Source organism: Amborella trichopoda, chromosome 3, assembly GCF_054954075.1.
Source record: "Amborella trichopoda isolate Santa Cruz 75 chromosome 3, AtrichopodaSantaCruz75HAP2 v2.0, whole genome shotgun sequence".
NCBI classification, from domain to species: domain Eukaryota; kingdom Viridiplantae; phylum Streptophyta; class Magnoliopsida; order Amborellales; family Amborellaceae; genus Amborella; species Amborella trichopoda.
In genome coordinates this window covers 46,173,345-46,242,499 of record NC_142338.1, presented here as the reverse complement: position 1 = coordinate 46,242,499, position 69,155 = coordinate 46,173,345, and the positions used below count along the sequence as shown (strand labels likewise).

General features: G+C 34.7%; 1 protein-coding gene across 6 annotated transcripts; it reads left to right on the top strand.

Annotated features, from left to right (window-relative positions):
* The first annotated feature begins 23,072 nt into the window (after positions 1-23,072).
* EMB3006 (embryo defective 3006) lies at positions 23,073-64,005 on the top strand. Of its 6 annotated transcripts, none has more exons than XM_011628706.3 (10): positions 23,073-23,446; positions 24,039-24,269; positions 27,437-27,581; positions 29,511-29,579; positions 30,797-30,826; positions 33,327-33,359; positions 36,666-36,736; positions 45,406-45,487; positions 63,339-63,431; positions 63,601-64,005. In XM_011628706.3, the coding sequence occupies exons 3-10, from the start codon at positions 27,480-27,482 to the stop codon at positions 63,655-63,657; spliced, it is 537 nt and encodes a 178-aa protein (XP_011627008.2). In that variant the 5' UTR covers positions 23,073-23,446; positions 24,039-24,269; positions 27,437-27,479; the 3' UTR covers positions 63,658-64,005. The 6 variants fall into 6 exon arrangements, 4 of the variants coding, with proteins under 4 accessions (XP_011627008.2, XP_020528990.2, XP_088717053.1 ...); XM_020673331.2 differs by having other exon boundaries at positions 23,076-23,446; positions 63,620-64,005; XM_088860927.1 differs by having other exon boundaries at positions 23,076-23,446; positions 30,797-30,895; positions 63,620-64,005.
* The last annotated feature ends 5,150 nt before the right edge of the window (positions 64,006-69,155 follow it).

Below are 69,155 nucleotides of genomic sequence, written 5' to 3'. Positions count from 1 at the left end.
ATAAATGAATAAGCTTTAACTTTGCCCTCTTAGTCTAGTTTTTTAGGGTGCAGTTGGCATACGGATGAGGTGCACCTTCAAATTTCATCATGGTATATAATTTTGATGAAAAATGTTTTTAGGATTATTTCAAAATTTAGTTTTATATCTAATTATAAAAATTTAAAATTTAAAATTTAAAAATGGTTAAAATCAAGTAGATCTATAAACATATGAAATTATAAAAAATTGACAGTGTAGATAATATGTTGTAAAATTCACTATTTATGAGACTTAATATTTTTCTATTTTTCATGATCATACAACTCGATGTCGAGATGATAAATCAAAGGGTTTTTCAACATTAAAACTACCTTTTTCGATAGATTTTTGAGGTGCATGTGTAGTTCTACATTATAAGGTTGCATCCTTATATAAACTTTTTCTTTTTTTTTATTATCTCAATATCCTAGATAAGAGTGTTGTAGTATGGCCATTGTCTATCTCAAGATCCTAGATAAGAGTGTTGTGGTATGGCCATTGTCTAAACTATGTATATGATAAGGTGCATTTCTAAACTTTGTTATTTTTGGTGTCCAAACTTCTTAGGATGATGCGATAATTTATTTTTAGGGAAAATTGCATACATATCTGATATAGTTTCTTTAATTACGGCTTTATCGAATAGTTTCAGTTATTACCACCGTGTTCATTTTTTTCATGTCAAAATAGAATTTTAAAAAAAAAAGATTTTATCCTTTTTTGGTTGTTGAAAAACCAAATTCAAAGTATTTTCGGTTAAATTTTCAATGGTTGAAAAACCAAAAAATATTTTCTCTCTCTTGTGGTGTATTTTCTCTACCTCTTTGAAGTCATAGTTATCCAATAAAATCAAGAAAAAATTTCATACAGACTCCTAATTCCCCATCTTATTTCATGGTAGACCCTCCTTTTATTTTTCTTTCAAACGGTATAAAAAAACCCTCGAGTATTTCACTGTACCCCTCATCTCTTCTCTCTCACGTTAATTCACTTTTCGCCACAAAAACTAGCCCCAACAAAGTGTTTTATTCCTTCTCAATCCAAAAGCTTTTTTCACCCTATTAGAAATAAATGTGATGGAAATAAATGTGATGGAATAAAACAATTTGTTAGGGCTAGTTTTTGTGGCCAAAAGTGAATAAACGTGGGAGAGAAAAGATGAGGGGTACTATGAAATGAGCGTTTTTTTATGCCGCTTAAAAGAAAAATAGAAAGAGGGTTTACCGTAAAATAAGATGGGAAATTAGGGATATGTATGAAATTTTCCTTAAAATCAAAGGGGAATAACTAATTTGAGCCCTTAAATTTAGGAGAAATCGTAGAGATTATGAGATTAGAAGATTAGGAAAAATCTTGTGGCATATTCTCTCTACCTAGTTTGATAAAATCAAGGGAACAACTAGTTTGAGCCCCTAAATTTAGGAGAAATCTTAGAGATTATGAACTTACCCAAAAAAGATGCTGAGTGAAGAGGAGTGAGAGAGTTTAAAAAAAAAAAAAAATTTACATATGTAATGTAGAGAGAAGTAGAGAGAGGATATGTAGACCTATAATAGAGAGAGAGGTTGAGAGAGGATACGTAGATGCACAAGAGAGAAAAAAAAATTTGGTTCTTAAAGAACCAAAAATTTATAAATTTTAAATTTTTTGTTCGAAATTGACATCGTTGACCAATGGGAAATACTTTAAATTTGGTTGCTCAACAACCGAAAGAGGGTAAACTCATCTTTTTTAAAAAAAATTTGTTTTGACATGAAAAAACTGACACAGAGGTAATAACGAAAACTATAACGGATATGTATGTAATTTTCCCTTATTTTTCTCTCTAACGGTAAAACTTTACTCAAAGAATTCAAATCATATAAATCTTTTTTTTTTAACGATAAATACTGTAGAACTATAAACGCATGAAAATCTGACAATCTAGATAATGTGTTGCAAGATATACTAATTTAGGACTTGAGATCTTTTTTTTTTTACTTTATATCTATACATCTCGATGTCGCCATGATTAATTATATGTTTTTTCAACATCAAAACCACATTTCTTATCCTCAGAAGTACACCTTCATTCCACATATTTTAAGGTCGTGGTGCAACCTTATAGAAACCTTTTTTCTTTTAACAATTTTCAATTTTTTTTTTATAACAACTTTATTTCTTTTTTTGAAAAGCACTCTTTTTTTGTGGTGGATTTGAAATTTGGCTGTTTTGGGCTGGATTTGAATATGTCATAAAAGGTGTATTTAATTGAAAATAAGGAAAAAGCCTAATTTTTTTTTTTAAACTAAAATTTTTATTTGTCTTGCTAGATTATGTCAAGAAGAAAAAATAAAGATCAAGAATTTTACGTGGTTCGGTATTGGGCCTACATCCACGAAGAGATTGTACTTTATTTTTTGTCATGCCTTCTCTAAATACAATCATACATATATAGAAGAGCCATGGCTATTACAGCTCAATCATGCAATAAAGAGAAGGCCAGGAAAGAGGAAACTATAAAGAACAAGAAGGAAAGTAACAAAGATAGCAAGGGGCAGCTCAAGCCAGCCCAACCACTTTTCCTATCTTTCAACATTCCATATCTTTCAACACTCCCCCTCAAGTTGGAGGGTATAGATTAATAAATCCCAACTTGAACAATATTCTTGAAATTTATCACGCCAAACAACCTTGGTAAATATATCTGCCAATTGGTCTTTACTCTGAATGTATGGAGTTGCAATTACTTTGGATTGAACTTTTTCTCGTACAAAATGACAGTCGACTTCGATATGCTTAGTTCTTTCGTAAAAGGCCGGATTTGATGCTATGTGAATGGCTGCCTGGTTGTCACAAAACATATTCATGGCAGAGGAACATTGCAAACCAAAATCTCTTGAAGAAATGTCTAGATCCATACAAGCTCACATGTTGTGGATGCCATTGCACGGTACTCTGCTTCAGCATTCGAACAAGCTACAACCGATTGTTTTTTGCTTTTCCATATTACTAGGTTACTACCTACGAAGGTGTAATACCCAATGGTAGATCTTCTATCAGTTTGGCGACCTGCCCAATCAGCATCACAAAAACCAATAACTTGAGTATGACCAGTTCTCCTATACTAAATGCCTTTTTCCAGGTGATGATTTAAGGTACCTTAAAATCCTTTCTACAGCATCCATGTGAGAAGTTCTATGAGCATGCATAAATTGGCTTACTAGACTGGCAGAAAATGTGATATCAAGCCTAGTTATTGTAAGATAAATCAATTTACCGACAATTCGTTGATACCTGCCAATATCTTGTAAAGGATCACCATTTTCCTCATTAAGTTTGAAATTTATATCAATGGGAGTTTCTATCGGTTTAGCTCCTAGTTTACCGGTTTCTCGTAATAAATCAAGAGTATATTTCTTCTGTGAAACAAACAATCCTTTCCGAGAGTGAGCGACTTTTATTCCTAGGAAATATTTCACTATTCCTAGGTCTTTAATGTCAAAGACTTGGTGGAGGTGACTTTTGAGTTTAGATATCCCTTGCAAAATCATCTCCAGTGAGGACAAAATCGTCAACGTAGACTAAACCAATCACCGTTCCTAAAGGCCCCTTTTTTTATAAACATTGAGGAATCAGTAGAACTTCTCTGAAATCCTTTGTTTAAAAGGGAAGTACTAAGCTTAGCATTCCAGTCCCTTGGTGATTGTTTTAGACCATAGATAGCCTTTTTTAGTTTGCACACCCAATCTTTTATTCTTTTAAGGGGATGAGCTTGAGGAATATGCATATATACTTCTTCCTCAAGATTTCCCTTGAGAAATACATTTTTAACATCTAGTTGAAATATATGCCAATTTTTGTTAGTAACACGAGAAAATAACACTTTGACCAAATTCATTTTATCAACCGGAGCAAAAGTTTCTTTGTAGTCTACCCATAAGTTTGAGTAAATCCTTTTGCTAGAAGTCTGGCCTTATACCTTTCTACAGATCCATCACTCTTGAATTTGGTTTTATAAATCCATCTCAAGCAACAGTTTTCTTTCCTTTAGGTAACTTGACAAGATCCCAAGTTTTATTCTTATCAAGTGCCTGAAGTTCTTCATCCATTGCCTTTTTCCAAATAGTTTAGTTAAGAGCTTCTTCGAAGTTTACAGGTTCATAAGTGGAAGAAATTGAACTTAGGAAAGAGGCATATGAACTAGAAATATTTCCATAATCAACATAGCTCTAGATAGGATAAGAAGTAGCATGAAATGTGAGATAGTTGCGAAACTTACTTGGAGGATGACTAATACGCTCAGATCGCCTAATAGAGGGAGATGAAGCCACAGCCACAGGGAGATCAGAAGCTTCTTGCTCAACAACATCACCTTCAAGTTCTTGCTTACCAACAAGTTACTCATTAGTAGCAACTTCAGAAGTCTCTTGAACATCCTAAGTTTGACAGGTTTTAATTTGAAAAATATTGTCATTACTTATATTAAGAAGAACATCCTGAGTTTTATTATCCCCCTTCTGAATTTTATTTTTACCATCACAGCTTGAAAATTGGTTAGAGAAGTAGGTTCGTCCTCTTGAAATTTGATATCACGAAAAATATATAATTTCTTATGATGTACATCATAACACCTATATCCCTTTATGTTTGCAAAATATCCAATGAAAAGACATTTGACAGCCCTTGCCCTCAATTTGTCATTGTTTTGAATATGAACATAACAGGAACAACAAAAAACTCTTAAATGGTTCAAAGAGATTTTTCTTTTCAGCAATATTTCCATTGGTGATTTATGCTTACGGAGTTTACTGGGCAGCCTATTTATCAAATAGCATGCAGTGATAATAGCTTCACACCAATACTGTTTGGGAATATTTGATTGGAACAAAATATTTCTAGTAACTTTCAAAAGATGATGATTCTTCCTTTCAGCAATTCCATTTTGCTGAGGTGTTCAAACACATGAAGTTGGTGTTCGATTCCATTATCCTTAAGATATTCGTCAAAGGGATGGTTAACATATCCAGTTCCATTATATGAATGCAAGGTTTGAATTATTCCATTGAATAGAAACCATTTTGTGAAAACTTTTGAAAGTAGGGAAAACTTGATCCTTTGATTGCAATAGATAAATCCAGGTCGCTCTAGAGAAATCATCAAGGAATGTCAAACAATATTAAAATCCACGATATGAGATCAAAAGTGTAGGACCCGATACATCAGAATGAATTAAGCTAAATGGTTTCAAAGTACTCTTACTAGATAACTTAAATGGCAATCAAGTATTGGCAAATATCACAAATATGAGAGTCTCAGTCCAAAGATGGCAATAAAATATGTAAAGACTTAGCAAAGGGATGCCCGTGTCTCCAATGCCATAAATGATCTCTTATTTTCTCAAACGAAATTAAAGCTTTAGTCTTTTGGTCAAGCAAATGTAATCCATGAACTTGTTGTCTCTCACCAATCTTCCTCCTCGCGACCCGGTCCTGGAAAACAACAGTTTCAGGGGAAAAAACAATATTACAATTATGAGTTCGGATTATCGTGCTAACCAACAACAAGTTAGAAGCAAAATATGGCAAGAATAGCATATCAGAATCAAGAAAATTATCAAAAAACTTGGTTTTTCCAGAGCCTTCAACGGGCATTAAGGAGCCATTGGCAATTGAAACTGGTTGCCATCCAGTAGATGGCTGAAAGTCAACCAGATAATGATGGGTACCTGACATGTGGTCAGTGGCTACAGAGTCAATTACCCAAGATCTACAAAGAGAGTTGAAAAAGAAAGAAAAATTATTACCTATGCCAAGGGAGGTATTCGAGTTTGAAGAAGCTATATTTGCCTTTCCAAACTGCTTGAAAAAATGAGTCAAATTTTCAAGAGTAAGAGGAGTTTCTTCTTCAGCCATTTGAGCTTTCGGTTTTTTATCTCTTTCTTGATCATTAGGTTTTCCATTACGCTTCCAACACCTATCTACAGTATGTCCTCTCTTGCAATAAGTGCAAAAAAAACATCATTTTCCATGGCCTTTTCCTTGTCCTCTTCCACCACTAGGACCAGCAACTAAATATTTATCATAATTTTCTGGCGTTTGTTCAGACTTTAAAGTAGAGTTTTCTCCAACCTCAATAGGTTTTTCCTGATTATCTTTCATGACTTTACGTCTTGTTTCTTCCCTAGCAATAGTAGAATAAACACTACTGAAACTAGGAAGTTCAAAAGCTATGAGGATTTGGTTTTTGATCATTTCATAGTCAGGTCCCAGAGATGCTAAAAAGGCAAATATATTATCTTGTTCCTTCTGCCTTCTAATAATTTTTAAATTATTAGAGAGAGGAACATAACAGTCTAGTTCGTCAAATAGGCCACATATTTCACCCACTAACTCACTAACAGGTTTGTTTCCCTTTTTTAATTGTAAAATTTCCTGTTTGATTTCAGATGTCCTGACTATATTATTTTGTTCTCCATAAAGTACGTTAGCCATTTTCTAAATCTCTTCTGCAATTTTACAAAATCAGAAAACCCTGGCTATCTTGGTTTCCATAGAGTTCAAAAGCCAAGACATAACAAGTTTATTATATGATTGCCAATCCCCAAACTCATAAGAGGATTTATTCAGTTCCTTTTTAGTTCCATCCAAATACTCAGACTTGGATTTGCCTCCAATGTAGAGATCAACGGCATTGGACCAATGAATGTAGTTTGATGCATTAAGCCGTTTAGATGTGATTTTTAAATTGGGATTAGGGTCTTGAATTACAGTATCCACATTGTTCCCAATTTCAGATGATGATAAAAAAAAAAAGGAAAGAAGAGATAGAATGATCTCACACCACAAGAGAACTCCCCTTGAAGATGTTACTGTACAGGCCATATTTTTTATCACAGTTTGAAGATCCCTCTAATAACTCAATACTGTCTCTTCAAGGAAGAACACCGTGAATATCTTCTTGAAGAGATCCTTGGCCAAAGATGCTTGGAATACGTCCCTTAGAAAACAAGGCTCACTGTCCAAATAAAAAGATGCAACGCCCAACCACTTTCCGTATCTTTCAACATTCACATTCCAAGCCCAACCACTTTCCGTATCTTTCAACATTCACATTCCAACCCCAACCACTTTCCGTATCTTTCAACATTCCGTATCTTTCAACAGATTAAGTTCTTGTGGTAGATTCTTCATATCCAATTCTTGACATAATTCTTTTTGTTCAGAATTTTTCTTCTTTTTGTTTATAAAGGTTGATTGTTTAGAGCCTTAGCTCTAAACAAACTGCATCCTTTATCTTTTGACCGAAATTTGGCCCCTAATCGACAAAAACAAAAAAAATGCCTGAGAAGTTTTCGGATAAGATAAGTGGAGAGAAGTAAAGGGGGAAAGCTTTCTTTGTTCTCCCTACAACATAGAAGTTTTATCCTCCCCTACCATTCAGCCATCTATTTTTTTATCAAGAGAGCCACTCAACATTTGATCTTAGATCCGACGTCTCAAAATCTTTTATTTTTATTTTTTTAATACAAATTTTTTAAATATAAAATTGGGTACGTGCCATCTTCTCATTGGGTGCACCTATAAAAAATATTAACAATAATTTTTCGATAAAAAATCATGACCAAAATACCTTTGAAACTTTCAAAGGTATTTTGGTCATTTTATTTTATTGAAAATATTTTTTTTTATATTTTTCATTAATGCGAGTTTAATAGAAAAATGGATGTCCAAAATTTGGTGTCAATATAGTTTATATAAAAAAAAAATTGCATAGAGATATGATATTGTGATTGGGACAATCTTAGCCCTTCATTAAAAAATGGACAAGGGTGCCTTGCAGTTATTTTTTGCTTTTCACAGTGACTTCCCATCTTTCTTTTCGCTAGAAATGTGTGGCTGTGTTTTTTTTTCTTTCATTTTCTTTTTTCTCATTTCCTCAATGTTTGAAAAATAGTGGCTTACCATCTATCTTTTCGCTCATTTCATCTATGCTTGAAAAATAGTGACTTCCCATCTGTCTTTTCGCTAGAAATGTGTGGCTGGTTTTTTTTATTTCTTCATTTTCTTTCTTCTCATTTAAAATTGGTGATCTCGATTGAAATTTGGTCAAGTCAATCTATATCCCATCAAATATAAGGAACTAGCCAATTCCCCTCATGAATCGGCTGGTTTCAACAGTCATGTCAAAGAACTGGTCAGAATCAACCCATTGTTTTATTTTTTATTTTTTATTTTTGAATGACTTGAAGAGGATGGTTCTACTCAGTTTTCTGTCAGAGAACCGGCCCCACATAAATTTTAAATTTTTTTAATCTGATTTGTCAAAGAAAATATTGCCATCTGGTTCATCAATCTATTTTTTTGAAGCCTCGCTTTTCGCGTTATCAACATGTTAATACAAGATGAACCCTCTTGTATGCTTTCTATAATGAAATGTATACATTAATAGAATTGCATGGAGCCTTAGTTGTATTGCCGAGTTCCATGATGAGGCATTTGACTCCATTGTCACCAAAAGGTAAGAGTTCAAAAATCCCCCCATTTTAGGGAAGAGGCGGGGTGGTGGTAGTAACATCTCAGCATCACAATCCCCACATTGTAGTTTCCATTCCCACCACTTAACCTCACTCGACAAACACTTTCAAAAAGTTAACTCCTAATCTACTTGAAAAAAAAGTTACCCCAAAAAAAATTGTATACATAATATTTACTTTTTGGTGCAATGAGATTATAGGCTTGGGTCGTGGTGGTAACACCCCGCATCTTAGTCACCACATTGTGGTTTCCGTTCCTACCACTAACACCTTCAAAAAGCTACATTGTGATTTTCGTTCCTACCACTAACACCTTCATAAAGCTAACTCCTAATCTATTTGAAAAAACGAGTGGGGTCGTGGTGGTAGCACCCCGCATCTTAGTCACCACATTATAGTTTTCATTCCCACAAGTAACACCTTCAAAAAGCTAACTCGTAGGGGCCTGTCTTCCCCACTAGATTACTAAATATATATATATATATATATATATATATATATATATATATATATATATATATATATATATATATATATATATATATATATATTACTTTTTGGTACAATGAGATCATAACTATCATCGATAGTTAAATGAAAAATCATGTGGTTAGGTATAATATCATTTACTAAGCATAATGTCCAAAATAAAATCATATAGATTTTTTTATTTTTTTTAACGGTAAATCAAGTAGATCTATAAATGTATGAAAAACTAAAGATCTAGATAATGTGTTGCAAGATGTACTAATTTACTAATTTAGGACTTGAGATCTCTTTTTCTTACTCTATATCTATACATCCCAATGTCACCATGATTAATTATATCTTTTTCCAACATCAAAACCACATTTCTTTTCCCTTAATTCCACATATTTTAAGGTGGTGGTGCTAACCTTATCGAAACTTGTTTCTTTTAACAATTTTCAATTTTTTTTCGCATAAAGTTCTTTATTTCGTTTTTCGAAAAGCAATTTTTTTTTTTGTGGTGGATTTGAAATTTGGACTAGATTTGAATATATCATAAAAGGCGAATTTAATTGAAACTAAGAAAAAATCCTCTTTTTGTTTTTTGAACTAAAATTTTTATTTGTTCGGCTAGATTAGGTTCTTTTTGTAGATTCTTCATATCCAATTCATGGCATTTTTCTTTTTGTTCAGAATTTTTCTTCCTTTTGTTTGTAACTTTTTAGTCTACCGGGTTTCTGTTTGTAATTTTTCTTTTCTTCTTCCTGTCCAATTTTTTCTTATAATTTTCAAATTTAATTTTACTTTTTTTCTTCATCTTCCTTTTTATTTCCTACCCAAGTTAACCCTTAGCGGGCTAAGTCGGCTCAGCCACTCGAACAAAAAAAAAGCAATATCTCGTCTCAACCTAAAATGGACATTCATGATAAATAAATAAAAAAACAAATTTCAGAGGCAGTAACATGTTTTTCTTCACTGTGCACTTAAAGGATATAAAAACAATAAATAATAAATAAAGGAATACATATAGAGAGAGATTGAACCCACCATTAAGGTTTTAAAGATAATATGTACGTGAGGATCCCGATCGTGTTGTTCAAAAGCATACATTTTCCTCTGTTGTTAAGAGAAAAAAAGTGAAATCCGATTGTTGATGAGAGGTTGGGATTCCCATTTTGTTCTCACAACAACAGAGTAAAAAGTAAGCCATCGGTCCTTATGCACAGAGAAGAAGAGTACGCCAGCGATCCAGAGAAGAGTAAGCCATTGCTGGTAGAGATAGAAGACTGCCTCTCAGTGGAAGTCAGAGTGAATAACGAAAAAGAAAGAGCGGCTTGGCTTACTTATACAGGCAGGCAATTCCAGATGCTAGGGTTAGGGTTGCGTATCTCTGAATTTATAGAGAAAGCGGCGGCTTAGCAAAGTATTTATCTTTTCATCGGAAATTTGTTTCGTGCCGGCTGGCCAGCATTTCTACAATATGCGGCCTTAGAGTATAAGGCATCCATATTTACAATGACCTATTTAAACACAATTGAAACTAACGGTTCACATGTTTTATTCATAAAAACATTATTTTTATTTTATAAATTTTATGTATTTTTTATATTCAAGATCTCCATATTAGAGATTACATGTTCTTTATAATGGGATCTGAAAAATCCATTTCAAAAATAGAATTTTAATAGTCGACTCATTTCTACATGGACTCGTAAAAACCGTGTTATTTTTTATATGACACCATTTTTATCTTTTCACGAAAATTTGGCCCCTAATTAACAAAAACGAAAAAACAAAAAAAAATCAATCACTTTGAGAAGTTTCCGGATAAGATAAGTGGAGAGAAGCAAGGGGTGCCTTACCGTTATTTTTTGCTTTTCACGGTGACTTCCCATCTCTCTTGACGCTAGAATCTTCGTTTTTTTTTTTCTCATTTCATTAATGCTTTAAAATTGGTGATTTGAATCGATCGGTTCTAATCTAGATTGAGAATTGCTCAAGTCGATCTATATCCCATAAATATATGGAACTAATCAATTCCCTTTATGAATCATCTGATTCCAACCGTTATGTCAACGAGCCGGCCAGAACCAACTTCATTGTCTTTTTCCTTATTTTTTATTTTTTAATGACTTGAAGTGGATGGTTCTACCCAGTTTTCTATTGGAGAACCGGCCCCACATTATTTTTTATTTTTCAAATCCGATTTGTCAAAGACTAGATTGCCGACGTCGTAACTGATAAAAAATTCGAATGGGCGATATGGGTCATCATTCCATTTTTTTTAAGCCTTGCTTTTCGCGTTATCAACGTATTAAGACAATAGGAACCCTTGTATGCTTTTTATAATGAAATGTATACATTAAGAGAAGGGCATGGGGCCTTAGCAGTAGTATTGCCGAGCCCCATGAAGAGGCCTTTGACTCCATTATCACCAAAGGGTGGAGGGCCTAAAAATCCCTACTAACTTACCATTTTAGGGAAGGTGCTGAGGTCGTGGTGGTAACATCCTGCATTCTCTTAATCACCACATTGTAGTTTTTATTTCCACCACTAACACCTTATCCTAATCTACTTGAAAAAATGGGTAGGGGCATGACTTCGCCGTTGAATTACCCAATATATATATACATATATATATATATATATATATATATATATATATATATATATATATATATATATATATATATATATATATATATATTAAGACTATTTACTATTTAGTACCATGAGATCATAGGCTGGGGTCGTGGTGGTAGCAGCCCGCATCCTAGTCACCACACTGTGGTTTCCATTCCCACCACTACCTCTTTCAAAAAGCTAACTCTTAATCTATCCGAAAAAACATAAAAAAAAAAAAAAAAAAATGTATACATTAAGACTATTTACTTTTTGGTACAATTAGATCGTAACTATCATTGACTGTTAAATGATAAATCACGTGGTTGGGGATAATATCATTAACTAGGCATAATGTCCAAAATAAAGTCTCTTGTATGTTGTGACCAATGAAAGAAAACACGATTAGTTCAAACTGGAATTGAGCGTTGCCGGTTATGGTTAACCCCGATTTTGGGGTACTAATAGTAGGTTTTACTACCCCACAAAATATCTTGACCCAAACCGGCTGGTTAGTACCCAAACCAGTTGGTGTTGTCCTAACAGAACCAGTTTTTTAATAAAACGGTATTACTACCATCAAAACGCCGTTTTACAACGCATACCGTTATTTTAAACAAAGACCGATATTTGCAGCATAACCCCTTGAAGCCCTTTTTTTGCTTTTTTGATTCATTTTTCTGCTATATTTTTGAAATTCTATATTTTTGAAATTCTAAGTCTATTTTTTTATGCAAATCATCATATTTGGTCTATAAAACAAGTCATTTGGAATGAAAAATCCATAAAAACAAAGTTTTAATTGATTGAAGTTGCTTTTTTTAGTGATTTTTTAAAATTTTCACAATTTATTCAATTAAATATTCATTATCAAATCATTTTTTTATGAAATTTGGGGAGTTTGACAGATAATCTTACCCTCTATCAAATATGTGTTTCAATTTGTTCAATATACAGAAGATTGTGGTTGATTTTGGCCCAAACCGTTGCTGCTGAAAAAACAAAACTTGAGTTCAATTCAATCCCAAATTGAATAATTTTGATTAATTTATTGTTCGTTTTAGATCAATTTGAGTTGTGGTGTTTGATCACTAAGGCTTCACTTTCAAAATAATTAGGTAAGTTTATTTATGATTGACTCCTTTTTTATGAATTTTTTCTTGATCGATGTGATGAAAATTTTACAGACATGATTTTTCCACCATTTTTCAATTAAATCTTCAATACCAAATTGTTTTTTATGAAACTTGGTGCATTTGAAAGATGATCGAAGCCTTTACAATTCATATGTGTTGATTTTTTATTATTATTACACGATTGATGATCATGTTTTGCTCAAAATGTTGTTCAATTTTAGGGGTTTTTGAGAAATCGATTTATCTAAAATAAATTATCTTGCTTAATAATATTATGTCTATTTTTTCTATTTTTAATTATATTTTTTTAATGCAATGGTATATTATTTTCTTAAAAAAATCTTATTATGCTAAAAAAAACTTGTTTTTTTCTTTTAGCGTCATATTGTTTTTAAATATTGTAGTTTTTTTATCTCTTTTCTTTTAAAACATTTAAACTTGAATGCATGGTATATGTTTTTTCTTGATATTTTCATATTTTTTTAATAATCCGGCATGTCCCTTTTTTTTATTTCATGATGAATGCTACAATTTGTTTGTCTTTGATCTTCCAATTTTTTTTCATGTTTAATTGTGATGAAGGTTTTCTCATATTTTTGTAGTAACATATCTCTTTGATGGGCGGCTTAGATGAAAATATAAAATCCTATAACAATGTAAATTTGACATTTGGATTACTAGATAATATTTGCCTGTTGTACTAATTAAAAAAAATAAATTCAATTATACCTAGAGTGTTCTTAATCCTTGAAATAATTTTGGTTTTTTCCTTCTTTACTTTTTAAGTGCATGATATAGTTATATAAATTAGCTCTCTATTATGGACGTATAGTATTCATAATGATTAAATTATAAATTAGCTAATTAATCTATACTTTTCCATTTTTTTGGGGGATTTTGATCCATTTTGAAAAAATTTTATCCCGGAACAAACTGGTTTGGTTACCCGCCTGGTTAGGCCAGTTCCGTCCGGTTAACTATTCCGATTTGATTTTTGAACGCTGGTAGTGACACACTTAAATCTGTTGCATAATCCATGGTATGAATGATTGTGACTTCATTGACCAAAAATAAATGGTGTCATAGTAGACAATCCTTTTCAAAAAATTGTCAAGAGGTGTAATTAATCGCATTACATAGCAATCATCTAAAATAAATAGTATGTTAAGTTACATTTCCGACTATTAGACCTTGATTGAATCGTTAAAAAACAAATATTATTTTTTGAATTTTAAGCTTTTTTTCTACCAATCAGATAAATATAAAATTATGGGACTATATAATGCATAATAAGACGCACAAGAAAAAATACAATATAAATATTTCAAAACTTAAAATAACCAAAATTGGGAGGTGCACCGTACTTTGATTGTTAATGATGCACCTTATAGAAAAAAGTTATCTTTATGGGAAAAATATTAGGAAAGGAAAGGTACATGATATCAGAAAAGGAAATTGTCAAAAGATATAGAAAGAAAAAGATAAAAGAAAAAAATTTATATAAGGTTGCAACCTTCAAATGTGGAATTATCGATGCACCACAAAAATCCATCAGGAAAGGTTGTTTTAATATTGAAAAAACTTCTAATTGGTCATCCTGATATTCGAGATGTATGAATATGGGAAAAAAAAAAAAAAAGACTTTGAATCTAAAAAATGGTGCATCTTGTAATATATTATCTAGACTATCCATTTTTAAAAATTTCATACGTTTATAGATCTACTTGATTTTAACCATTTTTATAATTTTAAATTTTATAATTAGGTATGAAAATAGAGTTTAAGATAATCCTAATATTTTTTTTCACCAAAATTACATGTTATGATACAATTTGGAGGTACACCTTAATTGGATTGTTTAAGGTTACAACCTTGTAGAAATCACACCCAAAGATAAAAACCATCCAATCCGGATGTAGTGTCAATAAATAAATAAGTAAATAAACTCAAAGTAACATGTGCGATATGTATAGAGAATTGTCACTAAAACTGAAGGGAAAACTTCAAAATTTGTTACCCTAAGATTTATTTTTCATTTTTTCTCAAAATCATATCAAATCTATAATATATTGCTCATTCCTTCTCTACAAATTTAAATTTTAAAAGGGATTTATATGTTTACATCCCTAAATTTTAAAACTATTTTATGTGTCGGGCTATTTAAATTGATAAAAAAGGAGTCATTTGAAATCAGGTAAAAAAAATGATAAAATTAAATAGTCAAGTAGTTTTATAGATTTTCCTTAAAATTATTGATTCAAGCCCTTTTGAATGACGTCACATAGAAATAAACCAAAATATTAGAAGTAAACCAAAACTCCAATACCAATTTGAATAAATTAAAGGGAAATTTGCATTAAGATCTTCTTCTCTTTTTTTTCTGATATTTAGAAAAATACTTTTGAATAGTGCATATAGGCGGACTGGGACCCGGACACATGTGATTGACTCAAATAGTTGAAAAAAGTCTCTAATGATGATGATAGCTACTCAGAAAAAGTATCAAAATTGCTTTATTTTACAAAAGAAAATTTTTATACAAGGTTGCAACCATAAAATGTAGAATTAAAGATGCACATAAAACATCCATCGGAAAAAGAATCAAAATTCAAAAATTGGATCTATGTCAATGGATCACACCTATCAATTAAAAATCTTTTGTTTCAGTTCGACCCGTAGTGACATATGAAATCTATTTTAAAGTTGTTGATCATCTCGATATCGAGATGTATGAATTTGAAAAAATAAAAAAATAAGATATTGAGCCTCATAAACAATTTATCTTGCAACACGATATCTAGACCGTCTATTTTCAATATTTTCAAATGTTTACAGATTAACTTAATTTTAACCATTATTCGAGTTTAAATTTTTATAATTAGATATGAAAATAAATTTTTAGACAATCCTAAAAAAAATTTGTACCAAAATGAGATGTGCTATGATAAAATTTAGAGGTGCGCCTTAATATACAAGCCACACCCTTTTACAAACTAGTTCCTTTTTGCGCCAATTTTTTGTTCCAAAATGCACTTAAACTAATATTTCCAACTGCACTATTTTAAAAAATAAAAAAGAAAAAAAAAACTACCAGGAGAATTACCATCCGGATGTAAGAGCAATAAATAAATAAATAAATATATAAACTCAAAGTAACATGTGCGATATGTATAGAGAATTGTCACTAAAACTGAACAGAAAACTTCAAAATTTGTTACCCTAAATCTTTTGTTTAGTCTTAAAATTAAAGTTTCAACTTCTTTCTCATTTTTCACTAAATCCTCTCAAATCTATAATATTGGAAAAAGTTTATATAAGGATGCAACCTTATAATGCAGAACTACGAATGCATTAATGTTGGAAGACCCGTTGATTGATCATCTCGACATCGAGATGTATGACCATGAAAAATAAAAAGATTTTAAGTATTTGAAATAGTGCATTTTACAACATATTATCAGCACCATCCATTTTCAATATTTTCATATGTTTATAGATTTACTTGATTTTAACTATTTTTAAAATTTTAAATTTTATAATTAGATGTAAAAATAGATTTTGAGATAATCCTAAGAATATTTTACATCAAAATTATATAATTTGAAGGTGCACTTCTCCTATACAGTATGCCAACTGCACCCCTAGATATATTGCTCATTTCTTTTCTACAATAGACCAAAAAAAAAAATTTAATATCAAACCATATTTTTGGAGAGATTGAAAGATAAAAGAATAACATTTCTAGATCTCAATCTATTTCTTTGATTTCTCCCGTTCGCTCAATCAAAAATCATAAAATTTATATCAAAAAATTCATATTGGAACCCCAAAAAAGATGGAACAAAATTTCTCCTTTCAAAAAGCTTTATACCTTGTATAAAGTGATGTAGAGAAAAAATTGTCGGGCTTCATTTTTCTGAAAAATACTAAAATGTTTTTGCTAGATTCTCAGGTTTTGTTGTGAATGAATAGGCTTTAAATTTGCCATCTTAGTCTAAATTTGTATTCTCTCAAGAGCAACTGTAGTAGCGAGTACAGTGTTGTGCTATGGCCATTGTCTACACCATGTATATGTTAAGGTGCATTTTCGTAGGATGATGCGAGAATTTATTTTTATCTCTAATTGTAAAACTTTATTCAAATAATGGTTCAAATCATATAAATCCTTTTTTTTTTTTTTGAAAGGTAAATCAAGTAGATCTATAAACGCATGAAAAACTAAAGATCTAGATAATGTGTTGTAAGATGTACTGATTTAGGACGGGCTATCTTTTTTTTTTACTCTATATCTATACATCTCGATGTCGCCATGATTAATTATATGCTTTTCCAACATCAAGAGCACATTACTTATTCTTAGAGATACACCTTAATTCCACATATTTTAAAGTGGTGGTGCAACCTTATAGAAACTTTTTTCTCTTAACAATTTTCAAATAGAGAACAGCTTTATTTCGTTTTTTGAAAAGCACATTTTTTTTTTGTGGTGGATTTGGAACTTGGCTGTTTTGGGCTGGATTTGAATATATCATAAAAGGCGTATTTAATTGAAAATAAGGAAAAAGCCTCTTTCGGTTTTTTAAACTAAAATTTTTATTTGTTTTGAGAGATTAAGTTATTTTGGTAGATTCTTCATATCCGGTTCCTGACATATTTCTTTTTGTTCAAATTTTTTCTTTCTGATCTACCGGGTTTCTGTTTGTAATTTTCTTTTCTTCTTCCTGCCCATTTATTTCTAATAATTTTCAAATTTAATTTTACTTTTGTTCTTTATCTTCCTTTTTATTTCCTACCCAAGTTAACCCTTAGCGGGTTAGGTCGGCTCAGTCACTCAAACAAAAAAAAAGAAGAAGCAATATCTCGTCTCAACCTCAAATGAACGTTCATGATAAATAAATAAACAAATTTCAGAGGCAGTAACATGTTTTTTCTTCACCATGCACTTAAAGGATATAACAAAAAAGAAAAAAGGGAATATATATAAAGAGAGAGAGATTCACACCATTAAGGTTTTAAAGATAATATGCATGTGAGGATCCAGTTCGTGGTGTTCGAAAGCGTACATTTTCTTCTGTTGTTAAGAGAAGAAAAAGTGAAATCCGATTGTTGACGAGAGAGGTCGGGAATGTGAGGATCCAGTTCGTGGTGTTCGAAAGCGTACACTTTCCTCTGTTGTTGAGAGAATAAAAATGAAATCCGATTGTTGATGAGAGAGATCGGGATTCCCATGTTATTCTCGCAACAACAGAGTAAAAAGTAAGCCATCGGTCGTTTGCAGGGAGAAGAAGAGTATGCCATCGATCGAGAGAAGAGTAAGCCATCGCTGGTAGAGAGAGAAGAGGAAGCCAACGCAAATTGTAGAGAGAGAAAACGGCTTCTGAGTGCAAATTCGGGCTGGGCAGCACTACTACAATATGCGTTCTATAGTATAAAGCATCCATCTTTACAAATAAGTGGTCAACTAAAAACAATTGTAACTAACGGTTCAAATGTTTTCTTCATAATTTTTTTTATATTCATGATCTCCATGTTAGAGATTACTGTGTCTTTTAAAATTCGATCCAATCCTCCTCAAAAATAGATTTTCAAGAGTAGACTCATTTCTACATGGACTCATCAAAACCATGTGCTTTTTATCTTTTCACAAAACCATTTTTATCTTTTCACAAAAATTTGGCCCCTTATTGACAAAAACAAATAAACCAAAAAAAAATGACTCACTTTGACAAGTTTCTGGATAAGATAATATGAGAGAAGCTAGGGGTGAGAAGTTTCTGGATAAGATAATATGAGAGAAGCTAGGGGTGCCTTTTAGTTATTTTTTGCTTTTCACGGTGACTTCACATCTCTCTTTTCACTAGAAACGTGTGGGTGTGTTTTTTTTTCCTTCATTTTCTTTTTTCTCATTTCATGGATATTTGAAAAATTGGTGATCTAGATCGGCCGGTTTTGATCTGAATTGAAAATTGGTCAGGTTGATCTATATCCCATAAAATATAAGGAACCAGCTAATTCCCCTTGTGAATCGGTTGGTTCCAACAGTTATGACAACAAACCGGCCAGAACCAACCCCATTGTTTTTTTCATATTGCCGACGTCAAACCTGATAAAAAATTCGAAGGGGTGATCTGGGTCATCAATCCATTTTTTTAAAGCCATGCTTTTCACGTTATCAACATATTAAGACAAGATGAACCTTCTTTTATGCTTTTTATAATGGAATGTATACATTAAGAGAATAACATGGAGCCTTAACGGTAGTATTATCGAGCCCCAAGATGAAACCTTTGACTCCATTCTCACCAAAAGGTAGAGTCTCAAAAATCCCTACTGACTTACCATTTTAGGGTGGGGGCTGAAGTCGTGGGAGTAACACCCCACATCCTAGTCACCACATTATAGAAATACAATCTAACCCGCATGAAACAATTTCCCTTTCATCAAAACAACAGGTGAAGGTAGCTTAATTGCTAAAAAGGTGTAAACATCATGAAGTTTATTTCTTTTTCATGATTATCAAACATGGCCTTAATTTAATGTGATATAATACTCACTCTCTCTTTTTTTATTTTTTATTTTTTATTTATTGTGCCAGTCCAAACCAACTGGGTGCGTAAAAATTGGTAAGTGGTTGGCCCAACACTACAAGTGACATTAACCTGACCCTAGAAGTGCGAGATGGATAAGAATGCTCATTTAAGGAGGTTGGGGTGACTTGATCTGGTAATTGAAATGTCAAGTAGTTTGATAGATTTTCCTTAAAATTATAGATTCAAGCCCTTTTGAATGACGTCACATAGAAATAAACCAAAAAATTAGAAGTAAACCAAAACCGCGATACCAATTTGAATAAATTAAAAAGAAAATTGCATCACATTATCTAGACCGTCTATTTTCAGTATTTTTATATGTTTACAGATCAACTTAATTTTAACCATTTATTGAGTTTAAAATTTTATAATTAGATATGAAAATAGATTTTCAGATAATCCTAAAATAATTTACGCCAAAATTAGATGTTACGATAAAATTTAAATATATATCTTAATTTAATTGTTTAAGGTCGCAACCTTATAAAAACCACACCCTTTACAAAGTGGTTCTTTTTTGCGCCAATTTTTTTTGTTATTAACTTCACTATTTTAAAAATAAAAAATAAAATTACCAGGTGAATTCGATGCTTCTACGCCACCTAAATTTTGTCAAACGAAATTTGACGGTTTGTTTTAAGGGTCCAGGGGGGGTTCTATCTAAAGCCCCGAAAGCAAAAGAGGATTCTTATTCTTATTATTCTTTTAGAGAGAGGCAGAGTAGGAAGGGGCAAAATATGTAATGAAGAAGGCAATATTATTATAAGCAACGATTTAAAAAAAGCTAGGTTGGCACGGAATCATCCGGTTCGACTTGATAATCGGCTTTATTCGGCTTTATTGTTTCGATTATATATATAAATATATATAAGAAAACGGCTGAGTTAATAAGAGAATCAATAGTTCTGCACAACAAAACAACAATTATATTTAGTAAAATGGCGATCCGGACGGCCGATTCATCGATTTGAACTGGTTTCACCAGTTTATTGTTTTTTCATATGTTTATTTCTCTAGTTCACTATTTTTTTTGCATAGTAAGAGGGCGATTTAGACCACTTTGGTTCACTGAACTAGATCGATTTTTAGGGTGCCCAATCCAAATCACCAATCCATTTTTTAAGTCACTTGTTATAAATAAAGTGGGATGGGGCATGTTACCGAAAGGACAAGACCAAAGATGACAACGCAGGAAAAGAGATTGAGATACTAGTGACATAGAGAGGGTTAACAATCAGGAAAAAAAATTATATAGAGCCAAGTTCACTTTGGAGTGTATGGACCAGTTTATAGAGCCGAGGCTCTAAACAATCAAATCAGAGCCCACTTTCAAAATTTCCCTAGAAAAGGTTGTTCTGAGACTTAAATATCCTTGACCATTTCGACATCAAGATGTATGGACATGAAAAAAAAATGGATGTCAAGGCATTTTTTTATCGTCAATTTTCAAGATATTCAAGTTTTCATATATCTACTCGATCTACACTATTTTTTAAGCTTTAAATTTTATAATTAGATATGAAAATATATGTTGAGGCTATCACAAAGATTTTCAATATTGAAACCATATTTCTCTATAATATTTGAGCTGTACTTTGATTGTTTAGAGCATCGGCTCTACACAAACCGCACCCAACAATCAAATATGATGGAGTTAGATATAACATCCCCTCTCCCTTTCGTAACTTGGGAACAAAAATTTCGAGAAGTTCATCCCTTGAATGGAGTTCGATCTCAGCTAACTAAATTACGTGAAGTCAATAGTGTTAGTAAACTCGGCTGGTTCAACTTAGAACCGGGCCGTCAAATTGGAATCAGGCACTAGCTGGCTGGTTTTGGTGCTCCAGTCGGGCATTTGATTTTTTTTTTAAATTAAAAAAAATATACGGAGGAGTTAGATATAACATTCCCACTCTCTTTTGTAACTTGGGAACAAAAATTTCGAGAAGTTCATCCCTTGAAGGGAGTTCGAACTCAGCTAACTGAATTACATGAAGTCAATAGTGTTAGTAAACTCGGCCGGTTAAACTCGGAACCGGCCGGTCAAATTGGAATCAAACGTTAGTTGGTTTTGGTGCTCCAGTCGGGTATTTAAATTTTTTTTAAAAATATATATAAAAATTGAAAAATGAGGGATTTGTTTGTAATGCGTGTTTTAATATTTTTTTTTATCATTTTGGCAAAGATGGGAAAGTGTTTTGGCCCGAATATTTATTTTTACATTTTCTTATTATTATTATTTTTTTAAATACCACTGGGAACAATTAAATTTTAAAAAAATTATTTTTTATTTTTTACTATTTTTCAACATAATTTGGACGTGTTTTGTTTAATAATGTTTTAAATATATTTTTCATATTTGTTTATATTTTTTGTTACCTTTTTAATACTTTTTTTATCGGGCGTGGCTTGTCTGGTTAGACCAATTGAATCAATCGATTTACCAGTTACTCAGAACCGGCCCTTGGCCGGTTTACGAGACCGGTTTAATTTATTGAAAATCGGCAATCAAACTATTTAGTGACTTTTTTTGGGCAACACTTATATTCCAACACTTGTTAACCCTAGGTTTTTTATATAGTGTTTACCACTATATGCTCATCCTAATTTGACGCTCAGAAGGCATTTTGGTCTATAACAAAAAAAATCGGTGGAGATCATTTATCTTTGTTACAAGGAAGTTACAACTGCTATTAGCCATATGATATCAAATTAGATAGCTTGGAATGTGTTTGAAAATTCAAAATAGCTTGTTTGTACTTCTAGCCAATCACGCACTCACAACTGCCTAATCTGAAATAAATGGACAATAATAATTGTGATTTCCTTATACCAAAAAGTAAATGGTCAAATTGTATACTTTTTCAATAGAATAATATTCATATTTTTTGAATATTGGAAGAAAACCGATCCTCATATAATTTATCCTAAAAGGCTAAAGGATGAAGTTTCTATAGAGTCTAGGCTTTATGAAAACAAAATAAAGCCTCACCTGAAATCCTTGTCTGGAAAGTGCATTCGGTTACAAAAACATCCATGATAGATCTAAATAAAATTTCAACACCGATAATAAATTTTGAAACTCACAAAAAGGTATAGATATTGCAAATATATGAAGACTTAGTTTTAGGTTGAAATGTACGTTCTAGATAATTTGTTATAATATACACGATTCTTGAAGCTTAAAATCCTAATTTTTTCACAACTAGTATGTTCAAGTCTAGATGATCGATGTAAAGGTATTGGTACGCTTGAGTTACAATTTTTGATGAAATATGAGGTGAGGCTTAACTTATTTTGGTAGGGCTGCAGCCATATCAAATTGTTTTTCTTTCCTAAATTAAACACTAGAAAACATAAGGACCGTAGAGATCAAAAATAAAAACACACAATGAGATTATATCCTTATATTATTTGTTTGGTACGCGATGTTACACTCCGCGTGAGTATTTAATCTCTCTCTTATTTAAATTTTTTCAACTCCCGCCCATTTTCCTCGCCTCAAGACCGAACCCGCACTTCACATTTCAAATTCAAATTGTTTCATGCGGGCCACTGCTGTCCAAAGGTGTAAAGCGTCCATCTTAACGATGGATGCAAGAAGGTGTTCCATCTAAAAGCAAGGGAAGCTAACGGTCCAGATGTTTTTTTACTATAATTATTATTTATATTTTTTAAATTTTTATTTATATTTTTATATTCAGGATCTCCATGTTAGATACTACCTATTTTTAAAAATTAAGTTTTAAAATCCATTTTAAAAGTAGATTTATTAATAGGCCTGCATTTCTACATATGCGGGTATGACCACATATAATAAACTTGTTCAAAAAAGGAAATCCCAACGAAAAAAAAGTTGGGAGTACATTTAAACGCGATTTTCTCTCTCTCTTCTGAAGGTTGGCCACCGTTTTTGCATCAGCCGTGAAGCTCCTGCGCTCCATTCTCCCTGCCATCGCAACCATCAGAAGCTCAGAAGCCATTTAAAAAAAGCGTCATCTTCACATCAGCAAATTGGGCTCCATTTTTGGGCCATTTTTTGCAGAGGCGAAGCTTGCTTTCAACTTTTCTCTCCTTCAGTCTTGCATCACCTGGTATGACAGAGAACTCGATTTTTTGGCCCATTTACTGTATTTCGAGCAGATGCAAATGTCAGGGTTACGGTTTTGATGATGTTTTCGGAGGGTTTTCATAGAATCAAATGCGTCAGTAAATGGTGAAAAAAATCTTTGTTTTTCGGTGTTTGTTTGGGCATTCTGTAGATCTGTTGGAGGGTTTACTCATTTTTTGGGTATCAATATATTTAGGCATGGCGCTCACCCTTTTACCCCAATTTGGGGGCTTCAGCTTCATCTGTGAACTCTGGATGGTTATTTAAATTCATAGTGCAGAGTTATAATTGAGTGCGTGTATCTGATTATTACATTATTAACTCATTTGTGTTTTATAAGGCATAATTTTGTTAAAGGGGGAATTATTTTACCCAAATATGAATTGTGTACATGGTTATCTACCTTGATAACAAGGAAAATTATGAATTAGAGAGCTTTGGTGGTGTGCATGTATGTATTGATGAGTAGGATTAGGAATTGAGCACTCCAATTTATCAATAAATATTTGATTTAAGTTTGTTAGTTAAATTTTTATTTACATTCCTTTCTTTTGATGGGGTTTGACGAGTGCCAGTGATAAGGATAGCATACTTCATGGTCTCGATAAGAGCAAGGGGAGTTTGTTTGGAGAGCAGAGAGAGAGGATGTTCACATGAACATTGAAGCTGCTCTCACTGATGCGATTGGTGAGCCTGCAATGAGACTTCACACTGCATGAATTCGCAATGATCAAGTTGTAACAGATGGTCGACTTTGGTGTCAGGATGCTATCGATAGAATTGTTTCGTGTATAAGGCAGCTTGAGGTAATCGAGTTTTATCTTCTGCCCTTGTAATCACTTTGTTTCTCGTTTTGTTTTATTCGGTTCTCTCTTTCCGATGTGTGGAATCACATGTTACTACCCTGTTTTTATTAATTGCATTTCTATTCTTTTACTTGTACTCCTCTACTGAGGTTGCAAGTTTACCGCTCTACGTTTTCTGAGTCCCCAATCATCTTGCTGCATCATTTTGCTTGTTTTTTTTTTTACTTTTGTTTATTGGAGGAGTGTATGCTAAATTAGGAGTGTGGAAAAACCATAGCCACTGGTTCCTCACTGTTATGAACTGCAGGTTCTTCCTGTTGTGAATCTTTAATTTAATTTTTATTGGGACTTTCTTTTATTATAAATTCACATATTGGGTTTATATGGATTAATTTTACTTAAAAAATTAGAATTTTCTTGTAGTACCAAGACGATTGATTTGGAGTTAATGAGAATTGAGACGATGAAAATTCTAAGCTGATGTTAGTATGGTTTGGAGTTCATGTTTGCGAACCTCTTTTTTTAGAATGGTTTCTGGTTTATTCTCTTATGAATGAATTCAATCCTGGCATTTGTTTGGTTTTCATGAAAACGGTTTAAAAAGCTCAATTGGGTGGTTTCATGGTTTTTACTGTAATAGTTTCTGGCTTTCTCTTTTTGAATGGTTGTGGTTAGTGAGATGGCTGTATTGAATTTTACTTTCGCTGGTTGATTGTCTTTTGGTGTTCTTTTTATTTCAAATGGCAATGAATTCATAAGTTCAGGGTTCAAAATTTAAAGTTTGGTCCTCATCTAGTTGGTGTGAGTAGGGCATAAGTTGTGCTTTTGGGCCGTACATTACACAAGTTTTTTTAAGCACTCTGTTTCAGCTGCCTTCTGCAACTGTTGTTGTTCCCATAACAGTTTGTTCATGGTCTTATCTGTTCATTTGTGAGTTGGTCGGTACTTGTAGAGCACAAACTGCATTCTTGTGCAGCGCATTACTAAAGTTTTCTAGGCATTGTTGCTTTCTGTGATAGTTGTTGTTACAACAATGAGCTCGTGGTCTTCTTATGATCATGAGAGAATATCAAGCTTGATGTGCATGATAGAGCTTGTGTTGGGACCGTTTGCTCATATTTATTGAAGTTTATGTGCTTGAGAGTTGTATTTGATTGTTGCTGCACTTTCTATTAATAAATGCCTCTTTAGACTTGGTTACAGACTTTCAAAGTGTATCTCGAGTCTTGTGTATTCACTTGACTGTTTGTGTTTGCTTCAATATACAACTCGTGATATGCTGCTGATTTTACGGCAGTCATCACTTCTTAGGCAGTTTTGGAGCTTGTGAGAACTGGTATTGTTTGATGTTTGTGGCTGTTGGTGCTGCTATGACTGTCACTTGTTGCAAACTAAAGATTCTTTAATTCTGTACCAATTTGAAGGTGTCATAGGTTGCAGCCACATAAAATGGAAGAACTTGATTTAGTAGAGAATAGCACTAGTATAACTGACACACATCTAAACATTATCATTCTCAATAAGCCCATCTGGTTCATTTGATGAGAGGATATACTATACCATTCGTATGTTACATCTCTACAACTATCTTATGTGACATTTCATTACTTGACCAATGAGGGTTTTAGTTCTAAATTTGGTAGGTTATAGCTCCACGGTGTTTTCTACATGCTTACCATGGATACTTCTTCTCAATATTCATACTACAACTTTGTTGGATTGTACAAGGAGCTCTCAGTACTACCATCTCATAAGTTGCTTGATCACACACTTAAACTTCCATTGCTGGGACAACTATTGAACCTTTTCAAATTGCATGTGCATAGCCTAATGAAGCTAAATGGTAGACGCTTGGCATTCTGTTAACTCTTTTGGAGCTCATAGAGCAAGTTTTCGTAGGGGGCATGGCATAACGCAACCTGTAGAATAATTTAGTTTCATTAATAGCATTGTGTTCTTGTGATCAGAACCCATGCGAAGTTGATGTTTGGACTTCTTCTAAGGGAATTTGTATTTAACTTTTCATTATTTAACTTTGTAAACTTTTTTGTTATCTAATGAGATGCTGTGCTACGGATACGATGTAATACAGTTCTTTTACGTGGAGAGAGAATGAGAGCGAGAGAAAGAATCGTAATTTAACCTATAAAAATACCGGAAAATATGATCCGAACCCTCTAATTTATTCCATACATCATGGACAACTTATTCCCAAAATATATTTTTAATTGTCCATGTGTTAGTACAGAATCATCAACTTATAGAATCAACGGTTAAATTGCATTAACACCAAACAACCAAAAATTGGTTTTCATCTTCATGCTGCCAAACAGTGTAAAATACCAGCTTTTATATATACTGGGTTCTTCTAGCAGCCAGCCACACATCATTGTGCTCAAAACCAAATTTCATATATGTCCGAATCCACAAAACTAGGTATTGAGAAAAACCAAGGATTCTTATACACAAGGTCCCAAGCGACCCATTAAGGTTTTGTTCTTTATGACATTCAAATGAAAGGCCTAGTTTTTATCCCATTCTTTTACTTTTTTCGTACCCACGAGTTTGATTTCTCCGTTTTTTTTTTGTTGTTTAATCTTCCTCATAATTGGAGTTCAATTTTTATATGGTATAGTTTCTTTTAGCTCATGTGCAATTGAATTCCTTGTTTTCTCGAGACCTCAAATGTGTATTAAATCCAAGAAAAAATGTTTTTTACTCTTTTTTTTAAATTCTTCTGTAGGTAATGTCACTTTCTATTACTTGACTTTTGTAAGAAACGAATTGGAAAGAATGCAATCTGGTGGCATGAATTTTTTTGTTTGTTTACAATGATAAATACGTTTTTCAAATAATTTTTCATCTAGCCCACCTCAAATAGTTGGGATAACGCTCTAATGATGATGATGATGAAATAGTTTGTCACCTCTAAAAGCCTTAATTAGTGTACTTAAGTTCATACGTGTTTTTGTTTAGTATATTTGATCATAGATTTAGAGTAAAGAAGGAGCCTTTGTTTGCATATTGATTTTGGGATTCATCTCTATACAAGCGTTTTTCATCAAGGTAAGCAAAAAGTAGAACTCATTCTAGTTATATTCTTATTGTGAATTTGAATCACATGATGTTTCCTTCACAATATATGATGCTTGATATTTTGACTCCAGATAATTCTTTGCGCTTGGCTCCCTTTTGTGTCAATTTCATGCAATGAGCTCAAAAGTTCAGCTTCCCTTCAGTTCAAGAGCTTCAAATTTGCGAGAATCTTTTAAATTGGCTATTCGTCCTATTTTGACTGCATGCCAAAAGGAGGTGATTATCGCAAAACTTCCATTTCCTCCCCCTCCTTTCGGTAGTTCTGGTAACCAATTTGTATACTATTTGATAATTTTCTTTTTATGCAAGCAAGTGTTTATCATGTTGTTTATTGTGACTGATCCATTTTAGGTATGTTACAGCCAAATTGTGGGTTCAAATGCCTAATTCTTGTTTATATTTATTTATTGCTGAATGTTGCGTTGTTCAGGAAGTAAACATTGGCAAGTAGCAAAATAACTACATCACATTTTGTCCTGCTTGCAAAATGCATTTATCCGCATAACATACCTATACATGGTCTTGTGATCAGCAATTCAGCACTTCTAATATCAAAACCTGCACCTTTTGTCTGTTTTATATTTTTAATGAAAAGTTCTATTTATACAATGATGCTTGGGTGGCGTAAAAGAAATAGAAGCTCTGGAGTTACTTTGTATGTACTTGGATATTTGTTGATTTAATTTGATTTATCACTAGAACAAGGCATCACATATCTAAAAAGCATTTAAAGATTTATCATCATCATCATCCAAGCCTTATCCCAATGAATTGGGGTTGGCTATGATAAGATGTGGGAAAGTTTATGTTGGCTGTTACCTATCGCAATCCACCTCTTTTACTCGGGCTTCAAGATTGTAAAAATAAATAATCTATATTTTGTTCCTAAGAAAATTCTATATTGTTTCTTTTCATTTGTTATGTTTATTTTGGCTCGGAGGTGCGAGTTAGTTCAAGTGGAAGCTCAAAAAGAACAAGAGGTAGGCCTAAAAGGACATGGTTGGAGGTAGTTCGAAAAGATATAGACTTATGACCTCACTGAGGGTATGACCCTTGCAGTCTTTATATGATGGTCGATCTACCTTCTTAACTTGGAAGATGTGCCTCACTGAGGGTATGACCTGTAATAGAGCGGAATGACGGACCGGGATTCATGTAGCCGCCCTTAGTTTATTGGGAAAAAGCTACGATGATGATGACGATGATTATAATGATGTTTGTTTTGGCTTAGTCAGATGGTTTGGAGACCATATTAGTCCTTTACTATGTGATTTAACTTATGTTCAAGTCTTGAATCCCAATAGCATTGAGCAGTTATTCTGTTGTGCAAGTTTTTATAGTTTGTAGATTAAACACAGTCGCAAATATTTAGAGTTTGAAGTGATTCTTACTTGACCACCAATGTGCCTTGCCTGCCCCTCAACCTTTTGATTCCCCATAGTATAGTTTATATGTAGTGATGCATCTCTATGTACTATTGATTGCCTTACATGACTATTCAACACTTTGCATGAGTCAGCAGTGTGGGTCCATTTTCTTTTCACATGTGAATATCATGGTAAATTAGTTGTTCCAATAATACCAATTATTCTTTCTGCTTGGGAACTGTTTGACACTATTTTGTTTCTTAGCTTGGGTCATTAGAGTTCTATATTTGTGTTGTTTTTTGTTTATTGTTTTTTATTTAGTTTAACTAATTATATCACTTTTCATTTTTAACACAGTTCATTTTTCTGTTGATGTGCTATTTTGCTGTTTCGTTTGACCTTTGAGTTATGTTTAACCCATTTATCTTTTCTGGGCATCATTTTGTTTTTTAGTATTTCTTCTTCATCCACTTTTTTATTGATTTTCATGATTTATTGATTTTCAGTATTCATGAAAACTGTTTTTGTTTATATTCTATCATGTAGCTTCATTTGATAGTCAACCGTATTTATTCTGTACATCACAGTGTTGTTTATAGCAATTCAATTTCTCAAGTATCTAATGGTATTGCTATGGATATCTTTTTATTGTTTTTTCTTTTGTTTCTCATAAATTCATTAAGTTTTTTTCCTGTACGTGCAATATTTTTGTTATTTTGGTTTCCTGTTGCTCCATATATTTGTCAGAGGAAATAAATCGTTTCTCTCAAATTTGTAGGAGTTTTACAATGTTTTCTCAACATTTAGCAATGTGGAACAAAAAGCTCTGCATAAGCTATTCATGCAGGTGTGTGTTGACTCATGGACACTTCCATTTTAATATTTGGTGGCTTCTGTTACTTAAATTTCCATAGTTATGACATGCACTAGTAGATAATTAATGGATTAACAGTAAATAGATGTTCGAATTTTTGAATGGTAATAGGGCAGCCAGTTTTAACTAAATGGTTTTCTACACAATGATAGTAACAACTGGCATTTTCTTTAAAAGTGACATGGTACTTTGTAAGTGATTTGGGGTCTTGATTCACTATTGGATTAATTTCGGTAATATGGAAATGGTTTGTAACATTCTGGTTACCTACAATTTGCAAATCTGCAATGCACTCAATAATCATCTTTTCCACATTAGACTACATCTGGAAATCATAGAATATCTATATGATTGATTACTTGTTTAGTAACTCTTGCATAAGCAATGCTATGGAAAGCTGTTTTATTTCCTTGAAGATGATAATTCCAAATGAAAATGAATTTTGATGCCATTTCTTTTTTATCAATTTTTGTTTGGGGATGGAGGGTGGTGGTGAGTGTTAAAAACAAACACCCATAGACACCTGAAATGGATGAGATGAGAAATTCGGAATGCCAAGGAATTATTGGGAGTGAATGCTTTTGAGTTCATAAAAAATAGCAAAAAGTGAAATACTAATCTGTAAAACATAACCTGAAAAGAAATACTATAAAATTGTTACATTGGCACGGAAATTTGTGAAAAAGGAGTTCTGTAAACAAACGAGATTCATGGAATATGGTTCGCTTATGGTGGCAATGCGTTCAGAAGTCGGTCATTATTTTGTTGCCTCTTTCTAAAGCATGAATAGCTTTTGCTTAACTATATTTTTTGACGTTGCTAAATTTTGTTTAGTTACATTTTATTTCTTTACAAAATTATTATCCTTTGGTCTCTATTAATTCTCGCTAGTTACTTGCATATGAAAAGATAATGCAAACATTTCTGTTTTCTTGATAGCTTTTACATTTGGTTTGCTTGAAATGGTGAATCTTTTGTTGGAAGTCCTTTGATATCTTAAAGCATTTTGAGTCACTTATAAAAAAAGTCAATTGTATGACTCTGATATGGCCATGTTGTGATATCCACTTCGAATAGTTTTATCTTGGAGAATCTTCTGTTAAAGGGTTTTAAGTCGACAGGTTGCTTTATTTCCCTTGCTCCCATTTATGAATGATGAGTCACACTTCTTCTGTTCCCTCAAATTTCAGGTCATCACATCTATGCATGAAAGTATGGAGGTACTCTTACATTTTCTGGCACATCAAAGTTCAGCTATGCTTTGTGTTTATTGTGGGCAAAGCCATCAGGTTGTTGAGTCCATGTGCCGAGATGCTTAGGTGGCAATACTTATGCTTTAGAAACGGACAATTTATTGAACATGTGACAAACATTCATTAAAAGTAAATTGTGCCGTTAAGATCTGAATGGTTGAGAATTTTCACTGTTCTGATCAATAACATCCAATGGATACAGCTGATATCTTACCACTGTAATGTGGTATGCAATAGTAAGTGGTAACATTGTGGATGGAGCTGTTCAAGTTTTGATGAAGTTGCTTTTTGCATAATTCATAACAACATATCTAATTTTTTACTGAATTTTAAGGTCATGTATGATCTGCTGGCTTTGGACAATCTTCTCTTGGTTATGGTAGTCAAAATATCCATGTTGCCATTGATGAGTTTATACTCGCATGGTACATGCCAATACATTTGACCATATTTGTGCTTATTTTATGCGTATTTACACATCCTATATTGTTTCACACTCTCTTCTTCAGGGGATTTTAGTAACTTTAGAAGTCAGGCGTAATAGTTATTTTGACTGTATAAAATTAGATTGTGGCCTGTATATAAGCAATTGGAATATTACTGTGATTTGTGACTATTGAAAACATAAACAATATGGTGTCACTCGACCTATATATAATTAAGGACTATATTGAATAGGAGTAGGATCTTTGGTAGTTGATTATTCATTACAGTTGTTGTCCAAATGCTGTTAGAAGTTTTTCGTGGAAAATTTTAAATGGACATATAGCGTCAGTAACATGAAATGCACCAGAATAAGAGTAACTTGTTGGGAGAAATGGGATGAATGTGTATATTGGAAAATATCGAATTCAATACTGGATTACTGTTGTTATCTGGTTACCAGAGGTAGTGCATGGAATCACTTCATAATTTTGAAATTTTGAATTACACTATGGTTTTTTTAAAAACAGTTTTAGGATTGCTGATCTTTGGTTAGCCCCGGTAATATACTGTGACTAATGCAACATGAAAAGAAACTAATATATACATGCCATCTCTAGGCAGTGGAGAATCTGAGGCTACATTGGAGATATAGGCTTGCTTTTAGCCATGAAACTGTAGAATAATCTTAAATGCGTTGAAGAGATATTTAGGTTTATTGAGAAATTACTTCCTTCTTTCCAATTGAAGTTGTAAGATGTCGGAGACATGCTGTCTAAGGGGCTCAGGGATCTGATTCATAAGACTGATCAGATGTACGCCTGGGTGACAATGTAATAAAGTATGTTTTTAGGAACCCCAAAATAAGATCTTGTGTTCCTGATCGATGTTAAAGTGTAAGGATCCATTTTGTCAGATTTTCTTAAACTCTAGGTTAGTAGATATAGCTCCATCATTGCTGTAAAAAAAAAAAAAAAGAAAAGAAAGAAAGTAAGCTTGTGAATATCAATTTTATTAGTCGTCTCATTTTTGCTTAAGACTTGGTAATTGCGGAGTGGTTGCCATGATAATGGTGTTATAGGGATTAGGGTAACTGGTTGAGGTCCAAAGTAAATACTCTTTGTATCGCACAAACTCCTTGGCTTTGAACTTTAATGTCCAAAAACTTGGAAGGTTCTTAAGCTTCATAACTATTGAATTATGTTCATGATTTTCGTTAGACATGGTGTATATTTGGATTAATTTCATGATTTTTTAAGGATAGCTGTAAAATTGGATGCAAATAACAATAGTTTCCATCAAAATGCTATGAGTTGTTGTGGAATGGATGCCTTCACTACATGGGGATTGCCTTGTTAACTCTCTTGATCTAGGATGCTTTTTTGCCATTTTATCCTTCAGTTTTCTTTTCTTCTTTATTCTTTTGCTCATGTCCTATTTATTGCACCTCTCTTGCAAATTGAGATAAACCAACCCCCCCAACAACCCAACTCCCCAACCCCCCAAAACCCAACTCCCCACCCTACTCCAACAGAGAGCGAGAGAGAGAGAGAGAGAAGAAAAATAAAAAGGAATTTTCGATCCCAATTTCTGAATGTTGTTCAAGTTTGCGAGTAGCTATTCTAGATGTGATACAGATGATTAACCACTTGTCAGGGATCAAGTGGTGAGTGACAATCCACTTAGAACTGAGTGCTTTCTCATTGGAAAGAACCTCGAAACTCTGAGGGGCTTATTGGTCTCCTTTTCTATTAAATTCAATGCTTCTCCCAGCAGGGGCATATTCTAATTATAATTTGATTTTGTTCGTCAAATTTCCTCTCTAACTTTCATGGGCAGGTTATCGTGGCTGTATTACTTTTTGTCTTTTCTTCCTTGAACATGTGATGTAATCATAATTTGCCTTTATATGTATATATATATATATACATATATGTTATATATGTTGTAGTCTTGACTAAGCTATGGTCAATTATTGTAGTCTTGACTAAGCTATTGCATGTTTTAAATTCTTCATGAACTTATCCTTCGAATAATATTACAGGAGGAATTTGAGTCTATCTGTAAAGAGACACAGGTATGTCTATTTATACTTCTTTCACCTTAGTTTTGGAATTCAAACTACTACACACAGCTTGCTTTAGCTATGGTAACCAACATATTAATCTACTTGTGTCATCAACATTATCATCCGAGCTTTATCCCAATTATTTGGGGTCGGCCACACGAATCATGAAATAGTTGGGATAAGGCTCGGATGATGATTATGATATTGATGATGATGAAATAGTAAGGGTCGGCCACATGAATCTAAGCAAAATACAATATTACTTTATGAATGAATTAGGGGTAACATCACTCTTCTTTTGCTTCCTCTCTATCCCTCTCTACCTATGCCACAACTTGTTTTTCTCTGTCAAGCATTTAAGGTGATATTTTAACATAAGCGATTGTTTCTACAGATATTAAGTTATAAATGATTGCATTTTTTCACAAAGACATACATGCATATGCGGCTTGTACTTTATTAGTTGTCCTCCGAGATTTTACTTACAAAGTTGAACAAATTGATTGCCTGGCACCATTGTATCATAGACATTGTGCTTCTTGATTATGAACTTTGTATACCGAATGAAAGTAAGTTACATTTACATCAAGCACATATCATTGTAGATTTCATTGAATTATCTTAACACCACATTGTCAGAATGCTAAACACTACACATGCTTCCTGTTTATCTTTGACAATTTATGGATTGTTCTAATCTGAATGTTAGATTTGGACTGTCATTAGAACAATTCAAGGTGAAGCGTGTGTCTACTGCCATAAAATCATCTATTTGAGAATTAAGCTATCTGCTAATGCTTCTTTGCTTTAACCCAATTCAAGTTGCTGTTAATCATCAGAATACATCGAGAATCCAACAAGCATTTGACTGCAAAATGTCGATTTATTGTTTTACTTTTTTTCTTGAACAGAGCTCATAGCCTTTTGTCAGTCATGCTTGAGCAAACGAACTCTTGGAAATGTGCTGCTTTGGGAAAGGAAGTTTGTAAATTATGTTGAACGAACGCCAAAACATATATTCACTAATGTTTACTAGGCAAATGACATTACAACTCATGTTAACACTTGTACACATGAAGAAATGTAGAAATTAACGCTAGTCCATAGGAACTTGGCAAAAAATTTGCTCATGTTAAAGGCCACTGATACAGCTAGGATCCTATTGTCAAAAATTCCATGCATGCGTCTATGTTCGTTATATCATATCTATTCTGCATATAAAGGCAAGGAGCTAGGGACACATGACATTCAATAAAAATATGAATTATATATATATATATATATATATAGGGAAAAGATCCTGTGTGCCCAGGTGCGTATTGCTCTAATAAACGCTCACGACCCAGATTGAATCTGAGCCGATCTAATGATCATCGATGTCTGATAGTGTTTCGAATTCCAAATCACTTGAAATTTTAGGCATGTGTTTTTCAAAAATAGGCAAATCAATAAAAAATTTCAACTTGACCAAAATACCCCTAAAACGTTTCTTGGGGTATTTTTGTCAAATGCTTTTTTTGCGAATTATTATTTTTATATTTTTATTAGGCGTACCTTGATGAGAAGAACACACTTAAAATTTCAAGTGATTTGAATTTGTAGAAAAAAACTTTAAAATTAAAGTACCATCAGACATCTGTGAGCATCAGGTCGGCCGCAGAATGGCCTAGATTCAATCTGGGGCATTCACATATGGGCGTACAACAGTGAATCCCATATATATATATATATATATATATAGAAGATACTACAAAAACGTCTACAGGCGAAAATGAACAGTGATCTATCTTATCCTCATCACCGTCCATAGTTCATCGCACGGTCACGATTGTCCGGTAGTATTTACATAAAAAAAAGGTGAATCTACAAAAAATGTCAAAAAAATATTTTACATGAAAAAAATTAACGAAAATACCTTCGAAAAGTTTCGGAAGTATTTTAATCAATATTGTTTTTTGCGAATTATTTTTTTTATATTTTTATTAGGTGGGCCTCACTAAGATGTACGTACGCTCTAAATTTCAAGTCATTTTGATTTGTAGAAAAAAAATAAAAAATGAAACATTACCGGACAATCGTGACCGATCGATGAAATTTGGACGGTGATTAGGGCAATCAAAATCACTAATCATTTTCACCTATAGGTGTTGAGACGAATTTTCCTATATATATATATATATATATATATATATATGTGGAAAGTGTAGAATTCCTTGTAGAGTACCTATTTAGAGGAGCCTTGGAAGTGGGACAATAGCCTACCTCTTACTCCACTTCAAGATCTATTTCCTCCTGCACTAAATGTGATGTAGAGAACTTGATGAAACATGGAAAAATTAGGAAGAAGCACCCAATTTTGGAGAAACCCTAGGGTTTTCTCCTACCTAGAGCTAAAGCCTTAGGTTTATTTTACACGACAAAGTCTTTTTTATTAAAGAGGAATACGTGAATGACTCTCCAGCCCATCCATGCCCTTATATATATTGAAAATTTAGTGTTTTGGACAATATTTGTTCCTACAATTTAACTTTTGACCGAAAGGTCCTAACTTAAATATGACTTGAAACTAAACTCCCTAACTTTAATTATAATATCTAAAAAATCCTTAATTGGTCTAACAATGAAATAAATAAATAAAAAACATCTAAAATAGTTTTAAATACTAAAAAAAACACCAAAACTATTTCTTGCTCTTATTGTTCTTGGAATCCCTCATTGGGTTTTCATCCTCCGAATATGAGTGAAAATTAGGAGGAATCTGTCGCTCCTATAGAAGATACTTGTGGCTACTTGTTCTATGATCTCTAGCAAAATGCCTTTGTTGGTAATTTCTTTTTGGGAATATATAATAGGATGTTTAATTGGAAAAGGAAATTATCCTTCGGATGTAAGGAGAAATTCTTTATCTTGAAGATTATTTACTAGATTCAAAGTCTTATTTCTAATCCTCCAATTTTAGGGATTTTGAAAGAAAGTTATACGTATTTTCCTTTCGTGATCGTGATTGAAGTAATTATAAGTGCATTGAAAACACGCATTGCACATGCCTCTTGCTAGTCAATATTAGTTACAAGTCTTTGACAAAAAGGTTGACATTAGAGGGCCTCATTGTACTATTATAATTAAAGGTACATTCTGTAATCTGTTTTGCTCATTTTAACTTTTTGGACATGATATTTTAATTTTTAATATTTTGGGAATGTTCTACTTGAATCTTTTAAGATTGTTCTATTGGTATGTTTAAGATTATCAATTAGAAAAGGGGTGTTAACATTTAGAATGAGTTTGGTTATTAATGCATTATTCTTCTGTCAGGTGATTGATGCTCTGGATGCAATTGATGTGCTCGTTGAAAAACAAAGTAATGACATTTTGCAGGGAGACGGGTGAGTGGTAATATTCTTGGGAGTTATTTCTAATTTGCAGATATTTGATGCATATGTATTATGTTGCATAACTTGATATAATGTAGGCCTTTCTAGGAGAACAACCACATGAAATCTTTTTTCTAGGAGAAAAAGATTCTCAAGTTTAAAATAAAGAAACATGTCATATACATTTTCATCTCACTATTTTAAGAAAATTGGTTATATCCAATGTTCAGTATGGTGTAGGCGGCCGCCTAGGCGGTGAGGGGGCTGGGCCGCCTTGGGGATAAGGTGGCTGCCAAGGCAGGGTCTCAGACCCAAAATACCCGTTAATTTGTTTTTGTTTTGTTTTTTTTATTTTTCTTTAAATTTGGATCCCCCACACCTCCCCCCATTTTATGATATATAAAATTGTCTGTTTTATATTGTTTAGTTGCCAGAAGCGCACAAATCAAACCTAAACATTAACAACTTTGGATTGTAAATGAAATAATTATAACTTTCGTTCAACAAAGCGCAGCGGCCAGAGAAAAAGATATAAAAGGGGGCATAAACTGGTTTAAGAAATATCTTGCCGGTATTAAGGGGGGTGTTGCTCCATGTAAAAATGTTCCTGAAGTTATCAGAGAGGAGATAAAGCAATATATGAGTTTTGTAAAGAAAAATCGGAACAAAATCCTTGTCATTTGTATGGTTCTATTTCGGTTTCTTCTAGAAGAAGTGATCCGGGTTGAAAGTATAGCTATAACCCAAAACCAAACCATAAAAGTTGTATAAGGTGTAATTTCTATGAAAAAGATACCAATCGGGCTATTGACCGATTCAAGAAACACTTTGCTAGTATTAAAAGAAATGTTGCTTATTGTAAAATGGTTCCTGAAGCTATTCGGGATGAGAATAGATAATTTATGAATTTAAAAGAACCAGAAAATGATGAAAATGAGGCTTGTTCGATGGAAATATCTACTCCAGGTTTTTTTAGAAGTGGTGATCCAGTTGGGAAGTGTAGTTATAACCCGAATTCGAATGACAAAAATCGTATTAAATGTAATTATCTTAAAAAAGATATTAATGGGGGCATTTACCGGTTTAAAAAACACCTTGCCAGTATTAAAAGGGATGTTGCCTCGTGTAAAAATGTTCTTGAGGCTGCCAGGGAGAAGAATATGCAATATTTGAATTCAGGGGAGCACAAAAAGATGAAAAGGTAGAGCAACCAAGACTCCTAGGGCCTCATCTGCACCTGCTGGTAATAAGGAGGTAGAAGAAGAGGAGGAAGATGCAGATTCAAAAAAAACGGAGGAAGACAAGCATTATATTGAAGACGGAGACGACTGATGATAATGGCCTCGAATCTGATGCATATGATGCGGCTTACCCTATTCCTTTTGATGATGATGATTGAAGACACTAAGTGTTGTGTGTTGATTGTTGAGTGTTGACTATTGTGTCCTAGACTGTAGTCTGTATATTTTTTGAATTTCTATGGATTTTATTTTTCGTATTTTTAGTTTCCACTTTCTATTTTCTAGTTCTACTATCTTACTTTTGTGTGTACACTCATAGTGTATTAGACTATCTGCGTATGCTTGTATGCTTTTACTATTTTAGGGTTTTATCATTGTATGAAAATATGGATTATGGTCTTATGGATTATCAAAATTCTCAAACTTTTTTTTTTTTTCAAGTGGGATTATTGTTTTATGGATTATCAAAATTCTTATGGATTATGGTCTTATGAATTATTAAAATTCTTATGGATTATCAGCATCAGATTATCTTTTTCTTCCTTTTTTCAATTGGGCTACCCTGGTTCTGGGCTCTCGCCTAGGAGATGGACGACTTGGACTCCAATGGCCGTCTCGGTGCTGCCTAGCGCTTTTTGAAATAATGATTATAACTCAAAATGAACATTAAAAGATAAAACACATTGCACAAACAATTATTTAATGAACACTTAAGAATTAATCAATTATTAAACTAATTAATAAGATAATAATTCAAGATTCTAAATAGACAATAACATAACAAATATATATCACAAAGTATCTAAGAAAAATTACAAATAGCAAACAATAGCATCATTAGACATTAATGTAAAAAAATACAAAACATAATGAAAACTCTTGAAATATACCCCTTCTTGAAGTGGACTCGATTTCGGGTCAAACTGAAATGTTTGGCATCCCTAATCTCCTCTTTTACAACCCTTATAAGCCTAAAAACGATTGGGGTTGAATATCCTTTAATATCGTGAGCTTTCTATGATTTCGGAAAAAAATTTGATCTCTTAAAAAATCTTCAATTCTAGTTTTTTTTCAAGTTATTTATCTCTCTAAAGTTCACTAAATTTGTTTTCGGGGGCAAGAATGATTCCCCAAACCCTTATCCCCCCTTTTAAGGGGGTAAAATGTCTTTTTTTCCCCCACCCAAAAAACAATTTCTGCCAAAGCCCTGCGTGCTGCTTAGGCGGGCGCCTAGTTTCGCCTTATTGACTTCCTAAGACTGCCTAGTTTTGGCACCTAATTAGTCCCGCCTTAAGAACGTTTTGGCATTTTTTGAAAATAGCCGCCTTGGCGGCTGCCTAGGCGGTCGGGCGATCAACTTTTTGAGTATTGGTTATATTACTTTTTTTCATCATTTTATTTCCCATCCCTTCCTCTTAATCTTCGTCTTTCTGTGGCCCACACACACGCTCTCTCTCTTTCTAACTCCAATACCCAAGATACTTAGGCCTTTCTTTAACCTTGCTTTTGTGTGGTCCGTGTGTGTGCATATGGTGTGGTTTATTAAGGTGACAACCTTACTTGTAGAAGTAAGGTGGTGGTGTCCTATACCTCCACTTTAGTTGGACGAGATAGATTATTTAACCTTCATGTAGGATTGATGTACTTCATAAATGTATTCCATATATAAAAGCATCCACCCACTTTTGAGTGGAAGAAAAAAATGGGCCGCTTTCCTCTTAGGTGGTTTCCCCTTATGCCTAGGGGGCAAACCCTAGGTGGTAAATGCCCTAGGGCAAGTAATGTGTGCTTTTGAAATCTTCACAGAGTCAAGATTTTATCAAGTTTTTTTGAGATTTGGATATTTGACAAGTTTGAGAATTCATCTCAAACTTTATTTATTTATTTTTATTGGATTCATTGTGAGCCACGAAGTTACATGGGGAACTATTGGATGATTCAGAGATTCATAGTCATCCAAAACTTTGAAGATCAAAGCGCAACAAAGGTTAGTTTTTTATCTTCATTTTTGAGATATCTTCCTTTTCTTTAAATGTTCTCTCTTTTGAGAGGACCCCTCCCCCCCCCCTGTTTAGGAGTGGTCATTCTTTTCTCCAAATATCTTCCATGATTTCTAATTGGAGTGGAGACGTGGATGCAAATAATGTTGCCTAGATAAAAATGATAAGAAAAAAATCTAGTGTAAATTTTGTGAAGTTACAAATGCAGGGACTAAGAGATTTAAGTAACACTTGCTTGGTATTAAGGGGTATGTTGCCCCATGTAGGGACGTTTAGAGAAAGGTTAGGAAGGAGATTCTTGACTCTTTAGATGCGGAAAAAAAGAATAAGGCGTGAAAAGAGGTAAGTATCACAGAGTTGTGGGCATGCGTAAATGTTTTTCTTGATTATGGGGATGATGATGATCCAGGGGAAATAGAAGTCGATTCATCTTGAAGTTGTAAGAGGGAATTGCGGTTGGCGCTGCCTCATATGTAGGGGCCAATGGATGCCTTTGGTCCCCAAATCTCGAAGTTGCAGTAGATAAAGAGAAAAAGGAAGATCGACTTGTGTTATTTAGTAATCAGTATGTCAGGTGGGTATTACTTTAAATGCGGCTTGCATATGCTACTTTTATACAATGTTTGAAGTAATTGGTAATTTGAGCCAGGTTTAAGGGCCCAATCCGATATGACCTTAAGGAGCCATTGCTTTGGAAGGAGGTAAGCTCATAAAGGCCATGACCTATAAGGGTGTAGGGGTCTAGTATGGAGTCACAATTATGATTGATACAAGGAGGGATAGGAATAGGAGTGTGATGATTTGATGTTGAATTGGTTTTTATTGACTATTTTCATTGTCCGTTAATGCACTTGATGAAGGACATGATGCATGTTAGATTTTGTTTTTGGTTCATTAAGGGTATGGATGAGGTTGGGGAAGAGCATGCAATTCAGGTAGTAGTAGACAATGCTACAGCCAATTTGACTGCTGCTAATTTGTTTCAGTAAGAGTGGCTCTGTATGTTTTGGGGGTCGTACACAGCACACTGTATACGCTTGACATAATGGTAATGAGCTTAACATGTGGCTCGTTTACTTTTGAGTGCTGGAGTTCCTTTGAGATGATAAGTTGGCATCTGCCATTTTGCAGTTTGGATTTTGTAAAGATCACTACATTAATATTAGACTATTTGGTTTTGCGTGGTTGTACTTGTTATCATTGATAATTCACTGTTTCAATTGCATGGTCCCTCATAAAATTATCGGAGACAATGATTTCATGCAACAATTGTATTGCAATATAATTCAACAATCTTCAAAAACCATGTTAGGGTCGTTTATTTGATCCAAAATTTAGAATATACACCCTTTTCATTCTAATGAACAATAACAAAAATTAAAAAATTGAAAACACAACCTCGAAAGTGTTGTTTTAGCCCAATTAACATAGACCGTCTATTTTGATAAGAAGCTTAGATGTAGGCCTTAGGAGGATTTTTTCTTGTCCAATTTTTTCAGATGACTTTATTATCATTAGATGAACAATGTTAAAAAAGGAAAAAATGATTTTGAGTTTGTAAAGGCTAAGATCTTGAAATTCACAAAATGAATGGTCTAGATTCGTTGTTGGAGAGGATTCATTTTCACTATATCTAGGATTCAAATTGAACTTTTTTTTTTTTTTTTGGGACTGATTATTCACATGAAGAGAGTGTGTGTGCATACAAATACCACAAACATGGTTTTCTAGAAGTGTGGTTGCATTATATTATGATACAACTGTTGCATTAGATCACCACCCAAACTTATATGCATTTTTACATATGAGTTTTATCTTTTTGGAAGGCTGTTTTTACTTCAGGGATTTTTACAGTAAAACATGTGTCTACTTTATTCTTAATAAACATAAATATTTCTAGCTATATTACAAAAGAGTTGATGCATGTAACTGTGGCATAATAGATTTTTTTATTGACTTGACCTTTTCTTACAAGATAGAGAGTTGCACTCTGAAGTCTCTCTAACCTCTCCCATCCCTTTCTCTAATTTCTCATGCGTCCTTTCCAACTTCTCTCTCAGATAAGTGGATTCTCCTCTCTCTCCTTACCTTCTCTCTAACCAGTAGATGAAGAAAAATAATGGGAGGATGACACTAAATATGTAGTGAGAAACCCAAGCCAGGGAGACCTAAGATGAAAGAGACAAGGAATGCTGTACATTTCAGTCCAATGATGGAGAGATAGATCTTTGACTTTCATTCCCAATAAGGGGGAGACGAAGATAGATGTGTGTTGCCAATGCATCCCTGGGGGAATGGGATTTAGAGAGAGAGGAGAAATTAGAGAGCTTGAGAGAGGAGGGATTTGGCTTGTCTTGCAGCCTAAGGAGCCGAATTAGCTGACAGTCAATGGGCTAATTTACCCCCTTAATTGCTCTTAGATATGATACGAAGGGTTGAGGAGCGCGAGAAAGCATTGGTGGTTGTGCCCTAGTTTGTTGGCCATGGATTGAGATAATGAAAGATATTGTGAAGACACACTATAGTGTGGAAAGATAGCTTTCCCTATTTTATTGAAACAGGGGGTCTGAGATTATTGCTCAGTAGTGGGTTAAGGGGAGATAGAGCAGCTTGTACTTGAGAGAGAGAGAGAGAGAGAGAGAGAGAGAGAGAGAGAGAGAGAGAGAGAGAGAGAGAGAGAGAGAGAGAGAGAGAGAGAGAGAGAGAGAGAGAGAGAGAGACTTATTCATTAATTTGCTGTAAGTTGGAGTCTTGGGAGAGAGAGCCACCTTTTTCATGGGTTAGATAGACAAGAGAGGGTTTGTGTTTTTTAGAGAAAAAGCGAGAGAACCAAGTTAGAGAGATAAAGAAGGGGATTTTGTGGTTGGTGGGTAGGAGAATAGAGAGAAAGAGGTTAGAAAGACTAGCATTGTATTGAGATCCAAGAGGATTAGAGAGAAGGGTCGTAGGGTGGGTTTAGAGAGAGATAGGGGGTTTGTGTTTTTATGGGTAAGATAGGTTTAGAGAGAGAAAGAGTTGTAAGCTGAGGTTAGAAAGAGGAGATGGTGTTCTTGTTGAGGAAAAGAGCCTTAGAGAGAGAAATGAGTTGAAAGTTGCAACTATTATTGAAAGCATGACAGATGGGTTTTCAAACCTCACCAACGTAATCCCTCTCTTATATCCAAGAACCCTTCTCTCTCTTACCTATCTGTTAGTGTTGGCATGTGGCTGGTGTATGCTTCATGTGCCGGTTAGGGAGAGAAGTTAAACAGAGGGGGACGGAGCTCAGCAGGTCGAAAGTTAGAGAGAGGGGACAAGAGGGTTTGAGAGAAAGGAGGAAATTATATTTTTCAATTAAAAATGTGTAAATGTCCTACGCAATCTCACGGATCAACGTTTGTTATAAAAAAGCTAAGTACATTTGTGTTTATGTAAAAAAGAATAGTTAAATGTATTTTAATATAAATATATTTTATTGTAAAATCCTTTTACTTTATTCATTGTAATTTGTTGAAAATCACCAAAACAATCAATAATTAAGGAATATTATTATAAAGCACAAGGTATATATTTTATAATTAATCGAATAATATTTTGCAGAATATATCAATAAGTAATATTATGCATAATATATTAATTTATGATAAGATAAACTAATTCTCATAAGGTTAATTGTCTTTCAAACACCTTAATTAAGTAGTGTATTTGTAAGTTTATAGATTATTTGATTTCTTAGCCGACCCTAAATAGTTGGGATAAAGCTCATATGATGATGATGTTATATTTAGTGGTTTATGTTTTTGAAGTATTACTTAGTTGTCTAAGTTTATGGCACATACATTTCCAAGAGGTGCATACAAAGAGAACAAAGATGCTTGAGCTAGAGAGGCTCCGCTCAATAATTTTGTTTTTGTCAAGCATAATTTATGAGAAGGGGAATCCCATTGCATCCAAAGACTTGGATGATGCCTAGGAGTGGATGGTTGAAGGCCTTGGGATTGAGGATGTCTTTCTTATTGAGGGTTTGACTTGGGACATGGTTGAGGAGGCTTTAAGGTAGTTTTCCAACTCAAGGAGGGTCATGGGATCAATGACCACCACTCCTATTTCACAGGAGAGGAGGAAGATAGGGGAGTCCCTTTTCTCAAGAAATTGAGTAGGAGGGTCATTTTGTTGAAAAGGATGATACTTGTGATTTGTGGTGATGATGATGGTTTGGAATCCGATCGAGGTGCTCAAGAGAATGTCAATGATTCTGAAGAAGATGATGATTAAAGACTAAATTCTTCTTAAATTTCTTTTCATGTTTTGTATCATTTTACTTTTATGACTTTCTTAGTTCTTATTCTATTGTGGCCATGAACTTAGGATTTTTGTATTTCGCACACTATATGGAGTTAAAGTCTATGGACTGTGGAGTCTGGCCATGTGGTTGTGGTCTTGTATTTAAGTTATTTAGTTTGGGAAAGTATACAAAGTGATCATTTATTTTTCGTACAAGGACCTCAAAATCATTCTGGTTTGTTAGATTTCAAATCAAATCGTCGTTGAAATGTCATTGACTAGATTCATAATTGCGAGAAAAATTTCTTGGATTTTGTGGCACACCCTAAGCCAAATTTAACATCTAATGGTTAGGAGTAATTGTGACCTCCTTGTAAGAAAGATAAATCTTCTCATAGTATAGAACCGTTTTAGTTTACGGTCTTTATGGATATTCGAGTATTTTATAGAATACATGTAAATGCATAAGTATAGAAAAGTGATACACTTATATGCCTTTAGACCGTACATATATGCTTCTATGTTTCGTCTGGGATGCCTTGAGACTTGGACGCCCACCCAGTGCCTAAGCACTCAGCTCTCTATCTCTTTTTCCTATATATATATCAGTGGGGGGGGGTGGGGGGGGGGGGGGGAGGGAAATTTATCACATTATCCATGAGAGATGAACAATCTAACACTTGAGCCATATCTTTTGATTTAATATCAAAATACTTATAAAAAAACACATGATCTTGAGCAAGAATAGTTAAAAATGGGTAGTGTGTTAAATTGTTCATCTCCTAAGCGTATATTTTGATAAATTTCCCAAAATACAAAAGAGGGCTAATATGGTCAATCGGCCATCTAGAAGAGTCACATGAGGATGGAGATATCCTATTTCTTTATCACAAACTTCAGATATCACATTTCCTAAAAAAAGCTTTAAGCTATTTTTTTCCTCTCTCTACTTAGTTATTGTCTTGATCTGGGACCTATTTGGTTGGAGCAAACTGTCGAATCATTTCTTTTGATCCTAAAGTCTGTGAGAGGAGTTAAAAGTATCCATAAATACATGTCATTGGGGTTCTTCACAATTGTGGGAGCTAATTCTTCGTTTATTAGAAATAGAACTGTTTTTTCGTCTATATATGATATTTTAATGCCTTATGGGAATTTGGATTGCTCCTTGTTGCAGGAAATCATTTGATACTGTGAAAGAACAGTTGACAAGACAAAAGAAGGATGAAATCCTTTACTTAAAGAGCAGGCTAGAAAGGGTAAGATAAATGGAGAGGAGAGTCTGAACCTTTAAAATGAGAAACTTGTTTCCTTTCCCTCTTTAATATATATATATATATATATATATATATACTTGTTTCATGGTTAGTGGTTAATAATTATGTTCCTAAACTGATGAAAGTGTTTCTAATTTATGGATCATGCAAGAATTCCTACTTTATAAATTTACAAAATTAGTATTGTAGTCAATACAAGTGTTACCTAGGCATGAACATAAGGTGTTTATTTAAGCCTGAAGCATACCTTGTTTGCATGCAAAATTAAATAGGAAAAATGAATAGGGATAGGTAAGCTACCACAAGAATTTTCTTATGTTTGTTTTTTTGCTCTATGTTGGGTCACTAAATTCGTTATGTGCCTGTGGTATATATCTTCACCTAGGCGAAAACGTTTTGCCGATGAACTTGATTTCACCACAGTAAGCTCTTTGCCACAGTGAACTTCACTGTCCCATTGTTTATGTGTTCTAACCATCAAGCACACACTCACACATATTATTCCCTCATTTGTAGATTTTATATTATTTTGTGAACCTTTTTTTTATTGTCATGTAGAGCTTGAAGGGCTTGAAGCCACATCACTTTGATGCGGCTCTTCGCTCTTTGATGTTTGTCTTTACTCGCGGTTTTATTCCCTCTCTCTCAACAATGTCACCCGAGGTGATTTTTTTTATTAGTTTGTGTACTCATATTCAAGGTGAGAGGTGAAAAAATGAGGGGTGTGGGAAGAAGAAAAGGAAAATGAAGGATGTTCCAAACGGATAATAATGGGAAGCATGGGACTTGAAGAAATCGATTTTAACAAGCTCTATAAATTTTATTGAGGACCATTGACCTTCTATTTTAGTTTGAAATTGAGGTCCCTAAACTATTATACCATTTGGAAGCAGGATTAGATAATCTATGATTCTAAAGATCTTCGAAAGTGTGACTCAAAAGTCTTTCGCTTCAATTGTAGTCAGGGTTGTTTCTGGTCAGCGAACTTGCCGGTATCGAATTGTAACTTGGAACCTTTTCGGGTTAGGGGAGTTTATCAGTTGAAGAAAGCAAAATTTTCTCGTGCTCCAAATCCCAATCTATCAGTCTCAATTTTTCGAAATAGGATCTAACATTTGATGGGTTAATTGGAAATTTAATTTTGAAGTCCATACTTATATTCGCCTCTTGTTAAGGGGAGATTTAGACAAAAAAAGTTGATTAAAGGCAAATTAAAACCAACAATTTTGATGTGAAACTTTCATTAAATGGCTATTGGAAACTTGCTGAAAGCATTACCCCAAGATTTTGTAAAGTTGGATCAATTTTTATTGAACTCGATTTTGGAAGGCGGCAGTCCATGGTCCAGTTCTTGCTGAGGACCTCAAAGTGGACTATGTATTGAAGAAACCACGATCATCACCATCATAGTCAGAGTCGTTTCTCAACTAATTGGGGTCGGCTGCATGAATCGTGGTCCATCATTCTGCTATACTTAGAGCCATACCCTCAGTGAGGCCATAAGTCCCTATATTTTTTCTCACAACTTCCAACCATGTCCTTTTGGGTCTACCCCCTGTCCTTTTTGAGCCTTCCACTTGAACTAACTTTACTTCCTAACAGGTATTGTATTGGGTAGGCGCATCACATGGCCTACCCACATAAGTCTACTTTATCTCATCTTATCGTGTATTTATGCCATACCTAAATTCTTTCGAATGTATTAATTTTTAATTTTATCCCTTGTCTTGCCACTCATCCATCTCATTATCCTCCTCGTAGTTACATTCGTTCTATGGATATATTGTTTCTTGACTGCCGAACATTCCACCCTAAAAAGTAAAACTGGTCTTATAGTGGTCCTATAAAACTTGCCTTTCAGCTTTCCTGGTATGTAGCAACCAAAATGACAATACAACTCGAGGTTTGAAATAAATAAAAAAAGATAAGTGACCAAGTGCCATAGGGTATTCCAGCATGGGAATCTGCACCCAAACAAGGGGGGCCCAACTTGAGGGGTCCCTGGTGCCACGTGGCCACCCTATGGCCACATGGCATCCACTTGGACGTCTTTACATGAAAATAAGCCCAAACAATTATGAAAATCACATTTTTGGTGATTTAAAAAATCCAAAAAAGTTCTCAAAAAATTCTAATGAATATTTAAATCATATTTAAACTTTTTTACATCATTTTTCATTAAAGTAAAATCGGACAAAAGGTATGTGAGATCTCGCGGCTTTGATTCTAGGTATCAATGTACTCTATCGGGCTAGCATTGAATGATGTTCTGCTGTATCTCAAGTTGTCCCAATGCACCTATGCTCTAAAATCAATGGCATGGACATATAATTGGACACGTCAAAGTCATTGAGGCAGAGCTTCCCATCATCAGGTTCTCAATAGCTTGCAGGCGCACTTCTGTGGGACATATTCCTACTGAAATATATGGGTCTTCTCATTACACATGTGCACTGACTATTCTAAGTTGGATAAAACTTAAGAAGAGTGACTTCCCTTCCGAATGAAAGCGCACTTTCCATGGAATGGTGTCGTGTCAGGTTACAAATTCATGTCCCATGAGTCTTGACCATCCCATATAGGGACTCTCACAAGCACACGGGCTCTATACTACTCAATTGGATTCTCCAAGCCTTGGATAATCACAATTAATCATGAGGCATTTTAATTGAAATTCCTGACTAGGAAGTGACCCTCACACCTCCTTGGGAAATTGATTTCTCAAAATATAAACTCTTAGTGCCTCATGTACTCAGGGTAAGAGAATCTGGTCCCCAGTTCACAAAGTACCCTTATTCTCTCTATCTCACTCACTCCCACTAAACGAAAGACTCTTGGCATTAAGGCCTTGAAAGGCCATATTGCCAACAACAATCACTAAAACTCCGGTTGCACATTTCCACTTCGCTTGCCCAACTTTAATTCTATATGCAACATCTTCAATCTCTCCATTTTTCTGGATTATCGATCTAAGATATTGAAAGTGTGCTCTTTATGGTATTTCTGGGCCGTTAATCTTAACTGCTTCTTCGTCTCTACTACTCAATTGGATTCTCACAAGCACTCGGGCTCTATACTACTTAATTGGATTCTCCTAGCCCTGGATAATCGCAATTAATCATGAGCCATTCTAATTAAAATTCCTGACTAGGAAGTGACCCTCACACCTCCTCGGGAAATTGATTTCTCAAAATATAAACTCTTAGTGCCTCATGTACTAGGGGTAAGAGAATCTGGACCCCAGTTCACAAAGTACCCATATTCTATCTATCTCACTCACTCCCCACTAAGCGAAAGACTCTTGGGATTAAGCCTTGAAAGGCCATATTGCGAACAACAATCACTAAAACTTCGGTTGCACATCTCCACTTCTTTTGGCCAACTTTAATTCTATGTGCAACATCTTCCTCAATCTCTCCATTTTCTGGATTATCGATCTAAGATATTGAAAGTGTGCTCTTTATGGTATTTCTTGGCCGTTAATCTTAACTGCTTTTTCGTCTCTACTCCTATTATTACTAAACTTGCATTCCATATAATGTATCTTTGTCTGACTAATTTTAAAACTTCTAGATTCTAGAGCATCCCTCCAAAGTTTTAACTTTGTGTTGACACCTTTTCCTAATTAAAAACAGCAATGAGATCCAGATAATTGTATATGTAAAGGGTATATCCTGAATGCGTGGAGTTATCCTTCGTTTGATCTTTACTGAGGAATACCAACTACAAAGGATCTGTAGGATGCTTTGGAAGCAAAATATAGAGAGGAGAATGCTGGCAAAAGTATCTCATGAGAAGATATCTAAATTTTAAAATTATAGAGGAGTGATCGGTGTTGGTTCCAGTCTTTGATTTTCAAATTACAGCAAATGAAATTGGATTAAATGGTGTTTGTGGTGAGTATTATAGGCCCCACGCCCATTAAACCTACAATAATTGTTATGGATTATTGTTGTAAGATCATGCATTTCTTGTAATCTTGCATAATAGGTTGTGATAGTCATGTAACAATCATGACTATCCTATTCCTCTTCTAATGATCACAAATAGTTCCAGTGAGATGACCAAATAACATGTGGAATCCACTGAGACACAGCTGAATATGTACACAGGGAAAAAGAACAAGGGAAAATTTGATGTAAATGATAAGCCTCAAGTCATTGACTTGTCATGTACCCCTTCTCCTTTTCCTTTGTGGCCTTTAAGTTCAATTTGCCTATTGATGTAAGAAAAGAGAAAAGGATTTCTCATCCAATTAGTAAGCTTGTTTCTGATGCTTCACTTTCACCTTCCTTTCGTGCATACCTTTGCTATACTTCCTCTGTTACCATTCCCACCAAAGTTACGAATGCGTTGGCTCATCCACAATGGAAACAAACATGAAAGAGGAATTGATCGCCATAGAGAAGCAACGAACTTGCGGTATAATTGATTAGCCAAAAGGATAACATGCGGTTGGATGCAGGTGGGTGTTTACCATGAAGCACAAACCAGATAGTTTGATTGAGCGATGCAAAGCTTGTTTAGTGGTTTAGGGCAGTGTTTTAAGATGTGGGATGCGGCCCGATGTGTTGGCCTGGCCGATGCTGCTCGATGCAGTCCAGATGCGGGTGCATCACCACGATGCACTCACTAAGTATAAAAAAAATTCTAAAAAATATAAAAAACATATTTAATGTGTAGAGAAAATATGGAGGTGGTTTATGTGATTGTAAGTATTTGGTTTATTTATTAACTTCAAAAGTCTTAACTTTTGGCGATTTTGTATCCAGTATTTTCTAATAGAATTTAGAAATTTTGAAACTAGCTTTCATAAAACATTCAACAATTATAATCACTAATTTGCAACAACAAACGTTATAGTTACAAAATTAAAGTGTTCGAAAGTCATGCTCAAGACAGATCATCATCATTTCTCATGTCTTGAGATTCTAAATTTCAAATCCTACTAAGAGAAGTTATCTTGACAGTCTCCATGTACATCATCGTTATCACTATCATCCTCGGCAGCCTCCACATATTGTTCTTCTTTCTTGGTCTCCTCTGAGTCAGCCTCTTCTTCCTCCTCGACCTTTGGAGCTTATGTACGACTGGACCCAGCTCTACTCCTTTGTGCTCTAGTGTTAGGCCGTTCTTCGTCATTAGCCCCTTTGGCTAGGTCACCATCATTCCAAGTAAGATCCTCACCTGCAAACCCATATTCTGCTCGTGCATCCTTGGTCCACTCACTTGTGCAATCACTTTCAGTTTCATACAATTGAATAGGGTTGAGATCTATATGCTCTTGATACCTCGCTCTAAGCCGCTCATTATACCGCACATAAACCAAATCATTCAACTTCTTCTGCTCCAACCCATTATGTTTTTTGGAGCTATGGTAGAAAACAAGGAAAGAAGCAAAAGTATCAAGTTGTTTCTATTTTTTGCGTTTAAACTTCTTAGATAAGTTAGATTTTAGAATATTGTAATTAGAAATCTTAGAAATAAGGATTAAGGAACTTACATGCTCAAATACACTCGAATTGCATTAGCAACTTGATGAGCTACAAGTAAGACTTAATACTCGAATAGCGAGACGTTGTAGATTTGGTGTCTTGCTTCCGTAAAATGCCCAACATGCAGCTGTTTAACATTTTATAATTTATATTTTAAAGAAATATTTAATTATTTATATAAATGGAACTATGCATTGTACAAGTAAAAAACATTAAAACAAACAAAATAGAAATTAGAAAGGGTACGTTTGGCCTTTACCTGGATCTGTAGCGTCCCTGTTTTGTGTGGCAATCACTTTCTCAAAATTTCCCAATGCTAACTTGAACGTAACTCAATTCTTTGCTCTGGATCTCTTCTTGGATATCATTGTAAAAGATCAACTTCTCAAGTACATCTAAGAACCCACGATTTATTACACGATCAGACTCAATGGCTGGGTGCTTGTAGTGAAGAGATGGATTTAGAAGGTAAACGGTTGAATGGAGGTGCCTGTGAAGTTGGTTATCCCATCTTCTATCAATGATTCCAAGTATAACTTTGCATTTATTTTCATCATCCTTTACAACCTTTTTTATCTCTCCTCTTGCCTTAGTCATTGCCTCATGAATGTATCCCATGACGGGCTTCACTTCACCATCAACCAATCGAAGCACTCACTATGTCTAGCCACCTCCAATGTATGATATATCTGATTCCAAAAGGATGAGCGTAATTTGTTCAGCGTGTCTCCCATTCCGAGGCTTTGGCCACTTACTTTGACTCCATTGATTTATAATAGCAAATATGGTCCTCAAGGCATTTTTTTGCTTGCATAAGCTTTCAAGAGTGAGAATGATGTGGTGAATCTTGTGACACCTCGTTTCACTAATTCTCTTTTCTTTGTAAGACTCCTCATCTTGCTATGGACTATGGTGTGATTATAAATATATCCAACAACAAACATAGCTTTTGAAATCACCCCACTAAATAGAGATGTTGTACTTATTTCTTTAAGCATGCAATGAACACAATGAGCTGTGTAAGCAGTTTGAAACATATGCGTCCTCTCTAAAGAAAAAAACCGCCCAACTGCAGCGTAATAGGTATCATTGTCAGTTGCAATTTGTGCCACATGTTTCTCTCTAACAAATTCTACAATCTCATCCATCAAGTCACATAAGTTTGTAGCATTATATGACTTGTCTGATCCATCAATAGAGTTAACAAAAAAAGTATCTGTTGGACAGTTGACCAAAAAATTAATGAATGCCCACGACTTCCCATGGGACCATCCATCACAAATAATAGTTGCCCCATACTTATCCCATCTTTCTCTTTGAGAAAGCAAAATTTTGTTAACATGGGATACAACATTCTTCAATAAGCATAGTAGGATTAAGTCCTTGGCCAAATTGCCCAATTGCCTTGGACCATACATGCAAAACTATCGAGGCTTGTAGTATTAAAAGGAATATCAGCCATGTAAAACTACTTTGCAATATACTTACGTTCCTTCGTCTTCACTTCTTTCTTGTATCAATTTTTATTTGTGGCTTTTCCTCCTCTCCTAAACCATAATTTGGGGTTCGGGAGTGAAAAAGGTATCCTTTGACCCCTTGTAGAGATTGTTCTTTCTCCAATACTACCACCAATGTATATAACCCTCTCTCTTGACATTGGAATACCCCATTGCCTCATTCCAACTTCTAATATTTCCTCATCATTTTTATGATCATCAAATAATTGAATTTCATCAATAAGTTCTTATTGTATCATTTTTTTCTTTCTCTCTTTATTTTTTCAAGCTATCCATGTAAATTTTAATTTCCTTTTTTATCTCTTCGGTAGCTTGTGGGAATGCTCTTACATTCTCAGAAATATCGGTTAAGTGCTCTGTTTGTCGAAAAATACCCCCCATATACGTGTTTTCACAAAGCATACAAATCCTTGTTACTAAAAGATTGTGAAGAAGACATTGCCCCCAAATAAGTATTATTCTAGTTAGGAAAAGAAGATACAGATTTCTTGAAGCAAATATCAATTTCTTCTAGACCCTTGAAACTGTCGATTTATTGTCCAAACTTTGCCTAAACTTCATCAAATCAACGCCTAAAGGAAACAAATCAATGCACAAAGATCAACCAAGACGAAAATCTAAAGAATTTCACAAAAGTAAATTTCTGCCACTTTTTTTATTGATTTAATGAAGTAAAGGCCACAGATGTGGCTGTTTTTTGTTGCTACTGTTTCTCCCTTTTAAATCAAATACTTTATGAATGGAGTTGGGTCGTGATGGTCTCACCACCTATATGTCAGCTAAGGTCTAGGCTTCCATTCTCACCTAATGCTTTGAAAAACCACTAATGATTTCAAAAATGGGTAGGGGCTCGTCATCCCGACTGCATTACCCAAAAAAAAAACCCTTTTTTTGCGGTTCAAAAAGTCTAAAACACTCCTTCTTGAAGGGCTTTTTTTCACGTCACTCGTTAAGCGTGTACGTGGGCTATGCGGGAAGCGGCCACAAATGTGGAGAGATGAAATGCATCTCTCCAAATCACATATGTTCCCTCATGTGATGCAGTGCCCTGCGCATAACGCATTATACGGTGACGCAACTGCATTTTTAAATCATGTCAACATTTACATAGTTATATGGTGTTGAATATTAGGAAAGTTGCACTCTTGTAGCAAAATTGACATTAGTATGGGTACTATCATTTATTGTAGTAAATAGGAAATGGCCAGTTCAACAATTAACTTGAAGAATGCCTTCCTGGAGATCTACCAGAGGAAGTGTACATACTGATAATGTATGTAGATGCTATACCTGATGCATGCATTTCTTCATGGAGATCTACTATTATACAGACTCGTGCCATGGTACGGTTTGAATTCGGCCCCTCAGAAATAGATATCTCTCTTGGACTCTCACAAAAAGACTGCTTTTAGAATCCGCCTATGGTAACCTCCTTGTAATTATGCGTGTGGGATAGGGATTCTAGTTTTAAAGGCTAGAGTGACGGGAAAGATAGATAGGATAGAGAAAAATAACAGTGGGTTGATGACAATTTAGTTTAGAGGTAAAAAGAAGAAGATGATGAGATAGAAGAGGTGAAGATATGACCTGAGTATTGGGCAGCCTCCCTGTGTAACCTCTCCTAAGAGGTATTACCGGAGACAAGGGAAAGCAGCAGGCTCAAAGCCTTGGTACCCAGAGGATTTGGTAAGTGGAGTCGTGAGACTTAGCCCGTGACTATATCACTAACCCAAAGAGCCTCCTAAAAGTGATACAGTGAGAGAAGAGAAGAGAGTGAAGGAGATAAGAATCTCTCACAGCTCAAACACGATCTAACTCGATGGTTAGAGTAGTTTAACAATTAAAACTCTAAGAAAACTGTCTTAGGAGGACCCCAGCCTGAGTGATCGAACGCAAGAGAATCTAAGTCTCTTGCGACGCAAAACACTATGTGAACTCATGGTTAGAGCAACCGCCCAAGAGTTAGAACCCGAAAAAACTATCTCAGGTGGACCATGGCTCGAGTGCTCAAGGATCAGAGAAGAGACGAGTGAAGGGAGAGAATCAAGAAATAATGAAAAAAAGATGAGTGAATGAATGTGTGAATAAGATAAAATGGATGAAAGAAGAGGATATGAAGATCGATGAGTGAGGGATGGAGAGAGAGAGAGTGGAGTGAGAGAGTGAGAGAGGAGAATTAGAGGGAGCGTTGGCCAGCCTATGGCGCGGGTTTGTGTGTATAGGGAGGTAGATAGAGGTGATGAAAGAGAGAGGGATAAGGGGAGACGATGGACCCACTTATGGTGCGGGTCCATGGCTTAGGGGGAAAAGTATGGGTCAGAGAGGGTTGCCCGGTAGAGAGAGAGGGGTGAGAGGGTGCGTTAGAGAGATAGAGAAGCTAGAGAGACTCGCTTAGGGCTTGGGTCCGTGACTTAGGCGTGGGGGAGAGAGAATAAGGGAAAGAGAGGGAGATGGAGATGGGCCCGCCCTTGGTGTGGGTCCATGGCTTTTAGGAGAAATGAGAGAGTTACCAAAGAGAGAAAGAGAGAGAGCAAAGAGAGAAAGACATGGTGGAAGCTCGAGACCACCCTGGGTCTGTGTGGAGAGAGTGAGAGAGAGAGAGGGAGGAGAGCGACTGGACCTATAGTGGACTCGGCCCTAGGTGTGCCTTCGAGGATCTCTTTTGCATGCGCCTTAGAGAGAGATATTGGTCCTTATAGGTTGATAGAAAAACAGAGAGGGGGAAAGAGAGAGTGGACCTAAAGTAGACTCCGGCCTAGGTGCGTCTCTGAGGGTCCCTTTTGCATGCACCTAAGAGGGAGGTCTTGGTCCTTGTAGGTTGAGGCTAGGGTCTAGTCTCTAGTTGTATAGACTTAGGTGGGTTAGGATAACGTAAGGTGTATAGAAGTTAGGGTGTATGGATTTGGTCAGTGTGTATAGAAGGTAGGGTGTATAGAGTAGGCTAGGGTATAGGATAGACTAGGGTGTATGGATACTAAGGCATATCGGTTAGGCTCAGGTGTATGGAGGAAGGAAGCGTGTAAGAGAGCTAAGGTGTTTGGGGTAGGGTGTATGGCATGGGCTAGTGAGTTTGGAATAGGTTATGGTGTATGGAGTAAGATAGGGTGTATAGGGTAGGGAGTGTGGAGTTCTAGGAAATTGGAAGTTTGAGGTTATAGGGAGTCAGGAGTACCAAGGGTAGTTTCTCTTTGTAGCAATTATTTTTCTCTTTTCTCTCATTGAGTTCAGAATTGGATTCAAAGAAGAAGCCTAAGCTCTTAGAATACTGAAGCTCTTTCAATTGATTTACAAAACTCATTTACAAATGACTTCACTTTGCTTATTTTGAGTAATCTTAAAACATTAAGGGATACTCAAACCACTAGAATTGTTGGAAATTACACAATTAATGAAATAAACTATTAATCCCGTTTTTTGAACTAATGAGCAAAATACCCCTATGCACTTTTCATGAAATGACAAAACCATCCCTCCATGGGGGGTTGTTTGCCATTGCTAGGCGTCAGAAGCTTTTTCGGATGTTTTCGATGGCAAATTGAGCGGTTAAACGGCGTAGAATTGAATCTCGGATTCTGGGTTCTTCCTTGAAACTCCGTTTCAAGATGATCAAAAGGTTTGATCGCTCAAATTGCCGCTGGAAATGTCCAAAAAGCTATCGAGGCCAGGCAAAAGGTCCTTCATGGAGGTATAGTTTTGTCATCTCATGAAATTGTTTAAGGGTATTTTTGTCATTCGTTCAAAAATGAAATTAATATTTTATTTGGTTAATTGTGTAATTTCTAACAATTCTAATGTTATTGGATATCTACCTATCTTTAGGGGTTCCTCTATATAAGCAAAGTGAAGTCATCTGTAAATGAGTTTTGAAGATGAATTGAAAGGGCTGGAGAACTCAAAGAGTTTAAGCTTCGTCTTTTGCTCTTATCCCAAATACAAATCGAGGGAGAAGTAATTGCTAGAGAGAGAAACTACCCTTGGTACCCCTCACTCCCTAGAACTTCAAACGTCTAATTTCCTAGAACTCCAGATTCCTTACCCGATACGCGCTATCATACTCCATGCGCCTTAACCTGTGTCATACTCACTAGCCTACTCTATACACCTTAGTTTCCATATACCCTAGTCTATCCTATACCTTAGCTTACTCTATACACCTTACCTTCCGTACACCCTAGCTTAATCCATACACCATAGCTTCCTTACACCTTAGCTTATCCCAACCCATCAATGTCCATACACATGGTGCCTAGACCCTAGCATTAGCCTACCAAGACCTCTCTTTAAGGTGCATGCAAAAGGGACCCTCGAAGGCGCACTTAGGCCCGAGTCGACTTTAGGTCCACTCTCACTCCTCCCTCAATCTCTCTCTCTCTCCACTGGGACTCAGGGCAGGTCCAAGCTCCCACCCTCCCTTTCTTTTTTTGTTCTCTCTTTCTCTCTTTGTTTGCACTTTGTCTCTCCACTCGGACCCAGGGCATTCGAACTCTCTCACTCTATTTCTCTTGCTTTCGCTCTCTCTCTCTCGCTCATGCCACAGACCTGTGCCATAGGCGAGTCCGTCCCTCCTCTCTGTCTCGCACCCTCTCATGCACTCATAGTCACGTACCCATGCCCTAAGCGAGTCCGTCTACCCTCTATCTGTGTGTGTGTGTGTCTCTCTCTCTCTCGCACCCTCTCACCCCCTCCTAGTCACAGACTTGCGCCATAGGCAGGTTCGTCCCTCCCTCTCTATCGTTTTACCCTCTCTCATCCTAATTCTTCCCCCTAGCCACAGACTCGCGCCATTGGTGGGTCCGTCCTCTCCCCTTATCCCTCTCTCTTTCATCACCTCTATCTATCCCCAGACACGGACTTACGCCAAAGGTGGGTCCGCCTTATTTCTTCATCTCTCTAATTTCTCACTCTTTTACTCCACTCTTTCTAACTCCCATCACCTCATCCATCCTTATCTATTCTCTCTCCCATCCAATATATCTTTCTATAACCTCTCATTCACCGACTCTCGTTTCATTACTTCTTCACTTTTCTCTTCGTTCACCTGTGATCACTCGAGCGGGGTCCTCCTGAGATAGGTTCTGAGGGTTCTAACTCTTGGGTTGCTGCTCTAACCATCAAGTCACATAGTTTTTTGAGTCGTAAGAGACTTGGATTCTTTTGTGCTCGATTACTTGGGCTGGGGTCCTTCTGAGACAGTTTTCATAGAGTTTTAACCCTTTAACTACTCTAACCATCAGGTTACATAGTGTTCGAGCTGTGAGAGATTTCTATCTAATTCAGTCTCTTTCACGCTCCTCTTCTCTCACTTGATCACTTTTACTAGGCTTTTCGGGTTAGTGACATAGTCACGGGCTAAGACCCGCGACACAACTTCCTGAACCCTTCGGGTACTAAGGTTATGAGCCGAGTACTTTCCCTTGTCTCCTGTAATACTTACTAGGAGAGGTTACGCTTGAATGCTACCCGATTCTCGGGTCATACCTTCCATTCTCCCCTATCCTCTTCTTCTACTTCTTATCCATGCGAGCATATTGACGAGATCTAGCTTGCGTCCTAATTTAAGCATATTTGGACTCAAAATGAGCAAGTTATGAGCATTTAAAATTCATCTCGAAATGAGTAAACACAGTTTCCATAAATGGAAACTGGTTCACTGAGGATGCATTGCAATTGTGTAAAACCCACTATTTTTTGGTAAGTTAGGCCCAGAATGGTCTTGGTTGGTCCGATTGAGCCAAAATTGGTATCTAGGGGTTTTTCGACGTTTCAGATCCAATGGCGGTGGTCTGATAGAGTGATACTCTTTTAAGATCCAAAAAATGGGGTTGTTGTAATGTGGTACATTTTCTGCATGATAGGAACTGAATTTGAAAATCGAGTTTTGTCTTGATTGTCTCAAAACTTGTCAAAACGCAACGAAACTTTATGGGTGTTCTTAAGGCATCCAAAACTACCTTCTCATGCAATTTGAAGCCATATTTACATTTCCTCTGAGGTCACCCAATGTCAGTTATATTTCTACAGTGTTCTCGTGGTATGGTGTCGTTTTTGGCACCGTCGAGGCCAGATTACTACCGGCTCTCTCTTTATGCGTCTCGGGGATTTAAGTACGTCAAAAATGATGTATAACACTAGACATTGGAGGTTGTTCGTCTCAAAGAAAGTATACCCTCGATCTCCTCAATGACATTGGAATTCTTGGAACCAAACCGGCAAAATCTTCCATTGAGGTTGGCCACAAATTGTATGATCCATTGTCAGCGCCTTTTAGTAATCCTGATGTATATTAGGGATTAGTGGGTAGACTTACTTATTTGACAATTACATAGCTTGACATTTTATATGTTCTAACCGTGGCAAGTCCTTCCATCACGTGGATGTTGTTTATCCTATTTTACGATTCTTGTAATCTGCTCCAAGGAGAGGGCTACTTTATATCGATCATGGTCACCTTTATGAACGTCTTTATGATGCTGATTAGGTAGGTGTTTTCTTGATAGATGACCTGCCATTGGCTACTTAATGATTGTGGGTGGTGACTTAGTCACCTGGAAGATTAAGAAGCAGTGTTGTAGCACAGTCTTCAACATAAGCCCAGTATCAAGCAATGCAAGTGCTACATGTGAAATTATTTGGCTCCGTTCTCTTCTTACGGAGATGGGTGTTAATGTGTCAGCTCGTATTTCTCTATATTGTGAAAATCTAGTGGCGATCTATATTGCTTCAAAATCTTGTATTTCATTAAAGAACCTTGCATACTGAAGTCGATTGTCAGTTTGTTAACGAAAAGGTCGCTTTGAAGACAATATGTGCTCCATTTGATCGATCTGGGAATCAATTGGTATACATACCAAGGCCTATAATTGAGTTGACCTACCTGTATGCATATGTACTAAGGCCTATAGTTGTCACAATCTTGAAACAGTCATGCATAATGTACCATAGGGATCTTTGTATGTAAATATGAAATAGTTTTAAGTCTTAGTTGGTCTCCAAAGCCCACGTAATTGAAGGTTCGAAGAATAAAAATCCATGGGCAAAAAAAGGAATCAAAATTGAAGAAAAGAAAGAAGTGAAGAAAGAATAAAAGAAGGATAACAATGTTCCAAAAGCAAAGTCACCTCAAGACAAGGGTAAGAAATTCGTGGTATCCTATTTATGTGGTAAAGCCAGCCATGCGCAGAAATTTTGTAGAATTTGAAAGAAGCTGGGTCATGCCAACAGGGCAAAAGAAAGATTTGTTGCATGATCTTGAAGTTAATGCGTTATGGGGCATTACAGAATGGTGGGTGGACTCTGGAGGCATCAGACATGTTTTTAATAATAAAAACATATCCATGAGTTCTAAAATGGTGGGCAGGAATCTGTCAAACTTATTTTACATAACGAAAAAGGCAACTCTTATTTTTTGCTTATTGTTGATTCCTTTTTCTTCATGGCATGGTAGATTGAGTCATGTTAGTTGTCATGGTTTGAAGAAAATGAGTACTTTAGGCCTTATTCCTAGGTATAAAAATCTGGAAAATACTTTGTGTGATGTAGTGACCTTAATTATCATGTTTTGAAAAAAATGAGTACTTTAGACCTTCTGAAGTAAGAAAATTTCAATCAAAGATCATAAGGCATAGTGTTGTTTGTGATCGGAGAGAAATACATGAAAGAGTATGGATATGTATAATTCCAAAGTATAAATTCAAAAAATTTTGTCTTTATTAATAACTTGTGTTTTCTACATACAATTGCCACAATACAATGCATAAATAAACCTATTATAGTCGAAGATCTTTAAATCTTATTGCCAAAATAAACTTTATTCAAAGAACTGAATTCAATCTTACAATAAGTAATTCTGAAACAAATACGAGTCAAGAACGAAAAGTAAACAAAATATGGAAGACTTACTAAATCTTTGCCTAGGGTTACCCCCTTAGGACTTAGCCCACCCCATACTCGATTAGCAAATTGATGGTGTACTTGTTCATTTGGTCCAATTCCATCCATTGAACCAAGAAAAATCTCTGGAATAGTCTATCACTAAACTATGGGTTGAGAGCATAGGTTGTAACAATTGAGGTTTCTTAGGAGCCCTTTTTAAACTTTGGGCCATGGCATTGTGTGGCACCTCCCTTGACCTACTCTAGGATTGGTTTTTATTTTCTCTGTGTTCTATGTGGTGCGTGCCACCCCTTGGTCTTTTGGGTGGTGTATGGCACCTCAGAGAGAGAGAGAGAGAGAGAGAGGTATAAGAAACCAAGGTACTTAGAATGCGGAGGCTTCCCTCATTATATAGGCATTAAGGGCCCTAGGGTGTCCTATTTAGATTAGGATTTTATTTGACCAAAGTATTTTGTGGTAATCTGTGAGGTGAGAGAGAAACAAATCAAATCCATCCATCCCTAAAATTAGCCATCATGCTTTGGGAAGGAATCCATCCTAAATTTGTGACCCATATCCACTTCTAGTCAATCTAGAATAGGACCAATCATACCTCAACTCCTATTTTGACTAGAATTTCTTTTTTCTCACAAAGAGATTGTTGAAATTCAAAGTTAAGAGAGTCTTGGTCCAAATTCAAAGATTGAAAGAATATTCAATACATCCACAATTTTCTCACAATGTCTTTCCTTAAGATTTTTTCCAAAATTTCTTGTAACAAACTAAATATTTTCCAAATCTTAGTTGATTCCCCACGAGATCTTCCAAATTATTAGGAAACATGTGTGGCATGTGGCCCATGTGGGCTCGAAGTCCCACCCCGTGTGTTCCCAAATATGATGGGGCTGGATCCTTGGGCACCCCACATGGGTTCCACTCCCCTATAAGTTCTAGAATTTTTCAAAACGCCCGAGCGTTTTAAACAATTTAAACAAATTATGAAAGTCTGAAAATATTAAATAACACATGAAAATAAATAAGTTCAAAACAATATTTCTGAAGTTTTAGTTTTTTTTTAAAACATTCTGAAATATCTCTAGAAATTGATCGGTAATAGGTCGAAAAAAGTGATTGTTAAGGCACATCAGCAGAGCCAGGATTTGTGATCCACAACTATCTTCTCAAACCAACCCAGTGGGACTCATGACCCACAGTCAAAGCTGGCCAATAAATAGTGAAACCACTGTTCTAGTATGTGAATTAAAGGTTCCCCTCTTATGAGCAAAGCCAGATGCACTTATCACTATAGTAAGGGTGGCAACAGGTCGGGTTCCAGTAGGGTCGGATCAAGACTTGAACCCGAAAATCATTTATGGGATTTGAACCCTGACTCAGACTTGAAGTTATCGGACTCGAATTTGGACCTGACTGAACTTGATTCAAAAAGGAAAAAAATTATATATCATCATCATCATTGCTTTTTCCCAAATAATTGGGGTTGGCAACACGAATCTTGGTTTGCCATTTTGCTCAATTAAAGTCCATACCCTCAATGAGGCCATATGTCAACCCTGACCCGGACTCGAATCTGGACCTTACTGGACTTGATTCAAAAAGGCAAAAAAATTATATATCATCATCATCATTGCCTTTTCGCAATTAATTGGGGTTGGCAACATGAATCTTGGTTTGCCATTTTATTCAATTAAAGTCCATACCCTCAGTGAGGCCATATGTCCCCATATCTTTCCGAATTACTTCCAACAATGTCCTTTTGGTCCTAACCTTTACCTTTTTAAATCCTTCCATTTGAAGTATTTCACACCTCTTAATAGGTGTTGTACTTGGTTGGCACCACACATGGCCAGCTCACTTAAGTCTACTCTCTTTGATCTTACCGTCTATTGGTGCCACACCTAAATTCTCCTGATTGAGTTCATTTTGATTTCAAGCAAATATATATATATATATATATATATATATATATATATATATATATATGTATAAATATTATATTAAATATTTACATGTATTATTTAAATATGGAAAAAGTTTATGTAGAGCCGAGGCTCTATACAATCAAATTTGAGCCTACCTCTAAATGTTTACTAGAAGAAGTTGTTTTGATACCCAAATATCAACAAATTGATCATCTCGACATCAAGATGCATCGACATGAAAAAAAATTGTGGTCCCAAAACTATTATTGGAATTTGGCCGCAATATTAGAAAAGCTATGATTTTAAAGATCTTCAAAAGTGCGACTTGAAATTCTTTTGACTCAATTTTAGTTAGGGCGGTTGTTTCTTGTGAATGAACTCACCGGTACCGAATTATATCTTGGAACCTTTTCAGGTTAGCGGCATTTATCACTTCGAAGAAAGCGAGTTTTTTTTGTCCAGATATCGATCTATCAGCCTCCCCAATTTTTTGAAACAAGATCTAACTTCCATTGACTTTTGAATTTTATACTCATATTTGACTTTTGCTTAGGGGAATTCAGACAAACAAATTTGATTTAACAGTAAGTAAAACCAACTTGTTTGAGTATGGTGTAAAAAGGTAAACAACGCCTGTTGGGCTGCTTTTTGGTTTTTTAATTTTCTGCAAAAGAATACCCTACTAAAGGGGTGGTTATCAGAAACCACCACCTTATATTACATACTGGTTCTTCTTAAGGAGAGAAGAATATTAAAAGAAATAATGAGAAAACTGCGTTGCATATGTATAAGGAGAAACCGATATGTTTCTAGTTCAACTGGGAAATATAATGGCTGAGGGTACTTTGAAATCCATTGCCATCTTCTTGTAATTTTTTTTCTGCCTTAAATCTGTGTTAGTTAATCTTACTCGTTTCTCCATTTGTTTGATTTGAACCGTCTGTTTTTTTTTTTTTTACCATGAAGTAAAGTATCACTATTCCTGTCAGTCGTGACATCTGCATTTCAGGTAGAGAACCAAAACAAACTCAACAGAGCACGGTTGGAGTCCCTAAATGAGGGATGCGAGAATCTTTATGTTGCTGCAAATGTTCTTGAAAAGGTCTCTCTTTCTGTTTCTCTCTCTTCAACTTTTAGATTGATAGTGGCTACTTCATGAAGTATTGTCCTGATTCAGTGAAGCTCTAGAATTTGTTGTCATGAACAAGTTTAGCTTAGGTTGTTTATGAGTGCGCTACTAATGGTTGCTTCTGTTTCTTTTAACTTTGCAGTGGAACTATTCAAATGTAGAATATGGACTAATGCGGGAGGAGTGGAAGGTGTCTTAAATGAAGTTAAAAACGCTCACTGCAGAATCCTGCACCCTTGTTCTTGTAGTATCCATAGCAGTCCTGTCTATAGATGATTTGTTAATTCAGCTACTGTGGTCTTCCTTGTTAAACAAGCAGTAGAACTATGGTTCCAAACATATAGAGAGAGAGAGATTGAGCTTTTTTTGTTAGCTATAGCATGAGTCCATAAAGAAACGTTGCAGGTATGTTTCAGAATGTAAAGTACAGTGATTTCCTGCGCTCGAATTGTTGTCATTCCAGCTCTTTGTAATTTTTGTTATTGTAGTTGACAATGGCTAGATGGTTTTTCCATCCTTTAAACCCTTGGAAAAATGAATATTGTACGTTTTTTGTGCGTGAGAGAGAGAGAGAGAGGGAGAGAGAGGGGAGCATCTTGAATAAATCGGTGGTAAGATAGTGTAAAATAGCTGTACATCTGGATCAAAGTTTCAAAAATTAGCTGTTTGAGTTGGAATGCAAAAGTGGTACTAGGACTGGCAGGTAGCTGGTATGATCGCGTCGAACTTGGGATTGAGCCATATTAGCTTAAAAATTGTATAAAAAATATTCTAGTACTGTTGCTTTTAGAATTAATAAAGGTCCTAAACTTATTTATACATTTTAAAGTTAATTTTTATTTTGTTTACATTTTTGTCTTTTTTCTCTTAAATTGGCCAAGATAGCGGAGCCTAGCCACCAACTTTGCCGATTGTACTCGAAAACCAGCGGGTGACAAGTTTGACCCACAAGTCTGATATTTCAAATGACAAATCGAATATAGTTTGCTATTTTTGCCTTTTGAAATCATTGAATTTTGAAGAACTTGTAATGATAAATGTTTTGTGTTTTATTGGGACTTTAGGTACCCTCTCACTTGAGTTACAATGGATTTAAGAATTTCCATGAATAAACAAAGTTTTAGTCCCTTGTTTCGGTCGTTGATATGGTGTAGTGTGGTCCTATGGCAATGGACTTGCTAATTAAACGGTGGGTGGACCTAGACCATTGAACTCAATGGGGTTGTGAACTAAGTAGGACTACCCAATTCATAGGGGCCTAGCCTTGATCATCCAACTCAATCAAGAGAAGTGATATGCCAAACTCAAGTGGTGAGATCCAAATCCTCGAAAAGAGGGGGATGGTGATAACTGATTGTACAATTGATTATTGTTCTTTTTTTTTTATGCATCTCTTATAGGATTTCGTTATAGAGATGAATTTTTATTCATTTGATGTGCACGGAATATGTGAACCAAAAAGCACTAGAAGATCTCGCCTTTTACGAAGAAAACTATAGAGAGATATGCCCAATACAATTTTCTTTGAAGTTATGTTAGGGTACTCCTACGCATTGCTATTTTCTTAATGCACTCTAGCATTTGTTGATGTCTATTGTCCTTATTTTATATACAAAGTTTTTCCAGCGAGGGCATTTTTTATCAATAGGAAAGGTAGAATATATATTTATCTAAAAAACTAGTAGCATTCTATTTGTGGTGAAAACTAATTAGTGCTCGATATAGGTGATGTCATACTTTATGTAGATGTATATAGGTTAGAATTTCATGATTCTCAGCGTGAGCATATTTGATAACAAATAATTTTATATATGGAAATTCGAAGTTTTAGATTTTATAGGTCTTCTATATTCGTTAACAAGTGCTCCAAGAAATTCAACTTTAAGAGGTTTGGGTTATCAAAAAGGAGAACCTGTTGGTTGATGTTCACTTGTTTTGTTTTTGGCCGTCCATAACTGTGCCCTCTATTTAGCTTTTTTTAACTCCTTTCTAAAGGACAAGCTTTTTATGCTTTCCCTGCAGCATAAAACTTTTATTATATTGCCCCTGTCCAACCGTTCATTCTAATCGGATGGCTTAGATGGCCCCAATCACAATGTCACCCTTTAGACCTTTTTATTTTTAATATATTTTATACAAATGGGCGTTTAATCATCTCTTGAACTCGCACCTATTAAAACTTTTAAAACAATATTATCAATAAAATAAAATGATTAAAATATCCCTGACAGTTTTAGGGGTATTTTGTTCTTTGTATTTTTATCAATATCATTTTATAAGTATTTATTTAGGTGCGCCCCATTGAAGTGATGGTGCTTACTAAATTTCATACATATAGTTAGTGAAAAAAAATTATAAATAAAATACTCTGAGACATCAGATCTAGATTAATTGATTAGTAGCTCGCTTGATTTTATTTGTACCCCTGGATGATGCAGTAGAAGAATAGAAGCCCTTGCCATTGTAAAACCATGCCATTTCTCTCTAGCTGTACTCCTTCTCTCCTACTTCTTTCTATCCTTATATGAGTCCTCTATTTTTCGAACTCCTTGATCTGTATTAATGCCTTTTCTCTCACTCTCATATGCCTTTTCTTGCTAACCACTCCTTTTTCTCTCAGCTCCTCTTTTTAATAGTGTAATTTCTCTCTCTCTCTTAACATGGCCCCTCTCTCTCTCTCTAAATTTTCTATTTAAATGTATCCTTTTTTATTCTAACCCCATTATGGCATGGGATATACTCTTTCTCTCTCAAAGCATATCTGAGGAGCCTAATATCTAAATTTGACAACTTCCAAACATGTTATCAGTAAGTATTTCAGAACTGAAATCAATGTCAATTAAACATGAACTTGATGTCAACCGGCCTAGTTCTCGTCTGGTCGAATTGCTATTCCGGACCGAGTTTAAATCGTATTTCATATAAGACAGAAAATTTATAATGCCCCTAAGATGATAACCTACCATTCTGGGGAGATGGGGAACTATGTGAAAAACCCAACCCCAACCAACCTGGAGCTCAGGTCCATTCCAGTCATGACTTTTAGTAACTTTAGTTTAAAAATTTAAATTGAATGACTGGAACACACTAAAAAAGCACTCTTAAATTCAGCTAAACTGTTAATGCTCCAAAATGTTATTCTTCTTGGGTGAATCTGGTCGAAAGTTCAAAATAACTAATAACAAAAAATAACTTTTTTTGGGGAAGAAAAAATTAGAAATATCAGAAAAAGCTTATTGTAACAGATGAACATGTGCTTTAGAAAGCCATGGATAAATCTTATGAAAACAGTATTTTTGCATCAAATGAAATTTCAGTGGAACCTCATCTAATGTTAATCGTGGTCCCCAACTGCCCAAATTTCATTCATGAAATCGTTAGAAAGCTATCTCAATGCAATTGGGTTCCCTAGGGGTTGGGATTTGATTAAAAGTAGGAGACATTGACGATGAGAAAGAAGGATGAGGTTTCTATAAATCCTACGCTTTAGGAAAACAAACGAAAGCCTCATTTCAAATCCTAATCCAGGAAGTACTTTTGGTAATGGAAGTTTCTACGATAGCTCTAAAATCAATTTTTAATATCAATAATAAAACTTAAAAATAAAAAAAATGGTACAGATCATTCGGATCTGTGAGCACTTATTTTTAGCGTAAAATGGACGGTTTAGATAATTTGTTACGATATACATTATTTTTAGAGTTGAAATCCTAATTTTTTTTCACAACCCTAATGTTCAAGTTGAGAAGATTGATGTGAAGGTCTTTTAATGCTTGACTTGCAATTGTCGATGAGTTATGTAGTAATGATTTACTTATTTTGATGGAGCTGCAGCCCACCAAATAAATTTTCATAAATTAATAAAGGAAAATGGTTTGATAAGGATGCATGCCTATCAAAATACGTAAACCTAACTTATCAAAAATTGCAATTCAAGTGTCGGAAAACCTTTACATCGATCATCTCAATTTGAAGATTATGGTTGTGCAAAAAAATTAGTATTTCAAATTCTAAATATGGTGTGTATATTGTAGTAATAAATCATTTAGATCATCCCTTTTGCCCTAAAAATTATTGTTAATAGATCTGCAAGATCTATAGCATTTTATGAGTTTCAAATTCTATTGTTGGTGCTGCAAATTAATTTTAGAGCCATCATGAAGATTTTCGATGCTGAAATTGCTTTCCAAATGATGATTTGAGGCGAGGTTTTATATATATATATATATATATATAAAATCAATGATTTCATGCAACCATATAGTAATATGATGTAACAACATTAAAAAACCATCTTATAGCCATTTGTTTGATCTAAAATTTAAAATATACATTTTAATGAGCAATCGTAAAAAAATAAAAAATTCAAAACACAATCTAGAAAGTATTTTTTTTAGCCCAATTAACATAGGCCGATCATTTCTGTGAGATGCTTAGATCTAGGTCTTAGAGGGATTTTTTCATTTCTAATTTATTTGAATCACTTTATTATCATTAGATGAACAATGTTAAAAAAGAAAAATATGATTTTGAGTTTATAAAGGCTATGATATTGAAATTCACAAAATAAATGGTCTAGATTCGTTTTTGGAGTGGACTCATTTTGACCATATCTAGGGTTCAAATTGTATTTTTTTTTGGGGATTGATTATTGAGATAAAGAGAGTGTGTGTGTAAAATTTGGGGTCATACAAATACCACAAACATGGTTTTATAGAAGTGTCGTTTCATTATACTATGATACAACCGTTGCATTGGATCATTGCTCTCTCTCTCTCTCTCTCTCTCTCTCTTTCTATATATATATATATATATATATATATATATATATATATATATATATATATAAGTCTTTCCAACGCCTATAGGCCAAAATGAACAGTGATTTCGTCTACCTTCATCACTGTCCAAATTTCATCGCGTGGTCACGATTGTTTGATAGTATTTAATTTTAATTGTTTTTCTACAAATTAGAATGATCTGAAATTTAAAGAATATGTACATCTTAATGAGGCACATCTAATAAAAATATAAAACAAATTATAAAAAAATAAATTGACCAAAATAGCCCTGAAACATTTCGGGGATATTTTGGTCAATGTTTTTCATGTAAAATATTTTTTGTATAATTTTCGCAGATTCCCCTATTTTTGATAAATAGACGCTCCAAATTTCAGATCATCCTGATTTTTAGAAAAAAAATGAAAAATAAAACACTACCAGACAATCGTGATCTCGTGATGAACTTTGGAAGATGATTAGGGTTGGCGAAATCACTATTCATTTTTGCCTATAGGCGTTGGTTTCTAAAGTTGCAACCTTAAACAATTCAATTAAGACGCACCTACAAATGTTGTCATAACATATAATTTTTGTTTTAAAAATTCATAGGACTATCTAAAAAACTATTTTTAAATCGAATTATAAACTACTCTTAAACTTCAAAAATGGTTAAAATAAAGTAGATCTATAAATATATGAAATTCTTGAAAATGAACAGCCTAGATAATGTTTTGCAAGGTGCATTATTTTTAAGACTCAAAATTTTTCTTTTATTTATTATTATTATTATTTCTTTTTTCATATTTATTCATCTCGATGTCAAGATGATCAATAAATGGATTTTTTAACATTAAAACAACCTTTTATGATGGACTTTTGAGGTACATGTGTAATTCTACATTTTAGGGTTGACCT

What these genes read in the sequence shown, in the direction of transcription:
- EMB3006 (XM_088860926.1), top strand. Translation starts at nt 27,480, where the DNA reads ATGAGCTCAAAAGTTCAGCTTCCCTTCAGTTCAAGAGCTTCAAATTTG. An exon ending in CTATCTGTAAAGAGACACAG is followed by an intron (nt 33,360 to 36,665) that starts GTATGTCTATTT and finishes TTCTTCTGTCAG; the next exon opens with GTGATTGATGCTCTGGATGC. An exon ending in GACATTTTGCAGGGAGACGG is followed by an intron (nt 36,737 to 45,405) that starts GTGAGTGGTAAT and finishes TCCTTGTTGCAG; the next exon opens with GAAATCATTTGATACTGTGA.